Raw genomic sequence first — 72,089 nt, 5'->3', positions numbered from 1 at the left:
ACGAGTTCTTGGTGATGCCATTTGGGTTGACCAATGCTCCTGCGGTTTTCATGGATCTCATGAACCGAGTCTTTCAGCCATATCTGGATCAGTTCATCATAGTCTTTATTGATGATATTTTGATCTATTCTAGGAGCATCGAGGAGCATAGACAGCACCTTCAGACCGCATTGCAGACTTTGAGGGAGCATCGGTTGTATGCCAAGTTCAGCAAGTGCGAGTTTTGGCTTGAGCAGGTGGCATTTCTTGGCCACATTATTTCGAGAGATGGAGTTGCAGTCGATCAGTCTAAGGTGGAGGCAGTGCAGAATTGGGGCATTCCGAAGAATGCTTCAGAGATTCGCAGTTTCTTGGGTTTGGCCGGATACTACATGAAGTTCATCAAGGGTTTTTCCTCTATTGCAGTACCCTTGACTTCCTTGACCAAGAAGAATGCGAAGTTTATATGGAGTTCAGACTGTCAGAGGAGCTTCGATCAGCTGAAGGAAGCACTCACTACAGCACCAGTGTTAGCGATGACAGTACCACATGAGGAGTTAGTGGTTTACACCGACGCGTCTAAACTTGGTTTAGGCGCAGTGCTTATGCAGTGTGGTAAGGTTATTGCGTATGCGTCGAGACAGTTGAAGATTCATGAGCAGAACTACCCGACGCATGACTTGGAGTTGGCAGCAGTGGTTTTCGCTTTGAAAATCTGGAGGCACTATCTTTACGGCGAGAAGTGCAAGATTTTCACCGATCACAAGAGCCTCAAGTACTTCTTCACCCAGAAGGAGTTGAACATGAGACAGCGCAGATGGTTGGAGTTGGTGAAGGACTATGATTGTGACATTAGCTACCATCCGGGTAAAGCTAATGTAGTGGCCGATGCTTTGAGTCGGAAGTCATCAGTGGTAACATGTTTGACTGTGCAGTTACCACTACAGACCGAGATTCAGAGATTTGGTTTGGAGTGCTATCCGAGTGGCCATGCACCGAGCTTGTCAGTGTTGACGGTGCAGCCAGTTTTGAGAGATCGGATTAGAGAGGGACAGTCCACTGATGAGGAGTTACAGCGATGGAGACAGAGAGATGAGGCTAGAGGTAATCTCTTGTATACAGTGGAGGATGGCATCGTTCAGTACCGTGGTAGGATGTGGGTACCGAACGTCGATCAGTTGCGAGCTGAGATTTTGACAGAGGCTCACGCATCTCCGTACTCCATTCACCCCGGAAGTACGAAGATGTACAAAGACTTGCAGCTATTGTATTGGTGGCCCGGTATGAAGAGTGACATCGGGAGAGTGGTGTCAGAGTGCTTGACTTGTCAGCAAGTCAAAGCAGAGCATCAGCGTCCAGCAGGACTTCTTAGACCTCTCCCCATTCCGGAATGGAAGTGGGAGAACATTACGATGGACTTTGTGGTTGGCTTACCGAGGAGTACCAGAGGGTGTACAGCGATTTGGGTGATTGTGGATAGACTCACCAAGTCAGCTCATTTCTTGCCGGTAAGGATTACATACACTTTGACACAGTATGCAGAGCTTTACATCAGAGAGATTGTTAGACTGCATGGCATACCAGTGTCTATTGTGTCAGACAGAGATCCGAGATTCACCTCAGCATTTTGGAAGAGTCTGCACACAGCTTTGGGAACTAGGCTTTTGTTCAGTACAGCATTTCATCCCCAGACAGATGGCCAGTCTGAGAGAGTGATCCAGGTTCTCGAGGATCTTCTGAGAGCTTGTGTTATCGATTTTCGAGGATCTTGGGAGACTAGACTGCCTTTAGTGGAGTTTACCTATAACAACAGCTTTCAGTCGTCTATAGGTATGGCTCCATATGCAGCACTTTATGGGAGGAGATGCAGATCTCCGGTGCATTGGGATGAGGTTGGTGAGAGGATTTTGTTGGGTCCGGAGATTGTGCAGCAGACAGCTGACATTGTGACGCAGATTCGAGACAGGATGAGGACAGCGCAGAGTCGGCAGAAGAGTTATGCCGATGCCAGACGACGCGATTTGGAGTTCGCAGTAGGTGATCACGTATTCTTGAAGGTGTCACCTATGAAAGGAGTAGCGCGTTTTGGACGCAGAGGCAAGCTTAATCCGAGGTATATAGGGCCATTCGAGATCTTGGAGCGAGTTGGCACGTTGGCCTATCGTTTAGCTCTACCTCCAGGGCTAGCGGCAGTGCACAACGTTTTCCATGTATCCATGCTTCGGAGATATGTCTCCAATCCGTCGCATGTGTTGGATTTTGAGCCCTTACAGTTGCCACCAGATCTTGTTTACGAGGAGAGACCAGTGCGGATTTTGGCTAGAGAGGAGCGGAGGCTTAGGACGCGGGTCATACCGATGGTCAGAGTCCAGTGGCTGAATCACTCGGAGGAGGAAGCTACTTGGGAGACCGAGGAGGATATAAGGACTCGCTACCCGGAGATGTTCGGGTAAGTACTTTAATTTCGAGGACGAAATTCAATTTAAGGGGGGAGAATTGTAACACCCGGTATTTTTAATTACATAAATCCGCCTGCATAATTAAGATATTTAATTATTTAAATTTATGATTTATGGGTTAAATAATTATGTGAATTATTTGTGCATGATTTAATTTATTTTTTTAAGCATTTAACCCATAATTAGTAATTTTTATGATTTTTAGTATTTTAATTATTTGATCGCGTAGACGGGACCGTGGACGGACGAGATGACAACTTTCCACCCAAATTATTTTATGAGCCTTTTTAGAGCCTTAAAATATTATTTTGAGTTTTATTATCTCAAAATTTTAAGTATTTAATTTTATTTAATTTTAGGAGTCCATTTTTATTCAAATTAAGCCAAAATATTGACTTTTTATTATCTTTAAAATTCCCTAAAATTATTATTTCGAGATTTTATAATATTTATGTTAGTATTATTATTTTTAAAGTTGGGATTATTTTAATTATGTTATTATCTTCCTATTTTAATTATTAAACCATTATCTACCTAAAATAATCCCCAAACCCTACGCCATTCTCCTAGCATCAGCCGCCTACCTCCCCTCCATTCTCCATATTCTTCATCAGATAGCATTCTCCAAGGACTCCATAGCCTCAATTCGTGTGGTTTTCAAGCCGAGTCATCGTCCCGTCGTCCCGGAACCGCCCCACGCTCGTGTTTTCTCGTCATCTTCGGTGAAAGGCATGATTCCTTCTCTTAATTTCGTGTCATATCAGTATAATATGTGGGTATTGTGTATGCATCAAAAAACTTTCAAAAATTTTCAGAAAGGTTTCGGCCATCATGAAATTTATGGCTTGTAGTGTGAGTTTGATTGTCATGCTCATGTTTCTTAGCCATGGGTGTGTCTAGGCTGCTGGACAGGGTCCCTAGGATGTCTAGGGAGAGTCTAGGCTCGATTGGCTCGGACGGTTCGAGCCAAAAGAGCCCAGAAATTGAGCTGGTTCGTTTCTGCCTCTCCACGTGCGCAGAACAGGGTTTCAAGGAAGGGAGCTTCGTTCTCCTTCCTCAGACCACGGTTTAGGGTAAGGCCGGTTGGGTTAGAACCCCATTTGAGTTTTCTAAGTTTTTGCAGAAGGTTGCATGGGGTTTCGTGGTCGGAGCTTCGAGGACGAAGGGTTTTCCCGCAGCTGCTCGGGTCTGCGCGACAGTGCAGAAGGGCCGGGTTGCAGGGCTTCGTTCTCACTCCATAGTCGACGGTTTGGGCTGGTTCTTGGCTTGTTGGAAAGGTCTGGATGTGAGCTAAGTCCTAGGGGTGGTGCTCCGGCCGGTGGGTGGCCGGAGCATGGCGGCCGCCGGCGTTCTTTGCAACTGCTCGTGGCCGCAGCAGTGCAGGGAAGAGGGTGATTGAGTTGGGGCTTTGGGAGTGGTTCCGGGTCGGGTCTTGGGTCCGGGTCGGGGCGGTTAGGTAGTGGGTCGGGTTAGTGAGTTCGGGTCCAAGTTTGGTGGGCCGGGCTCGAGTTTTTTTATTTTTAAAGTATTTTACGAATTTATGTGTTTTTGGGTCAAATAAATTGAAATAAAATTATTTGGACTCCCAAATAATTTTATTTGGACTTTTAAAATTTTAATTAAGTTAGTCCATTTATTTTATGGACTTTTGGGCCCATAAAAGTTAATGGGCCAGTCTTTGGGTTTTTGGGCCCAATGGGCCAGTTTAAGTGTTATTGGGCTTAGTGTAATTTTAATGGGCTTTATTAATTTAATTGGGCTTAGAATAATTATTTGGGCTTAAAGTTTGAAATAATGGGCTTAAGTATGTTAATGGGCCAGTTTTAAGTTAATGGGCTTGAGTGTTAGGGCCAGCAGTCCAGGACCATCCATGAGAAAATTTGCATGTGTCCTGAATATATATTTAATTATTTATATGCATTTAAGTTATTTTAATATTTATATGTTAGTAAGAAATTAAATTAAATATATATGATGGACACACATTTTATTCAAGTACATGCATTCATGAAATAATATTTTATGCATGATTTAATGTTTAAGTTGAGCAATAAAAATATTTTATGTTGGAAGTTGAAGTAGTGTGACAATTTAAGGGGATTCGTCCCCATATGATTGAAGGGCAGTTTACTGCCAATTTAAGAGGTGATTCGTCACCGGCCACGTACGTAGGTTTCCACGCTGATCAGTATTTAATGTATGATTTAAGGTTACACTACGGATACAACCATGCTATGTTAGAAAATAAATTGCTCAATAATGTTATGTATTATGTTATGTATTATGTTTATTTAATTAAGTTATGTTATGTAATTTTTAAGCATGCTCATTCATGTATATGTATGTATTAGTATTAAATTGGTTTAAATTATTTTAAACCCTTGTTATGTTAGCATGTTGGGCCTCTAGGCTCACTACACTGGTATGGTGCAGGTGAGTACGTTGAGGATGACATTGTACCCACCGGAGGCGAGGACGTATGAGCATGCATGCAGTGGCCCCGTGACCGTGAAATATTCTGAGTCGCTATGCATGTGATTGTTCTTGTCAGCATGATACATTTTTATTATTTTCAGTGATTGGGGGTCTAGAATATTTATTTAATTTTTTCAGTGCATGCAAACTTTTATTTACTTATGCAGTATATTTTTAATTAATGTTTGACTCAGATATTTATTATATTTTTAAGAATGCATTTTTATTTAAGTATTTAATTGTTTATTCATTTTAAATATTTTTATTCTGTGCATATATGTATGGGCATATATGTACATATTTTATTTAGTAAGTAAATAAAAAAAAAAAAAAAAAAATTCCGCATATTTATTTATTATAGAGTTAGGGTCGTTTCACACTCCATGAAGTCGAACGATCTCCTGAATGTACATCCGTGCCATGCGATCCACAGAGTACTCTCGGCTATAGGCAATGAAATGCGCTGACTTGGTGAGTCGGTCCACCACAACCCAGATAGCATCATAGTTCCTCGGGGATACCGGCAAATGGGTCACAAAGTCCATTGTGATAAACTCCCATTTCCATTCAGGAATAGACAGACTGTGAAGTAATCCTCCAGGTCGTCGGTGCTCTGCCTTGACCTGTTGACACACCAAACATCTCGAAACAAACTGATAAACACTGCGTTTCATACCCTTCCACCAGAAACGAGTACGTAGATCCTTGTACATCTTGTTGCTCCCAGGATGAATACTCAACTTAGTGCGATGTGCCTGAGACAAAATCTCCTCTCGCAACTCTTCATCCTGCGGAATCACAAGCCTACCAGACAAACACAGAAAGCCATCTGACTGATAATGAAATCCAGACGAGCTACCCTCGTTAGCCAGACGAGCTAAACGCTGGGTCTTCGAATCAGACATCTGAGCATCTCGGATCCGCGAATACAAGGCTGGCTCAGATAATATCGCAAACATCTGGATACTCTGCATACATTTCTTATGCTTGAAGGTATAACCTGAAGTACAACAGTCACTGATCGCACTAGACATCGAACAAGTCTGAAGTGTGGATAGTCGCACCTTGCGACTCAAAGCATCAGCGGTGAGATTAGCAGCTCCCAGATGGTACTTAATTTCGCAAATCATAGTCCTTAAGCAAGTCCATCCAACGTCTCTGCCTCATGTTCAACTCCGCCTGAGTGAACAAATATTTGAGACTCTTATGGTCGGTGAAGATCTCAAATTTCTCGCCATACAGATAATGAAGCCAGATCTTCAAAGCGAACACAATGGCTGCTAACTCCAAATCATGGACTGAATAGTTGTCCTCGTGAAGCTTCAGCTGTCTAGAAGCGTATGCGATCACATGCCCATTCTGAGTCAGAACACAACCTAACCCCTTAAGAGAAGCATCAGTGTATACCACATACCCTCCAGATCCTGACGGTAATGCCAACACCGGCGCAGAAGTCAATCGCCGTTGAAGCTCACAGAAATTCTCCTCACACTCGGAGGACCACTCGAAATCCACACCCTTACGGGTAAGCTGCGTCAACGGTCGAGCTAACTGAGAGAAGTTCAGAATGAAGCGACGATAATACCCTGCTAGACCCAGAAAACTACGGATCTCAGCAACTGTCATTGGACGCGACCAATTAAGTACCGCTTCAATCTTGCTTGGATCAACAGAAATCCCCTCCCTGGATATGATATGGCCAAGAAAGACCACTCTATCCATCCAGAACTCACACTTGCTCATCTTGGCGTACAACTGCTCATCTCGAAGAGTCTGTAGTACCAACCGCAAGTGAGAAACATGCTCTTCCGTATTACGCAAATACACCAAGATGTCGTTAATGAATACCACGACAAACTTGTTCAAATACTCCCTGAAAACACGGTTCATCAAATCCATGAATATAGCCGGCGCATTAGTCAAACCAAATGGCATTACTAGAAACTCGTAATGCCAATAGCGAGTACGGAATGCAGTCTTGGCTACGTCATGATCACGGACTCTCAACTGATGATACCCAGATCTCAAGTCAATCTTGTAGTAAACTGACGTGCCCTGCAGCTGATCAAACAAGTCATCAATACGAGGCAACGGATACTTGTTCTTCACAGTGACTCGATTCAGCTGCCGATAGTCAATGCACAGCCGCATCGACCCATCCTTCTTCTTTACAAAAAGAACAGGAGCTCCCCAAGGAGATACACTAGGACGAATGTACCCCTTGTCCAAAAGATCCTGTAGCTTATTCTTCAATTCACGCATCTCTGACGGAGCCAGACGATACGGTGCTCGAAAAATAGGCGAAGTACCCGGCATCAACTCTATGTCAAACTCGACTTCCCTAGCAGGAGGAAAACCCGGAATCTCATCAGGAAATACATCTGGAAATTCATCCACAACAGGAATGCTCTCTATCCCAATACTCTCAGCGGATAAATCAACTGCATAGATAAGGTAGCCTTCCCCGCCAGACTCTAGAGCTCGACAGGCTCTCAAAGCTGATACCAAAGGCATCGGAGGTCGCGCTCCCTCACCATAGAAAAATCAGCTCTCACTCCCCTCCGGATGAAAGCGTACTAATCTCTGATAGCAGTCCACTGAATCTCGATAGATAGTCAACATATCTATTCCCAGAATGCAATCAAAGTCGTCCATCGCCAAGACCATGAGATTCGCTAACAGAATGTTCCCTTCGAACTCTAAAGGGCAACCCATCACTAGACGCTTAGCCAAAGCAGATTGGCCCGTCGGAGTAGAAACAGACATCACTACGTCTAGTGCAATGCATGGTAACTTATGCCTCTTAACAAAACGTGCAGAAATGAAGGAATGAGATGCACCAGTGTCAATAAGTACAAGAGCAGGTATACCATAAAGCAGAAATGTACCTGCGATGACTTTCTCATTCTCCTCCACTGCCTGATCATGTCTCAGGGCAAACACCTGGCCAGAAGCTCGTGGCCTCAAATGAGAACTCCCAGCAGACTGTCCCTGCGACCTCTGTTGTACGGTGGCCTGAGAACCAGATCCTGAACCAGATCCAGGACCGCCTCCCCCAGATAGTGGACAATCTCTCCGGATATGACCAGTCTCTCCACAACGGAAACAAGCTCCAGAAGCTCTACGGCACTTGTCGGATGGATGGTTCTTCCCACAGTGATCACACTTGTCCTTCTTACCGAAACGGACAACACCTCCAGAACCAGAGGAAGAAGTAGATCCAGACTTCTTGAAAGATTGGGCACGGGGACCCAAAGAACTAGTAGGCCTCGACTGAGGGAAAGACCTGTTCCGCCGAATGCTGTCCTCCGCCTGGTGACAACGGCTCACCAAACCCTCGTAGGACATGTCGTCACCAACCGCCACACGGTCATGGATCTCAGGGTTAAGGCCCTGAAGGAACAGATTATACTTCATCCCAGAGCTGTCAGCAATCTCGGGGCAATAGGATAGCAGATCAAAGAACCTCTGCTGATACTCATCGATAGACATGGCTCCCTGTCGCAGACTCAGTAGCTCGCCTGCCTTCGACTGTCGGAGTGCAGGAGGAAAATACAGCTTCTGAAAAGCTGTGCGGAACTCGGCCCAGGTGGCCACTCCTCTCGCCGCCACAAAAGGTGCAGAAGTAAACCTCCACCACCTGCGCGCACGTCCATCCAGAAGATAACTCAGGGTCTCCATCTTCTACTCCTCGGTGCATTGGAAAGTCTGAAAAGTCGTCTCCATGCGGTCTAACCAATTCTCCGCATCCTCCGGAGACTCAACTCCAACTAAGGGCTTATGACTCATAGCTAAGAATCGACGCACAGTGAAACGCTCGTCGTCATGATGACGATGACGCCGTTCTCGACGAGGCTCCCGGTCGGCATCACCCCAACGCCCACCAATACTGCCATGAGAACTCCGGTCGTCATGATCTGTCATCTATAAAAGTACCTCACGGTTACCTTATGCAGAGTCTAAATCCCAAGAATACTATGCATGCTCTGATACCATAAATGCAGTGACTCTTACCCGGATCACCTACTAACAGAACTTAGGCATACAATTAACTTAATTAAACAGATATCAGAATAAAACTGCGGAAACCATAAACGTTATACAATCCCAAGTAAAGGAATCTGTAATTTATCCAAATAATATACAACCAAATCGAATAGCTGTATCAACCTCAAAACAACAGAAATAAAACCTAGACGAAGCTCCAGCTGGTCAACCACTGACTAGCCCCTCTTGGATCCACCCGCCTCGTCCAATCGCAAACCTGCCCCATGGAATAGGGTGTTCAGAAACACAGAGTACGAGATGTGAGCATAAAATGCTCAGTACGAGAGTATGAGTATACATGCATGCAAAGTGAAACTCCCTATAAACTCGAGGTCAAGGATCAGATAACAGAGACAGACCGGGCCCTGGTATGTAGCACACTGTGCCGTCGCTTCAGGAGGTGGCTCCCATACCATAATACAAGTGGATATGCCGAACCCAAATCGATGGAAGTCCAACCACTAACAGGATAGGGAAAAACTCTACTAGCAGACATCTCGAAGGAGATAGCTCAGTATGCAAATGAATGCAGCATAAATCAATGACATATAAATCATGCAGTCACATAATACATGCATACTCAGTCAGGATATCTCGAACAGTACTTCCGTACCTCAAAACAGTGCAAGCTCTACCAACTCTAGGTCCACGCCTATAGTTTGCTCTACACTGCCAAATGATACTACTATCATTAAAGTGCTCTAAAAGCCTTAAATAAGCTATTGCATACTCCTAAATATTTATAGGAAGCAAAAGCTATACCTTCGTCCGTCGTTAGCCCTTTGATGTCGATGCCTCCAGAACTTGGGCAAAACTCTGCTACGACTTCCGAACGCCTCGCCGACTGCCGGGTCAAACCTAGGAAGGCTAGAAAAACTCGAGTAGACTAGAAAGGATAGGGAAATACTCGGAATTGGCAATTGGAAATGAAGCCCCGGCCCTCTATTTATAGACAACGATCGGAACTTCCGATCCTCGATCGGAACGTCCGAACCTCGATCGGAACGTCCGATCCTGCCATCGGAGCTTCCGAAGATCCTGATCTGCCACGTGTCAAAATATCACTGGTTGACTTCGGATAGGGGTGATCGGAGCTTCCGATCTAGCCAATCGTCATGCCTGACGTAATATGATCGGAGCTTCCGATCCTGCATCGGAGCTTCCGATCCTGTTCGGAACTTCCGAACCTATTCAAGTAATTATGATTAATTCCTTAATTACTGATTTTGGTTACGGGCCACTACAAGACATCGATCATTCCCTTCAGTTTTCTTACAAATAAATTGTTGTAATATTTGTCTCTCTATTGTATTAAGTTTTCTTTATGTATTACAAGAACAAGGCTACTATGAGTAGCTAAACAAGTTGTCTTCTCTTCTTCAAAGGAGTTGATTTATGTAATAATATCATGTCTGAATAATTTCTTTAAAGCCTCTTGTTCTTTCATGCTCATATTTTATAATTAAATTTATATACCATACGCTTTAAGGTAGAAAATGAATTAAGGCTGTGCTGGGTGTCGTTGAAGGAGCTTGTCCAGAAACCATCTGTTGCGACTGCGTGGTTGGAGTGTGAGGAGCACTTCGTAAAACTCGGCAGGTATGACCCGACGACATTTTGGTCAAAGAGGTATTTAAATTTATTTCATCTCACGAAAGCATGTTGGACCCTAATTCGGAGTGTATCGGCTGGAAACCTTGCGTAACTGATAGTCTTACATGGCCGGAACTGGTTCGATAGGTTAACAATGCCACGTACAAAGGATTAGTTGCTAAATAATATTTAATTCAAAAATGGAGACCACTAGGGAGTTGAAATAAAGAAAATTGTGGTTAGGGAGTTAAGATAAAGTTTGAAGGGTTGGTAGAGATTTTTAAATCATTTACCCTAATAAATAACTATAATAATTTAATATCATAATCAAAGTAACTATAATATGTAATTGAAAAACTGCATATTTTAAATTTCATACTAGAAATAGTTTTTTTTTTTTACATAATTTCTCAAAATAACTTATTCATCAGCCAATATTATTTAAAATGCACTTTTCTTGTATTTTTTTAAAAGCAAATCCTTCAATTATTTCTTCATTTGAAATATCATCAAACTTGACTTTTTCAATGCTAATGATGACTAAACCATTCAATTTCTCTTGAGTTACTTGGTTTTTTAATACGATTTCAATAATTTTAACTTAGAAATTTTTTTATAGGCCATGACTATATTCTCAATTCTCAAATTTAAACTAATAAACCTAATTAATACAGGTATACACGAAATCTAAATAAATAAATAAATTACTTGAATATGATGATAATACAAAATACGAAGGATGAATTGTGGAGATTTTTATATTTTATTTTTATAAGGTAAGAATTGAAAAGGAAGAGATCAACTTATGGTTGCATTACATGTTTGTCATGAAAAGTAATTCCCAATTATTTCATTTTTTCTATAATTAACTAAAATTATATAGACAATATAGTAATTTTAAAAAAATAATCGGGGCCCTCTTTTGTAGTGGGCCCTTGCCCTCCATAAAGGCCTCCCTCGTCAAAAACTCACGTGAAATCAGTCACGGATCGACTCTATGAAACAGACTCCCAACTTTATCAAATCCATGAAAAGTTCTACTTTCTATATTTAAAGTATCATATTTCATTGAAAAAATTATTTTTTTTGTAATGTACCAAAAAAAATATTGTATAATATATATTAATTTGACTAAAAACATTTTATATCAAAAATATATTCTTTAATATATGTTCATTGACTGAAAAAAAATTCTTTCTCAAAATCAAAGCTTTTCACTGTAGGCATACACAAATGGCAATACAAACAGATAACTCGACCAGCCCGGCACCACCCAGGTCAATAAATTCGACTTTAATTGGGTCCAAATCTTATTTTATTTATTATGTTTTGAATATTTCAAATCGGGTCAAAATTCATGCATATAAACAAATACGATGGATTTAAATGATAAAACTAAAATTCTTTCGAATTAAATCCTTTGATTTAAACTATTTCACATCACCCTGTGAGAACAAGGGCCAAGGCCATGAGAAAAGTAGATGAAGCCTTCTGACCAGGAGTCAAAAATAACTTCAATAAGGTAATTGTAGATAACAAAATTAATAAAACCAGCATTGCAGCAAAACCCAAGTAGGCTTTTGCCAAATGAAGGCAGAGAAGATACACATGTGATCTCTCTTTTTTGGATTCTTCCACTTCATCCACCCTTTCACACATTATTCATCAGATTTCTTCAGTAGACTCAGCGACACCCCTGTGCCAAGAGACGCAGCCACAAACCCAAGAGAAACCTCGGTCGGTATATGGAAACCTGGATGACGAATGGGGAAAATGACTACGGCTATATATGAGTCAAAGAAATGCGATGCAATCTATTACACGTACCAAAGAAATCTAATATCATCTTACTGCCGATGAATCCAAGAATAACACCAATTGCAGGCTGATTAACAGAATTGGAGATTGGCGTTAGCACGTGGCTTAGCAGTGAAGAGAAAAGCCAATCATACTTAAAAATAGTAGCACAAGAAGTGAAATATGATTTTTTCTAATGCTCGTAGCTGGCTGCTGCTGTCTTTTGAATCAGAGACCAGAAACCAGCATGATATCAAATGAATTATCATAGTTATCTGCCATTTTAGAATATGGCATGGGTTGATTATTTTCACCAGAATTTTTCACAATACAATCTCACTGGACCTCCGACTGTGATTACAGACTACCACACTAACTTTTTAATCATCTTATTTGTCAAATCCACCCATAACTTATTTCCCATCTTCAAAGCCCAAACTAAATGAAATACTAACACATAGGCAGAAAGCACGTTTTTGGAGGAAAGAGATGAGAAGTGGTTTAAATAAGGGTCCACATAAGAATGTTTTTTCATTCTGATATTTTTGGAGTTCGCCAGAAGGTATTTTTAAGAATGGAAACAATAACATGCTCAATAACATGCCTCTTTACTTCTCAGCATCACTCACTTTGGACCGGCATATACTAGGACTGACATTGGCTTAGTGGGAAAAGTTACTATGCTCTCTAAACAATTCTTCTTTACTTTTCAGTATCACTCACTTTGGACCAGCATAAACTAGGACTGACATTCGCTTAGTGGGAAAAGTTGATTTGCTCTCTACATGATTTCTATTGTTTGTTTTCTTTACATCATGCTAGTGTTATTACAGGCCTAGTTTTAGCAACCATAATCAGATCTAGCAAAATCAAAGTGGGAATATAGAAATAGTGAAATACACAGGTTATGGAAGATAGTGGTGTTGATGATAGCAAGAGGATGAGCAGAGACGAAGAAGCAGGAAGGGGTTGGATTATGGGGTGATGAATGATAGAGGTGATGATGAAGTGGACAGAAAAAAGATTACGGAATTTGGGGGTTTGAGGATAATGGAGGCACACTAAAACAGGGTACATACATATTAGAGAATTGCAATTTCATTCCTGCAAACTACATGCGCCACTTAGAGCTGGCTTCAATCAGATAAAGATGTATTAATCATATCCTAAACCAAGGGGGCCAAACATGAACTTTGGGAACTCAAACAGCATGAATCTCCCAACTGCACAGCTTCATGCTGAGACCAAATCAAACTAGAAGAATCTTACTTGCAAGTACTCCAACTCTGCCATTTTTGCGGAAATGAGCGTGTAATATGACCTTAGACCTACAGAACGAAAAGTAAAGAATAAGAATCCTGGCAAATCATAGATGAATTTTTCTACGAAGTCCTTAAGCTATATATTTTACATAAAAATTACTAAACAAACCAGGTAACGTTCTGCTAAGGAAAAAATTATCAATAAATACTCATTTCAACAAGGCGGTCAAACACAAGCGTCCACAGATTAAAGAAGCATCTACAACAATATATTTAACAATGCGATGTTTGCATGTTGCTACATGATCCAGATTTTGAATGCAAAAGTTACAGATGATATTTATTCCTTGTTTAAGGAAGTAATTCCATCTTGATATCATTAGTTATCTGGCAAACAGTAACCTGGTACCCCAAAAACAATGGGAAATACTAAAGGACACAGGCAAAAGAAGTACCTAGAATGGCAAAGAGGTTAGATGTATAAACTATAAAAGGATCCCGTGTGACTCCGAAAACGGCCGGTATGGAATCCACCTGACACACGACAAATATTAAACCCATCAAATTAGAAGAATAAAGTGTTAGTGCTACTTCACACATGTTCTCCTTGTTGCTGTTGTTGCTGAGGAATGAGAGACCTACAGCAAATGCAATATCGCTGAGTTCAATAACTGCAACTGTCAGAAGTAAAGGAGTAGCCTGCCCAAAATGTTTGAATCCTGTTAGAAACGAAGTTAAGAATCAAATCAAGGCAAAGTTAATCCTATTTGAACATGGGGATGCTGAAGATGTATCATAAAATGTCAGAGATGTGATGAGGCGCTTTAAGGGCGCATCTAAAGAAAGAGTATCGAGTCCGTGCTTGAATAGCCTCTGGCAAGAAATGGTTTGATAATAATAATAAAGCCACAATCTAGGACATTTTAGAGTAGTCAGAACTGTTGCCATCTGAACTTACTTTCCACATGCCATCTTGTAGAGTTATAAATCGATTACCATCATAATCAGCTGCAAATCGAGAACATAAAAAAAAAAAAATCAATGAACATAATAAAGTCGTGGACCTAGCCAACACTTTGCATGATGCAAGTAAGGAAATAACTCCAATCAAACATATATGAGCCCTTGACAATGATAAGCACACATTTCCCCAATATATTGAAACTTTAGTAAGAACAAAGAACTGAAGGCCCTAAACTCTTCAGCATTATGTACAGCTGTCTCTCCCTTACGCCACACATAGTTACTCTGCTAAAATATCTATCAAATCAGAGGTATCACAAACCCTCCACTCTTCTGGGCTGCTGCAGCCATCCCTATCTCTGTCACCTCCATCTTGCCCAGAACAATTTTCAGGCTTCACAGCTTGTACTATCATTGCAGAGGTTCATGATAATGACTCCAAGAAATAGATAACATATTCTATTCAGGGACCTCGCTTTCTTCCCCGCTTCTTAAAAATAACTGGTCAAAAAGGATCATTTTGCATGCCTCATGGCGGCCCCTAAATGTAGAGTTACGGGTTGGTTTGTTAAGTTATTGCAAAGATATTGACCATTTGTTGCATGGTTTTTGGAGTGGATGTGCAGTTATGGTATGTAGAGAGAGAGAGAAGGAGAGAGAGAGCATTACAAGTTACAGGAATAAATTTCTGGCACGTCTTTACGATGAAGTTATTTGAGAGATCAGTATCTTCATCTCCTGCAGCAAATAACTGAAAAAACATTGTACACCAATCAAGTTTAGAAGATAAATTCAGTTCACAGTAACCACATTACAAAGTTGAAGAAAAATGGAAAATAGATGGTGATATAATTGAGCATAGAAAATTATGAAAATATAGGATGCCATTCAACCAGCAGCATAAAGATACGAATGAATGATCCCAGAGATAATTTCTGGTTACTTCATGAATTGGTCACTGGAAAGTATGATGTCAGAAAAAGAGTCAGATTTACATCTTCAAATAAAAGGCACAACAGAAGAATGTTTACAAAAGCAATATAAGAGTAATAAACATGTTCAATAAGTGGGTCCGAAGTCCAAACTAGCTACATTCATTTTAGTTACTCATGAACGTACACTGGGATAAAGGATCTTAAACAACTATTTACTTGTCATCATTGAGTTTGAGGCATAATAATAGGATGCCATCCTGTAGTTTCTGTTAATACAGCTGAAGACTAACAAAGCTCACAATTAAAAAAACACATCTTTACAAACTTTATTTAGCATGTCACAAACACTGTTAGTAACTTCTAAATACATGTCACGGAAACTAAATAGCCGAAAAATGAAGAGAACTACAAAGTAAGAAAATGCTTGTGTTAGATGCAACAAAATCAAAAACCAAAATAACAAGATGAAAGCATATTCCAGTTATAAGTGGATCCAAGGTATGCTTACTCAAGTCTGTCAATGAATTAGCAAAAGATTTTGATCGATTATAAAATTGTAGACGAAATCAGGATAGCACAGCAAGCAGGATGAAAAACAGAATGAATAACAGCTGTAACCAGTTACACATTAACAGGTAAGAATGTCACCTTGAATGACGAGTATAATAGTATTGCTGCCAGCAATAGATTAACTGCCTCAAATCTCTGGAGATGACATGAAACAACAGCTTCAATATATGATTTAAAAGAAAGCCGCTGGCTCTAAAGTCTCAGATAAATCAATTTTGATGAACCAGGGTATGGCAAGTGACCTGGAGGGTTGCTGTACCAAGAAGTATCAATGACAATCGGAAGATTATTGCACCAGCAATACCATAAGAGAGCACCCGGTTCTAAACTTGATCAAATTGTGGGTTTTAAGCCCCAATAAAGAGTCAAATAGTGGGTTTCCACCAAATATATTACACATGATAAAACTATATATGACGATTTTAAATGGAAATGAGAATAGGAATTGATAAATGCATGAAACTGTAATGCTAGACCTGATAATCAAGTGGCACTTTGAAATAGTTAAATATTAGGACAAATACGAATAGATTGTCCACTGATAAAGACTGCTCCAGAAGATACCTGAAAATCAACAGTGTAAACAGTCACGCACAAGTCAGCAAAAAAAAGTTTCATATGGATACTAACTGGTGATGTCAGAGTATAACCAAATCACTGCCCAGCATTAGTTATATAAGAGTAAGAAAAACCTACTAAAAACATCAATCCAAAAGGGTGGTCATTTAAATGTGTGCATGTGGTTTTTTTTTTTTTTTTTTTAGTTTTCTTTGTTGAGTGATCTATTGACTATTTAAGAGTGGAATGCCAACTTTAGCAACACAGGGTAAGACATAAAGACAGAGAAGCAACTTCAACTAAAGTTAGTTAAAAATAATACCAGTATTTAACACAGATTTACGATAGCATTCCTTTGATAATGCTATGCAGAGACATTGAACATAAAAATAATTTTGTGAATACATAAATTAATGTATCATGCACCATTCTCTTTTCGGTATGACCAATGTAAACATACACTGACAACATACATGATTTTTTTTTAATATACTACTGATAACTGTGGTTCCCAATTCCGGAAATTGGAGAAAGTCTTCAAACAAAAAAGTGAATTAATAAATGCAATTTTCACTTCACATGTCAAACGCCATAACAAAATCTCAAACTATGTGATCTTTACATAACACTTTCAAATTTGTATATCTGATTGAATTGCACGACAACAAGCTGAAATGGAGGAAATGGTGAAGTTTTGTCAGCTCCAGCTGAAGCAGTTTGCATAAAGCATGCATTTGTAAATTGTAAAACTAATGACAAGTTGACTAGTAGGTCTAGGATCATACCCAGTAAAAAATTCAGAAGCCTTGCTGACTCCATCTTTGAAACCCAAACCAATACCAAACACAACTGCTGAGAATACCTACAACATCAATTGACTATACTGATACTAATTTAGGTTACTTCGAACTAAATATGAATAATTATGAATTACAATCTGAGAAATCATACGCATAAGGCCACAGTTCTTAGAGAGGAGGAGTAATCTGCCGTGCTCAAAGTCACTTCTCCTGAATCACTACTAGAGGAATCATTGCATGAGCTGTCATTGCGATCAATTCCCTCATGGGACTGAGATCTGGTTGACTCCTTTGCTGCAATAATAATTCACCAGCCAAATTATTTTTAATAAGCTATGCCAGAACTTTTCTCGTTTTCAATTAATGTAATTTAGCCTTCATGCTCATTCTAGAGAGCGGCCCCACCTTCAAGACTTCCATTTACAAGAGGGGTATACAGTAGAAAGCACATCACATTTTCATGTTATCATTTAATAATGTAGTTTAGCCTTCAAAATGATTCAAGGATATCGCTACCTTTTTTATCCCATGCATCAGAATCGTATACTATACCGAGAAGACACTAGAACCAATCCACTGGTTTTGTGCAGCTTAAAATAAACAAATGAGAAAGACATTTCTAAGCACTCACCATCATGTTCCTTCTCCATGTTTTGATACTATATGTACCCCTTACATAATGAATCAAATCCGAAAAGGCGCTAAAAATCTTGAACAAGTAAAAATTTTGTATGCGTCCAGGCATTTTAAATCAAATAGTTGTGCTGGGAACCCTGAAATACTTACTGTGATATCTAGAGTCTATACATAGCGTAAATACCACAAACATAAGTCAATATCAACAAATTCACAATCAACCAGCCTGAACAGATGAATTAAGTCGATAAATTTACAAATATCCAACTACTAAGCACTCTTACATGGAACAGACGCTTCTTGCTCCCGCTCGGTTCTCCTCGCGGATACAAATGTGGAACAATAAGAAACATCTCGACCACAAACACACCCCGCTGCAATTCGAAAACGAAAACAAGCGTTAAAAACCACACAAAGCAAAAAAGAAATCAAGTAGCAAGTGAACACTACCAGGTAAAAAGGGGTAAGAATGGCGAAGAGCGAATCGAATTCGAACACTCGTAGATGGGGATGATTTCAGCAGAGTGGATGGAAATCGAGTTGCATTGGCGTGGATAGTAGTAGAAGCCAATTTCATGGCTTGGAATTTTCTTGTGATTAAGCTGCAATCAAATGGGGAACCCGCGTCGATTCTCGGCCATGAATCCAGACCAGTTATCCACGGTATTTTTGTCACGAGGGCATAATCGTCCTTTCGTGAGCTGATTAAACATATTTTTAAATCTAATTTATGGTCTGTTTTTTTTTGTAAAGAATTTATCCACAAAAGAATAATATATCTATTTCGGGGAAAGAATAATATACTAAAATATACTTTATTAAATTCTTGTCAAAAAATATATATATATATATAGATACTTTATTAAACAAAATATTTTAAATGTACTCTCATATAGTCGTATCAATCTAAATTAGATGCAAAGACACTGACTCTTTTTATCACTTATTATATCAAATGTAAAAATGTTTGATTTTTCATTACGTTTCTTGTTTAATCATGTTTAAGCTGCATTTTTTAGAATAATAATAATAATGTATTGAAAAAGAACTTTATAAATATATTTTTGTAAAGGTTAAAATTACAAACAATTTTGTTGGTTTAATTGAATAGTTGTATGCTGATCTTTCATAAAAATAAGATAGTTCGAACTTTCAGTTTAAAATTGAATAGTTGTACGCTGACCTTTCATAAAAATAAGATAGTTCGAACTTTCAGTTTAAAAGTGAATTCTCATATTTAATCTGCCTTTTTAATTCAAAAAATAAAAAAATTCATCAACTATTCTTTAAAAACTATTGTGTGTGTTTGATTGGCTCGATAAACATAAGATAAACACATTAATTCAATCTCATTCATTGTTTACTTAAAAAAAAACAGTTTTTCTCGAATCACCATGTCCGTCATTCAACCATGATTCACAAGTTTTCTCATCCTTAATAATCTTTCACAAGATATAACATGTTCTGATCTATAATTTTAATAAAAATCGAGAGAAATTATAATTTACCCTCCCATAATTCCTCATTTACCTCTCGATTTCTCATATTTTATACCACCATTTACCGGCCACCGACTTGTCCTCAATCTCATTAATGGGAATATGAGATGAAATTTTTTCTTACTCAATTTTATCTAGTCTTAAACCTTCATAATTTTTGATACTCCATAATTTTGATAAATGAGAACGATCAATAATATAATTTACAATATTCAACTAATAATTCAAATTTCATGAACACAAAAGTAAACATTTACCATGTATTTTTCATTCTTCTACATCCTTCAAATTCATTTTAACAGTCATTGTACAAAATTTTTACATATAATGATATCTCAACAAGTAAATGCAGCCCTATAGAAATTTTTTTAAAAACCTTATCCAAATAAATATTTCAATTTTTATCATGAACAAAATTTTAAATACTTCTTTTTAATTTTTTTTTAAAATGAGAGTACTCGTGCTTTAAAAATTACATTAAATTTTTAATTTTTTAATTAAGGTAATTAGTAGAATTATTTTATTTATTTTTTAATTAACAACGATATAGATGATATTCGGCATATCTGTTCCCCATCAGAATCAAAGCGAAAACCCACCAAATCGCCATTTCTCTCAACTTTAGGCTTCATTTAGCATACTTTACGTTCCCACATACTCACAAAAAACTCCGAATATACAGCTGATATGGCGGCGGCGACTGCTATCAAAGTAGAAAACCCTAGAAAGCTTTCGAACCTGGATTCGGATCCGACGACCAAACACGCCTCCTCAAACATTCCGGCGACGTCTTCCGAATCAGATGCTGATAAAGCGACGGGTAAGTTCGAGGAGGTCGATGCGAAAACGACCGACGTTAATGGCAGCGCTGCAGCTACGGATATCGAGAAGAAGATGAAGCGCGCTGAGCGCTTTGGAGTGTCTGTCAAGCTTACTGAAGAGGAGAAGCGAAATACCCGAGCGGAGAGGTTTAGTTTTCTGTTTTCTCTTTCTCGTTTACTTCTGTTTTCAGTGTGTTTGGTATTTGACGGTTCTGTGCCAGGATTAAGCTTAGGGTTTGTTATTGTGAGCTCCAAGATGGACCCTTTTGAAATAGATTAGAGATTGCTTTATCAATCTCCTCTATTAAATCCGACTCTTCTTTCCTGTTTATTTTGGTTCTCACGAAGCAGCCATATTGTTCATTTCATGATATGATTAAACGCTTTTGTTGTTCAGCTTCTAGGTTTTTTTTTTCAGTAGGAATTTCTGTTATTTTGTTGTTCGAAGAAATCACTTTCATATGTGTTGAGTGGGTTTTCAGGAGAGCTGCTTATGCTATTAGCCCTCTATAGTAGCCTCTTCAGAGTTTATTAGCAAATAAAATGTACTTATTTTGTGAAGCGATTTTTTGGTCGCACAATTCAAATGTAGGTTTGGAACTGGTACAACCGTCAATGGATCAGATTCTTCCAAGAAATCAGAGGAGCTGAAGAGGAAGGCTAGAGCTGAGAGGTTTGTCTTTTCTTATCTGATGTTCATGTTTTTTGGGTCTTTCTGTTAACATCATATTTTGTGTTTCCTAGATTTGGGGCTGTGCAAACTGTCTCCGCTGATGAGGACGCAAAGAAGAAAGCTCGACTTGCTCGATTTGGGTCCATTTCCAAGCCTGATCCAATGGAGGAAGATAAAAAGAAAGCTAGGGCAATCAGGTTCTTGGCATTCCAGTCATAGTGTCTTTCTTGTATCAATAAAACAGTTTTGAATAATTATGTGATGGGCTAGACCACGTCTATTCTGCAGGTTTTCTAAACAATCTGGTTCCTTTTCAAACGAAAAGGATGAAAAGGACATTGAGAAGGTGAGATTCAACATTTTCAGCAATTCTAGTATAGCCATTTTTTTTAACTTTTGTATTAAGTCTTGGCTGTTCCCCTATTTGTTCTATTTGCAATTTTTAGGAGGCTGTTATTACAGGCGAGGCTGGTGTAGGATCCTAAAGAAACTATTGTCTTTGAACAACTGTAAGATATTTCATTTGTTCAAATTTCTACGTGCTTTCATCTGGAAAAATTATATCACCTCATAGTGTTTTTATTCTGTTTTGCTTTCACTCCTGGCCCTAATCATCATTCTTCTTTTCCATTATTTTCAGGGTGGCAGGTTAGAGTTGCTAATGCCATGCTGTCAGATTTCTCTATTTAGTAGCTAGTTATGTTACATTAGCATAATAATTACAATACAGCTAGGACATCTTGTTTCTGTAATTTTGAAGTTGGTAGTTCTGGTTTACCTGGTGAGTCCTGGAACAACTAGAAGCCACCTCATATTGAAAACGGCCACCAACCTTATCAGAAGTTTGAAATACATGGAAAAGTAGAATCTCACTAGTCTTATGCAGAAGGGTATAACAATTATTGTGCGCCTTGGTCTTTCTTCTATTGACTTTTTTTTTCTTCTTGTTGACCTGCGTCCTGATGATTAGTTTTGTGTGGTTTTGTACTTTGATGGTGTGCTAGTGTCGATGAAACCATTTTCGAAAATTTGATCAGTAAATTTTTTTGAAGCGAAACTATTTTTCAGTTGCAGAAAGCTATTTAGTGTGAACTCGTTGCTCCTTTCCGTTCAAACTTTTGAGAAAGAATGCCATAGTACAAGATATAATCATGAACCTATTTTACGATATTCTGTCAATGTAGTTAAGATTTTATGGGTCAAGTGTTATTCTACTGGCCTGTTAGATGGAGTAAAATAATTTTCCCATTTTGCATTTTCCATGTTAATTTCGGTACGTATCTGGGAATTTTGTTTTCTCAAGCAAGAAACAGGTACGTATACGATCTCCTGTCATGATCTTTTAGCCGAAAATATGCTACAAATTTTCAAGAATCTTGCAAATTTACTGGCTTGACGGAAATGGTTTGTTTTTCTTTGGTGTTCTCTCCCCCCTCCTCTCTCCCTCTCTCTGAACAGTGGGCTTGCATGTTTTCTATGTGGCTCACATGTTGACAGAATTAATGCAACCGCTTGCACGGTCTGGCGTCACTGCAAAGTGCAAATGATGTATTATTGTGTTCAAGACTCGGTAGTTTATTGACTAGTTTTATTAAACAGTTACTAGAGTCAGAAGTCCCTTTCTGTATGACTCATAATTTCTGATAAGGTTGGTTGGTGGTTGAGAGAAACCATTTCTTTGGAGGTGTGCGGTGTTTTCTAAGGTCAGCCAGGTGAATCTGCTAGGAATGTTAAGATTATGTTGATGTTTCTTCAACTGAATTGTCTGGGTGTAGCTTTTTTTCTTCCGTTTTTGTTGATGCTTGTAAAGACGAGGTTCACTGATCAGGGATTCCTGTATTGAAACCATTCGCTTTCCTTTTGTTCCTCGAATGCATCAACACATTTTTTTTTTATGTTCAACTGGAGAAACTGGGGTGAATGTGTGCTTGCTTATTTTTATGCACACCCTTGTGCTGCATAAGTATCAAAAAAACATTACGGTGCCCATGTGGAGATGCTTATTTGTTTACCGTTTACACCTCTACCCGAAATTGGGTGGAAACGGTTGTGTTTAGTTGGTTCTTAAGCTTTTCTTCTCAACCATAAAACTCGTGTGAAAACAGGACGAAAATTTGAATATTTGTATGAAGGCCATTTTTTGTTAATCAATTATGTAGGTTGTTTAAAATGCGATATTTTCTATTGTAAAAACTTAAAATCAGTGCTGCTGCTCAGTAGTTCTTGAATCAAGTTTAATACGTGAAACGTGCTAGTTCGCCTCTGTCAATAAGACTGACGATTTCTATACTTGAAATCAAATTATTTTAATGATGTGGGTTACGTCAAATTCGGTCAGGTTTCAAACTATTTGAGTCATTCCTGCTGCATAGTGAACCTCTGGGTTATTCAATTCTTTTGTTAGTAACGATTTTAAGCTTAATCGAATGCGGGATAAGTTTTCATATTTACGCGTTATCGTCATGTGCAAGTATTACATGTTGATATATCGAAGAAAAGAAGTTAGAAGTGTAGGGGCGAGAGATGTTAATCAAGGGATTGTGAGTTTTTTTAGCCATTTAACTTGAAAGTGATGGCTCTCATGTTTCTTTTTTGACTCTACTTACTACGTGTACCAAATTTGTTTCGCAAATCATCAATGCATCTACCTAGAATGCAACTGTTTTTGGTTTTTATAGGCAAAAGACGTGGGTTTGACTGAGGTTTGCTTTTTGGCTTTAGTACATGGAACAAAGTTTCACCCCCTTGCTCCCTGTATTGGCCTAACTCTAGTTAAAACTTAGCATACAAAGTTATGAAGTACTACTACTTTATTTTAACCAACACACCAGTACTCTTATTTGTTATTTTAAACAAAAAATTGTCTCAAGTGTTCGCATCGAAGCATACATGTACTCCAAGCCAATCTTGGTAGAGAAGCTTCTTCCTGAAAAGTGAAAACTATATATATTTTTTAAATGATGCTTTAGATGTCTTAGCTGTTTCGAGAAGTGCTTGATAACACTATTCCAGAAGCAAGAAGGCATAATTTTTGTGTGTTTACTTCTAACTTTTACTTTAAAAATCATAATATTTTTTTCATATAAAAATATTATAATTGAGGGAATTTTGCATGCTAAATATGTAGTATCAAGAATAACATTGTTTCAAATAGACAAGGACTCGCTCATTTTTAACTATATGTAAGCACATAAAGGGATGCAAATGTAACCGCTAGCGTCAAACAGCCAGAAACACAGAGTACTTCAATTTAAGCTCTTTATTCCCTTCAACTCTACTCTTCAGACACTAATCTATTTAGTATAAATTGAGCGAAAAAAAACCTTAATCTAGCCTACTGTAACGGTGTTGTTGCATCGTCGTTTCTCCATTGAGCTTTGGAGTTGTTCTTTAGCTTGCCTTAGAGCATCGAGGACCTCTTTCACAGTAGCATCGAGAACTTCTGGATCGATGGTTTGACTCTTCTTCGGTGTGTCGATGAGAATCAAAGCCATCGAATTATCCACATTGTCCTGTGATTCTTGATCTTCTTCTTGGTCAAGTCCCTCTTCGGACGATGATTCTGTACTGTAATTGCAAAAATTTACACAGGAAAGGAATCAGCATTAGTGTCATTGTACCATAACTACAAAAAAAAGTTCAATTCTCAGCGGTTTAAACACTAAGTTGTGCATGAGTTGTTGCAATTATCAATACAAAGTACTTGAATCGATTTTTGAAATCCTCCATGTAAAAAATATCCAAAGACTTAAAATAGATTAACTTCATAAATACGAAATTTCTAGATTTCAAATGACCATGTAATAAAAAATGAAACTTTGAATACCTACCTCTGCTTATCAACGTTTGGGGGATTTTCTGCCGAATTTAGCGCAGGATCTTCTGAAACTTGCGCAGGAATTGGAATTTGATCCAAGCCCATTTCAGTTTCCTGCCCATTCGAACCATTTTCGTCCATGTTTTCTGATTCTTTGAAGGACTTGAAATGCTCCACCGATTCTTGATTTTCACCCTTTTCTTGAATCTCTTTGGCGCTAGAAGAAGCTAATGAAGAGACAGAGGAAATGTCGCTTCTGTCCACTAAAATCGACCGCTCCGATTCATCAGAAACGTATGACAAATTCTTGGATTCCAGCTTCTTGATCAAGAACCTCAGCTTCCTCTCGGCCCTGTCTCTTGATTTCGCCTCTTGTTTCAGCATGGTTTCCAGCTGAATCAGCTGTCATTTTCAGACATTAACAAAGGTAACAAAATCAACTGGACCTTTAAAACCTTAAACTTCATCAAAAGACAGAAAAAAAAAGTACCTTGTTCCCTAATTGCTCAGCCTCATGTTTAGCATTTCTTGATACCATTCTCTCTGCAAGCAATCTTCCCCTTAAAGACTCCACTGTTCTCACAGTATCTTCTCCTTCCATTTTTTTCTCACTGAGAGATTTTTTTTAAAAAATGTCCCATTTAAAATTATGGAAAACATACAAACAAATAAGAAAAGGCGCACAATAATTCTCCACAATAATTGCCACAACAAAAAAATCACCTCCATTTCGCATCACCATTGTCTCCTCCTCCTGACATTTTGTATTCTTGAACTTTGTGCCTCGAGAGTTTCTGTGCATCAGGTGGAATCAATCGATCTTTAGTAAACACGGAAACATTGTTGCATACTTTTCTTTATCTGCCATTTTAAGCTTTAAGCAAAATTGGGAGAACAGTGAGGAAATTTATAGTATGTTCTATAGGGAAAAAAAATGTAGTTTTTTTTTTATATAAAAATTTCTGCTTTGGTATTTGGGCTCTGGTTTCTTTGAAACAACAAAAGAAAATGTAATAAAATAATTTATTTTTAGGTGTGTCAGAGTGAAGCTTTGGCCTTTTCCTTGCCCCCACCATGAATGATTTTCGGGTGAGACTATGCTCCATCAGGTGTGCTACTCCAGGGGCAGCATAGTCTCGCCCATGATTTTCAGGCAACGCCCTTCTCTCTCAATTACCTTACATTAAAGTAGTAACTGTTGTTTGCTGCACTTCTTGTAACTGTCTGTTTTCATGTACTTGCACCATTTGCCTAATTGTTTCTCATTCTTCCCTCATTAATACCAGTTTTAATCCATTCTAATGACATTGAATTTTATAATTGTGTCTCATATATTTGATCCAGATGATAAATAAAATGAGATGTTCGTGCGAATATCTTATATTATGAAAACGTCGAGAAGAACTCTCGGTGTAATATATAATAATGCACATGTAAAATTTTGGTTTTTCATCTCTGTGTCACAACATGTTCCCTGAATTGAGAATTATAATATCTCCTAGGACTTTGACATAGGATTGCTGATTTAGACTTTTAATTTGGGATGAATAATGATCGGTTGACTATCTTTAATTTTGACATTTTGTTGGTTAGAATACTTTGATATTTTCAAATGTTATTTTAATAATTTCATAATTAGTTTAATGTTGCTATTTTTTTTTTGAAAAGAAAATGTAATGTATATTTTTAAACATTGATGCAGAATGGTCCAAGTAACCGACAAAATGTGATATTATTTATATGCGAATTAACTATGAATTTTGACATTAAGCGCAAGAATTTTTCTGGGAATAATATTTAATTCGACATAAATATTATACCTTCGCATTCTTCAAATTCTTCGAGTATAATAATTCGATCTCCAATTTTATAAGAATAGTTATAAAATACGACAAACGTGGGTGTAATGGCCTACTTATTTGTCCGATAATAAAATTTCTGAATTAATTATTTTTATTTTTACTTTTTAAAAAAGATGGAATTTGTACTCAATTTTAGTCACGGGATATTGAGGTGTGCAAATTTCACCGCCCCATGCCTCTTTTGTGTCACTCTTCTGCGTGTTGTTAACCTCACATTTAACTTGCTGACTATATCAATGGGCTAATGTCCCCCCCACAGTTCATTTATTGCCTATGGGATATTGGGATACATCATACATTTTGGCACCGTTCTGTTCATCATATTACTAATATATGTATAACTCATTTCATCTCATCTAACATTTTTCTCATCATATTATTTACCCATATATTAACTATTTATTTTACATCAATCAAATGATTAATTATTTATCTTATATCAATCAAATCATTGAATTTAAATTATTATATTACCCCTTATAAATATTATAATTTTTATTTTATTTATTGTTAAATGACAAAATAGTCATTTAACATTTTTATATAAGATATAATCAATCAAATCAAATAAACTATAATCTATCAATCAAATTCAATACTATTTTAACTATCATTTCTTATTTATTTTTTATTACATTATATTACTTATCTATATATTACTTATATCATACCTCAAATCAAACGGTGTCTTTTAGGATATCAAAATCAAAACAGAGAGTTTGAGATATTGTATGATTTAAAATATCAGAGTTGAACCGTTATAATCAGAAGTCAATGTCACGTATTTGATTAATATGAATTGCAATTATTTAGATGAAAATTGTTGAGATATAAACATGTGTTGCTTGGATTAGAATATGGTTTAAAATATTGAGGTTGAAACGTCATTATCAATTATAACTTTTGACAAAATAATTAATTTGTTTTCGATCTCACAATCCAGTTTGCTGGAGATCAAATTCAAATTTTGGGTTTTTTTCTGTAATTTATAAGAACTATGGTGCATATATATCTCGAGGATCACTTGGAAACATTGCGATTATTACATATTTTCTCTTTTATTTTTAAAGATAGACAAAAGATGTAATCTTTTTAACGTGTTATGTATTCATTATTTGGTTGAGAGATTTTGGGTGTGTGTTTGGATTTGAAATTTGGTTGATGGGGAATTTCCTTCATCGTTTTTACAATGGAGTAGGCGAAATTCAAACCATGTTAAATTCTTGTTTATTTATTTATATGAAAATGAAAATTGATTTGTCCAAAAATATATATATTATTCCTCAAAAATTTTAATTAATTGTAAGATGCTATATGTACCAGCATTGTCTCAATATAGATTTAAAGGTTGAGATTTATTAATATTAGTCAATAAGTACACGCGTTACGTGTGTAATATAAAAAAATATATAAAAACTTGATTTTTGTTGTTTTGTTCTATGGAATCAATGTGATGCACGTAACAAAACATCTTTGATCCAAACGACAATAAATTCATTCAAGAAGAAATATGTGTTCTAACTTACAACTTAAAAAAAATTAAATTAGAGAAAATCAACGACTTGAATCTTCCATAGATAAGGAAAATGAAAAAGTGTAGGAACGAAAGTAAGCAAAGGAAAATCAATAAAAATAAAAATCCAATTCCGAAGTAAATCGATTGCAGCTAAACCTGGGATGAACAAAAAACATTCCATAAAGGTTTGAATCCTACAAAAACGAATGAGTGGAGCAATATAATTGACGAAAACTACCAACTGCGACAAAATGATGAGAAAAAAAATTCAATAAAAGGTATAACATATCTGCGAAGAGGAAAACAACAAAAATATTAATGCACTAAATAAATAGATTGAAATTAACCGATTCTTCACTTTTTTGGTGAAGAATAATCGGAAATATTTGTAAAAAATAGAAAGCATTACCTAGTAGTTGGTTGAAGATAAGATACAAACCTGAGGAAGTAATTTGAAATATGAGAGATTACATTGAGAAACGTGGGTTTGAGGTTGTGTAGTGGGGCCAACTCAGGAATTTTGAAATATGAGATTAGGGATTACGGTTAATGAGATTAGATTGAGAAACGTTGGTTGAGGTGAAGTGGAGCCAATGTTTTGAAATCAGATTTGGTAATTGCACGTAATTACAATTTTTAAGTAAGGGTAATTCAGTCTAAATATTAAATTGACATGACAGTTTTTCTAAGGTGTTTAACAATTATTATATAGTAAAGATATGTGAGGTCTACTATTTTTTGAGTGATTCTCGCATGTATTGATAAATATCTGCTTTTAAATTCATTATTGAGATAATACTTATAAAGATATGATAAAATTAAGAGTAATAAAGATATGATAAAATTATCTCTTAATTATGAGGTAAGGAGCGTACTTATTCCACACATTAATAAAAAAAAAAACAAAAACAAAACAAAATTTGTGATAATAATTGCCTCTTTTTAAATCTTTCCTGAGAAGCTAAGGGAGCCTTGGACAAAGTATTATCTCATTCATGCCCATTATTACATTTTCCCATGCGTTTGGGCCACGTAATTATCACCAATGACCACGATTTAATAATCAATTCTTCAAGTAATTTTTAAAAATTTTGATCTTTCCCTTCAGGAAAAAAAGGAGGTCGATATGAAGAAATAGACATACTTTAAAGTATAATTAGATTGATTTATTTGAAACTAACGATTTTATTAAATTAATTGTTGGTATGTTCATTTCATAAATTAAATATTTCACCATGCTAAAAGTAAAATCATGAAGTTATTTTAATGGGATATTAGATTCAATTTCAAATATTTTCCTCCAAAAGAGAGATCCTTTGAAACAAAACAGAAACTCATATGAGTTAATCTAATAGATCAATTTTGTGAGATATGAGTCGGATCGAATCGTCTCTCAAATATAGATCCATCACAGAAGCTCTACTCTTTAGTTAATTAATAACTTTGTTAACAAATGTACGTGGTGTACATTTAGCTAACAAGGGTTGCACCTTAGGAGTGGTGACCCCCAGACCTTCACTCATATCAATTTCCCCAACCTTTTTCCAATCAAAGCACTGTATCATTGAGCCCAGGCCCAGACCAATAACAGAGATCGCCAAATTTTCACCTGGGCAGGCCCGTCTCCCTGACCCAAAAGGAATTAGTCTAAAGCCCAAATCTTTCTTCTCCTTCACTCCCTCAAATCTCTCGGGCCTAAATGTCTCCGGATCCACCCAAATTTTTGGATTGTGGTGAATTTCCCAAGTGTTGACTAGTAGTATAGTTCCCGCCGGAATCCGGTATCCTCCAACCGTGCACTCCGCCGAGGAGCGGTGGGGCATGATGATGGATATCGGAGGATGCAAGCGGAGCGTTTCTAGGATGATGTGGCGGAGATATGGAAGCGCCGCCATGTCGGATTCGGCGATGAGGCGATCGGTTCCGACGTGTGTGTCGATTTCGGACTGCGCCTTTTTGAGGACGTGTGGATTGTCGAGTAACAGGGAAAATGCCCACTCTACAGCGATTGCTGATGTTGAAGAACCTCCTTGAAGCAGAACCTGAAATCATGTGAGGGAATTTTCAATTAGGTTTTTTCCCATGCTTATTTGAAAATTCATTTTTTTAAAAATGGTGAATTTTGAATTAATTTTTGCAATTTTATTTGATTAACCAATGTGAAATGTATAGTTTTCAGCTGAATTTATAAATGAAATTACATATTGATTTGACCTGCAATGAGACGATAATTTAAATTAGATAGGTTCTTCAAATTATTGAAAGAATAAAACTCAACTGTATTGAATTTGATCGCTATCAGATTGCGTTTCTGAAAAAGATGTGTGTGGGACTTAATTGAAAAAAATAAATAAATTCTTAATCATTGGAGATGTTTAATGCCGCTCATTCTTCGCATGAACCGTTCCAAATATTCTTGTGTCTTTATTCTATACTTAAAGACTCCCGCATGTATATATATGTTTAAGATCTATTTCTTTGCTGGATGATGGTAACATTTTTGCACCTGTATCATATAAGAAGTCAAGTTCCAAGATAATATTGATATAAAAATCCCATTTTGATGTAGTTTAATCAATGGTCCATCATAATGTATTAAATTCAATAAAGAATCAGTAATAAAATAATATGTCAGCTCCGTTATTAAATTACATTAGTTATGTTAGTGCTCAGAGAAAGTTGGAAGTTGACATTTTACAACATGTCTGTTGCAGCTGAATGTCTGCAGAACAATATTTTTGCGAAATGATATTGCCTGAATCTTAAATTATGGAAATAACTTACCAGGAGGAGGTTTTTTATGGTTTCATCAGTGTAATACTCGGGTTCTGATCTTTGTAAGTCCAATAAGACTTCCACCATTGTTTTCTTCTTTCTAGTAGTTGCAGCATCACCTGAGCAGGAACCAATATTTTCCATCATTCCTCGTTGTTCTTCGAGTACCTTCTGCATAAAATTGTCTCGCTTTTCATGTGTTGACGTCAACTTCTTTTCTACATGTTGGAATCCAAACCATCGCATGAAAGGCAAGTAATCGATCACATTCGTCTCAAATGCCAGATTTGTTGTCTCAGTTGCTATCTCCTCTAGTAAATTGGCTTCTTTTGAGTTCTTCACACTCTTCCCATAATACCTGTGTAAACAAATGTATAATTCATTCATTCATTTGGTTCTAGCTTTATACTTATACATTGTCAATTAATTTGACTGGCTGTATTTGAAAAGATTAATGCAGCTGAGGGTGGGTTCAAAGTAACCGTTTTAACCGGCTTGCTGTTGACAGTAGGTTTAATTATCTACAATCCGCTAACTTTAGACATTCATAAATTTGAGCATACCTTTTCCCCATGATCATCCTCGTCAAGACATTGTACATGTACTCGAAAAGAGCTGATTTGACCTCTACAACCCTGTCGGATTTCTCCCCTGTGACATGCAACAGCTTCCTAACTAGGTTTAGAGTTTCATCAGCCCGAATTTGAGAGAGCATCTGTATCCTGTGAGAAGACAGTAGCTCAATAGATGAAATCCTTCGCAGGTTCCGCCAGTGCTCGCCATAGGAGGACCACGAGAGGCTTGTATAGTTGTAACCAAAATGTCTCCCATTGAGAAAATCAGGCCGGTTCGCAAATATTAAGTCATTTTTGTTAGTTAAGCATTCTTCTACTATAGAAGGAGATGAAACAAGGAAGACGGCCCGAGAGCCGAGCTTGAGGAAGAGGGCAGGCCCGTATCGTCTTGAAACCTTAGAAAGGCTCCTATGGAAGGGTCTTTTTAGCAAATATATGTGCCCAATGAATGGGAGAGCTGGAAAAGGGCTGGGAGGAAGATTTCTTAGTTTGTTTATAACATGAACTGTGGTGCAATAAAGGGCCAGGAGTATCACTGGAGAAAGATACAAGCATAGATTTTCCATTGCAGATTGAATTTTTCTGTCTCAAATTTATGGTTTTCGATTTTGTGGCCAGAGTATTTATAAATATGTTAGTATGTCAGAAAGTCAGAACTCGTATAAATCAGTGCCTAGAATATTAAATAATGAAAGTCCTTTTCTTCTTAGCTTGTCACTATTTTAGAAGCTTAATATTGATATTAAATTGGAACCGTTGGAGCCTTCTTTAAACTGCATGTGATGATGCAATTATACGTGAAGATGTGAGATTAATTAATATTTGTGATGGTAGAAGTTGAAGACTATCTGCTGAGAGTTTCTATTTTTAACCTGCAAATTGCAATATTTTAATGATGGATTCATCTAAGTAGTCCACATTAGGTGTTTGAGCCTATTCTGACATCAAAATATACAATACAAGTCAAACTAAAATATTTCTTACATGTACCAGACAATATGCACCTCCTTTTACCAACAATCAATTACGTGCAGGCAAGATATGTGTGCATTATAGTACAACATTAACGCTAGTGCAGAAACATGAATGTGATGTGAATTTGTACCTATGAAAATGGGTTTTTAAATATTCACGACTTTCTTGTTCATCTGCTTATGTTTTTAATTAAATATTATATTCTGTCATCTCAATATTTGCATGCAAGAAATATGTGTGTGTTTTGTGCTTCGGATGACTCGTGTTTGGATAAGATTTGCATGTTATTCTAAAAATTGGAAAAAAAGGACACCATGTCTGTAACGATTATTTCACCTGTTCCAAGTTTCATTGTCTAAATGTGTTTTTTAACTACTTCAAGAATAAACAGATAAGGATCAAAATTTTGGGGGAGGGGGGGCGATCTGGAAAAAAGGGTTGATGTGACTCAAAAGAAAATTTAGGATAAGTTCGAAATCTTTTTAAAAACATTACCTATATATATATATGTATATATAGATTTGTGTTATTTATTATGTATATTTTCTCAATTGTGTTGGATAAACAATTCCAAAAATGACGGGCCTTGTGATCTGGTATTCCTGATTGGGCTTTCAGCAATCATGGATGAGTTGGGTTGGGTTCGGTTGGTTTTCTAGTCTGAAATCGATAGCCCATGTTGTCATATATGTAAAGCTTATTATTATATTGTAGTCGGGCCATTTTAAATTTAAGGTGTGGGGACAATAAAAATAAATCAGGAAAAGAGAATCCAAAGTGAATGTGATATCATATACGTGATGTTACAACTTCAATGCCACTCAAAGGGATCCTAGATGAGCAAATAATTAATTGCATCAGTCTAATTTCTAACCTCATACTTTGTCGCTTCCAATTTTAGAAACACACTTGAAATCTTCGTCAAATTTTAACCCAAGATCCTTCCATTACGCATCAATATCAAACAGCCAAACGAGCACCTAAACCACACAAAAGATTCAACGGCAATTTTGTTATCACAAACGAGTGATATTCGACCGTTCTGCAACTCTCGTTTACCACCACAATTCGTTTCTTTCTTACACTACATTCCCACACACAGACATGTTTCGTGTGTTTGATTAAGATTGTGATTAGAATTGTGAGAACAAAAAATCACAATCTTGACCTTTAAATATGATTGAAAAGATTGGAAAAAAAGGGTATATTAGGAGTTTTTTAATTTTTTTTTTCAATTTATACAAGCCATAGATTATTTATATTTGATGAAATCGAGGATTAAAAATCATGCTCGAATCTAATTATTACCGGTCTTGAGTTTAAGAATTTTTGTAAAATTTTAATTAAAAATGAGATGAATTATTATCAATAGTTTATTACATGTTAATCACCTCAAATAAAGGCACAGTCTTTCGGTAATTTGTAATTACTGTCTCAATTTTATTTACTAGCTAGTCGTTAATATCTAAACAATCATGTGCAAAAGCAGCCGCCATCAACACCGCCGGCGATCCTGGCCAGATCTTCAAAAACCCGATCAATCTCACGGCGGACATCGTCTGTCGGCAGCCGGTAACGGCAGCAGGGACATGTATTTCTCTTCCGCAGCCACCGCAGTATGCACATCCAATGAAAATAATGGCCACACGGCAGCTCACACACTTCTCTCCCTTCCTTAGTCTCTTCCTTGCATATCACACACTCCCCTCCGGCACTCACTGCCACCGATGGCAGCGCCACCACAGCCGCCGCCGCCGCCGCGACCCCTGTTCCCGCCTTTCCCAACTCACCGCCGCAAGCCATTACATTCACGAAGCTGCTACATTTCGCCACCATTTCGATGTACTCATTTAATACTTCACACGCGGAGAATCCGCCGAACCGGGACAGATTTAAGATGTTGGCGGAGACGTGATTATGCAGAAGAATCCGCCATTGCGAAGGCGGTGTTTCGAGCAGTTCTCGGCTGTCGTGTTGATGGATTTCGCAGAGGAGGAGGAGAAGGAGGACGGCGTCGAGGTCCCGGAGTTTCATGCTCGCGGAGGGGTACAGCGGTGTTGCGGCGGCGGCGGATGCTCCTTGCATGGAGTTTTTTAGAAGGATGAGGTTGTACAGAAGGTGGCGAGCTATGAGGAGGGATTTGTGGTGGAGGGAGAGGGAATGGAGGTGGTGGAGGGTGAGGGAGAAAAGGGTTGGCGAGGAGAGGACGGAGGAGAGGCGGCAGTGGCGGCGGCGGAAAAGGGTGGAGATGGAGTTGGTGAGATCGGAGAGTTGGGCTGGGGGGAGAGTGGAGAGGGCCGCCATTAGTATGGCTTCTCCGGAGGTTTGGTTTGCCATCATCATAGGATCATGATTATTACGGGTATATATATATATATATATATATGAAATGAAATATGAAAATGATTATTTATAGTTAGAAGCATTAGGAAATTTTATAGAAAAGCGAAAAAAATATATATATGATAGACCTAAAAGGGGCAAATTAGGTTTTTATTAACATGTGTTGTTTTATCATAATTCATATCTGGTATTTTTTTTAATTTCCCTTTTGGAAAAATCACAATATTGAGTGCATTTATGATCCCAAACTTCATATGTTAACTTGTGGTATATTCGTAAATCAATATAAAATATAGGAAAAATTGTTTTTTTGGTCCTGTAAGTTTGTCACTTTGCGATTTTGATCCTTTATGTTTTCAGATTTCAGTTTTAGTCCGCTATCTTTATTATTATTATTTTTGGCAATTTTAGTCCTTTTTTCGACGTGGCGCTGATGTGGCACCATTGCAGTGCTGATGTCAAGCTGACGTGTATAGTGCCACGTAAGCATTTTCGAAGAAAGAGACTGAAATTGCCAAAAATCAAAACATTTAGGACTAAAACTGAAATATGAAAATATAAAGAATCGAAATCGCAAAGTGACAAACATATAGGACCGAAATTGCAGTTTTCCCTAAAATATATAGTAAAATGAAGTTAATGTACTTTGCCGATGACTTATAGCTCATCTCAGACCATAATTCTATTTCCGGGATAATGTTTCATGTTCAAAACTTAATTGTAATGATATTTTTCCCTTAAAAAAAGGGAGTTAATTATTTTGTTGGAAATTACTGATTTATTATATTAGGGTGTATGTACATATATATTTAAAGGATAATATTTGATTTTGGACTCCCTACACTAAATTTATTCTACGTATATATGATGGGGAAAGGTGTGACATTGGAAGTTGAGGTGGTGGAGTAAAATGGAATGGAGTGGATGGAAATGTTGGGAAGTTGTCCACAAGTATGTGTCTTGGTTCGAAATTGGCTCACACTTCTTCACATTTCAGTGTCTCCAATCATTCTCATCTAAACACTTTGATGAAAAGAACAAGAAGAAGAGAACCAAATGAGCCACTTGGTGGACCCCTTCATCTACACATCAATTAACCTTTCTCTTGGCCCAACAAGATTAATAATCATGCACATACATAGGTTAATAAAATCCTATAGCCGGGATATTATCTCATTACAGAGTCAATGGTCTTGTTGCTTCGAACGTATGATCGGAAGCACGGTTGATCTCGCAAAAAAAAAAAATTTGTTATTTTTATTTACATCGAATTATATCTATAGTAAATTGTCATTTATCAGCTTCATATAATATATAAAAAATTTTAAAAAAAATCAGGGCATTATGCTCACGTTAATAAATATTGAAGGTGTATCTTTACAAATAAAAAACTAAAAATATATTAATGGTATATATACATGTGTATGCATACATATATTCAACTTTCATAAAGTACACTTGCTTTACACCAAATGTAATAAATATTACCACCAACTTTTAGGTAATTTAAATATCCAACTCAACGCATGTACAATTCTATATAATAGTTCTTTCTCCAATTCATTTTCCATGCATTTGTCTCCATTATAATTTCCTTTCCCTAATTAGATCCATTTCCTTCAATATTGCCTCGTATTTCATATTCTTTCGGCAATTCTTCGTTAAAACTTAGTTGAGTCAAGCTTTTGAAAGTTTGAGCCTTTGAGGCATCAGATACAAGGTAAATCAAATATCAATTTAATGGGTTTTTACCCTCTTGGTTTATATTTATAAATATTCTTGTGGGATTTTTTGGTAGTGTACGTTTCATCGAGTTAATAACGGATATACATGTCATAATTAACGATGTAGAATACTTTTTAAACAAAAGAAGTTGATTATGTATCAACTATTTGGAACGTACATGTTTTTCTAATAGATTCGAATATAATTTTTTGTCGTGTCATGGATTATTTTTTAGCTTGTGTTGATATATACAGATCTGTATTAACCGTTAACATCATATACATAAATTAAAATATGGAAAATTTATAGATTAAAAATTTATATTTATTTAAAACTTTGAAAATATATTTTAAAGATTAAAGGCTTACGAGATCCTTATTAGATTTGCATTTCTTATGACTACAATGAATTATTCATTAAATATAACATAAATCGTATGTGTGTGTATATAGAAATGGGTAAAGGGATACTTATTTATAGTTAGTGAATTATGTAATGTAAATTTAGAAAATCTTACTTTATTTCGTAATCTAATCTTATTGCTTTAATCCTAGCTTATATTAAAAAATTATGTTTTTAACATACATATACATGGATATATATAATACTTTTCTTCTCCTAATTGTTTCTTCTTGGAAAAATTAGCTAATTTTTTTTAATTAATATTGGAACTTCACAAAATTTTTTTACATGCACGTGCACAAAAACTGCACACCATGCACACAATTTTCACACATCGAATTTCTAATATTCCCATGAACTTAATTAACTTATTTATTTGATGTTTGATTTGTGAAGATAAAAAACGACCAAGTACGTACGAAATGAGCAGAACAAGTTCTTCGCCAGAAAACACTGGAACACACCAACATCCAAATTTTTCAGCTGCAACAGCTTTACTCGAACAGGCAAACTCCCACATGAGCCCCGAGCTCGAGGAGGCGTGCAACACAATTGTCTCCATGTCCCAAAACAAGATAATTTCCATGAAGAAGAAGCTAGAAGGTACGCAAATTGTAGTAACCCGATCTCATTTAACAAGATTAATTTGCTAATCATGTTTAAAATAATAAAATTATGATTAAAGGATTTTATATGATCAAACGGACCAAAGAATCGGACCCAGAACGCCCGAAAAATGGTTAATAAGCTTAATTGGGCCTGGACAAGTGTAACGTCCCAATTTCAAAAATTGAACATCGGAGCGTTACTCAACATACATACTTAAAATTTGGAAAAAAATAAAAATTTTGCGGAAGCATAATCTTCTTTAATAAAAATAGCGTATAATAAGTGCACAAAATAAAATAGCATTTAAAAATCTTTGCCAAACATGGCCATCGACATAAGATTCAAAATTTGTTTAAAACATCTTGCATTCTAAAGTATTCGCACTCATGCATTGCCCGTTGCACCGATCCCTGCCTCTTCTTCATATCCGCCCACATAATCATCAATAAAAGCATCCACATCCTCGTTACCTGCACCATTCAAGTATAGTGAGCCGAAAGACTCAGCAAGAAAATGCATAAAAAGGATTTTCTAACTTTAAAAGAGAAAACATTAACTTAAGCTTTCATGCAATATCATCTCGTATGTGTAACAATAACATTAAAATATTTAGGGTGATGAAGTATGAGTAGTGTGGTAACCGTCACGGACATTCAAAACTTGATATGTTTTCATACAACCTCCTATATATACTTAAGACATCTTAAAATAACATGAATATGAATTTAGGACCCTTAAAACGAAGGTTAAAAATTTTGGGACAGAGGCATTCCGGACCCTTGTTCGGACCTTGCACAGACCCGTGTCCGGATGGGGCACGGACCCCGTGCCAACATCCGTGCACAACAAAATTTCAATTTTTAGGGACAGAGGGCACCCGGACCATCTTCCGGACCCCCTTACATGGTCTGGACATTCGCGGAATAAAAATTCTGGCCTGCGAACAACTTTCACAAAAATCAGATTTTTGGGTTCTAATTCGGCCAATCTTCTTGAACCTTGGAAAAACAATTCAAAACTCTGATAAACCTTCAAATAACACCTCAAAACTCATTCATCAATCCATTAATTCAAAGATTTTAATCAAAAATCCATATCCAACACACTCAAACTCAAAACTTAGATTTCAAACATCTAAGCCCTTACAACTAATCAAACTTGTACCAAAAATATCAGGAACGCCTCACGTTTCACAATTAATCATATATATTCATGAATCATCAAGAAATATGCATAGATCATCAATCTTCAACATAGGGTTTAAATATTTAAAATAGCTATATTCTTGAATGAGTTTCAAACCGATGAAAACTTACCTGAATCGTCTGATTAGGATTAACCTGGACTGCGGAACGATCTAGCCTTGAGAAGTCGAAGAGCCCAAGCTTGGAGATGGCAGTGTTTGAGAGATTTTTTAAGAAAAGTGGGCATTCAGAAAAAAAAAATGAGAAGAGAAATCTGAACGTCTGATTTTTCTTTTCTTACTTATGACTAATGGGCTTCTCACACGGCCCATTAGTTACACTTAAAATTTTTTTTTAAAATTTTTACTCTCTCAATAAAATACTCTGCATCTACTAACTTTATTTAAAATATTTTTCTAAACTCAATCCAAGGCTAGGCTCGTCCCTACAACCCAAAATTAATACCAACCTGAAAATTTTAAAATCATACACATCACATAAATTTCAGGCATTACTATAAATCACATAATTTCACATAAAAATTAAATATACTAAATAACATGCATTAAATCACATAATTTAGATATCTTAACATGATTAAGCTAGTGGATTTTTGGACCTTACAACAAGTTCGGAAGATTCGAACTGAGTTCGGAACGTCCAAACAGATCGGAACAAGCGAAGCAAGTTCGGAAGCAAGGGGGGCGAAACTTCCGAACGAGGATCGGAGCTTCCGATCTGTGGCATCATGCACGTGGCATTAGAGCTTGAACACGTAGTTGTATGCAGGTGATCAGAATGTCCAAAGTGTAGATCGGAGCTTCTGATCTATGCCATTCCGAATGTGGCATGCATGAAAGGATCAGAGCTTTCGATCGTGCTATATAAATAGGGGCATGATGGCTCATTTGAAAATCGTTCAAAATCCTCTCCTCTCCCATATATGCTAAATTTTAAGGGCTTTGAGACTCTTTTATAAAGAGTTGGAGTAGGTATTAGTATATTTTTATATAACGGACAATGTTCGTAATAATAGCTAAGCAACAGAGCTTTGGCGACGTGTCCAGAGTTCATAGCAAGGCTGTGCCCAAGCTCTGGGGCATTCAAAATCAGCGGGATGAAGACGGACGTAGGTATAGCTCTAGCTTCTTATCGAAAATAGGGAGTATGCAATAGTTTAATTAAGACTTTTAGAGCATGATAGATGATGCATGATTTTTATGACTTGTAGTGTTGCATGGTAGGCTTGGAGCTTAGATGGGTGCTTTTAGGAACTGCCTTAGAAAGGTACGTAAGCACTGACTGAGATTTCCAGCGGGTTTGCATGTTTATGTGTTGCATATTATATGACATGATGCATGCTACTGCTTTGAGATATTATGCTGCATGTGCATTTCATATTGAGCTTGGATCTCCTTAGAGATAAGTCAGTGTTATAGGGTGCTCAGCCCTGATTAGGACGTTTTGAAACTGAGAGTCACTACGACCGACGGGTCTGTCGGACTCTAGTGATCGAGGGACATTTTTATCCATGCCCAGCCAGGAATGAGTGGATGTACCCAGTGGTTTGATTCGCCGACGATACTGCTCATATCCTAGGCGCTAGTCTGAGTGGATTTTCTATTCGTCACCCAGATATGATACTCATTCATTACATTGCATGCATCATATTTGTATGTCTACCCGTAATAGCGTACTGGGCATTTTATGCTCACGTCCAGTTATTTTTTGTTGTCTGGAAACCCCATTCGATGAGACAGTTGCAGGTAGTTCTCTTGAATATGTGGAGATTAGGTGGTGACCAAAGCAGGATTGCAGAATTAACCAATAGGTTTTACCTTTTTGTTATTAAGTTATTTAAGTTTTCGCATTTACTCTGATTATGATTACTTATTGTTTAATTGTATGCCTAAGTTTCTGATTGCGAGTCACTACATTTATGGTATCAGAGTATGCAATAAGATTTTTTGGGATATAGTATTGACATTTGGGTTATCCTTGTTGATTACAAGTTGAATACAATGACGACAACAGTAACAGAAATTGGAATAGCAGGGTACTTAGGCTTTTCCAAGATCGTCATTGACAAGATTGACATCAGAGATTTGCCTTATGTGGATCCCAGCAGGATGAAGCTAGAAGAGAAAATCCAGTTTTGAACTCCAGATACTTCTCGGGATCAACTGGAGCATGGTAAGACGTGATCATCTAGATTCCCTGTGGTCCACAGATACCCCTGAAGGCTCTCCACAAGTAGTTGGAGAGAATGTCCGAAGATCTTGCCAAAAGAATGACTCATGAAGCTTTGGGCATCTCTAGTACGATAAGATATTTTAGATCTTGCGTGGAAGAGGTCTGCTGACATGCTTGTATTGATGCTTTCATGTGTGACAGACGGAAAACTTCACGTTCAAGATCAGTAGACGAAATGAAAGATTTCCGCATATAGTCAGATTGTAAGATTTTCGTTGTATTGGGTTTAAATACTGTATTTTGTTGTAAACAATATTTCAGTTGTAAGCATTTGAATTAGATATATTAAAGATTTCAGATATTTGATGTACTAGTTATTATTGTATTGTACATCTTTTTAGTGTAATCTTTTGGATAAATTGTTTATTACATGAGATTGTAATAAAGATTGTATAAAATCTGGTTAGTGGTTCAAGTATTGTAATCGTAATCTTTGGGATTTTCTTGATTTTATTCCAGTTATTAGTTGATCAAATATTCAACTGCAATGTTTTGGTTGTCATTCAAATAAGTTCTAGATGTATTCTCTATAATATTCTTTTGAGTCATTGACTTTGCCAAGGATGATGGTTTTTCATCAGGGAAGGATTATACCAAGAATTGTGGACTGTATGAATTATTTAGATGTAAAGGAGACGCGAACCTATGCCAACATTACTTTGAAAACCTTTCGTGTTTCAGGGGGAGGAGATATATGGGGGAGACTACCTTAGCTTAGTAATTCTATAGCAGTCACAATGGTATTTAGACAAGTGAAATGCTTTATAAGTATCTTCTGACTACGTTAGATATATAATTTGAGATTTTCTGTTTTCAGAATAAGTCTGGAATTGAAATTCCTTGACAAGTGATCATTAAAACAAATAGGATATGCGTATTCCAATTGATAAAATCTAGAATGATCTAATGAGTTGATTGAATTTGAGTAGTTCCAAGAATGACGTGTTTTATCAGGGAACTTTGTCATATCAGTTTGTAGTATGATTGATTGAGCGGTTTTCTTAGACTAGTAGACGTTGATTTGAACTTGTTAAGTTATTGACAGATGTTGAGTTATACTGAGTGTTGTGGACTGTGTTGATACGAGTCTAGACGTTGAGGATGCGCGATCCTATGTCAGTGTGTATTCTGGAAGCCTTTCGTGCTTCAGAGATGACTTACAGGAGAGGAAAAACTCAGTCTTGACATTTTTACAGTCACAAAAGGATTAGTACGCGATATTTGAAATTCTTTTGTAAGAAATGAAAATTTGATGTAAAATTCACTGTCTAAGGAAATTAGTTATCGTCTGATTTCGTAAAAGATACATAGTAAGATTTTATGCTGTCAGGATAGTCTTGGAAAGTAGGGGTGGGCATTTAGTGTCGGGTATCGGTTACCCGACCCGACCCGATCGGGTCGGTTATTTTTTTAAAAAAATCGGGTTCGGGTAGAACCCGAACATGATATTATGTTTTTCGGGTTGGTGTCGGGTAGTAATTATACAACCCGATTGGGTTCGGGTACCCGACATTTTTAAATTTTTAAATTTTTTTTTTTGCAAATTCAATATATATTAGTATGTATTATCCAAATTCATATCCTCTCTATTTTCATTTTATTGATCTCAACTAAAATAACCGTTCACTTTTCCTTGGATTGGGTATACATAAAATATCACTTAAGAAATAATGATTATTTTTTCATGTATCTCGATTTTTTAATTGTTTGATATAGTTGAAAAATTCTTATAAAATTTGTTAAAAATAAATAAATATCAAAGGATTGAAGTACCTCACAACCACAAATATATGGATTGATTTTAAATTTTTACATTCAATGAATTTGCAAAAAAAAAAAAAAAAAAAAACGGGTAGTACCCGAAAGTCGGGTACCCGATTATTTCGGATCGGGTTCGGATAGTAATTTTGACTACCCGACAAAACCCGACCCGCGCCCACCCCTATTGGAAAGGGTATTCCTTGACTAATGATCATTCCAAGTAGATAGTTTATGCAGTCGATATTCGAAGATATCACTATTAATCTAGTAAGAGGACTAATTATGTATGAAAGATCATTGAATGATTGTCTAACTTCGTTAGAATTATGGAATAAGATCTTTTAGTAACATAAATTGTTCAGAATAGAGAATGATCATTTGATTGAAATTAGTCCAAGGAGTATTAATTTTAGTATCTATGTTTCCTGGACAAAAGGACATTTTTGTTGTAGATCAGGATTTGCGTCAATGACTACTCTTGATTATTGTCTGACACCGCCAGTAATAAAGTAGTAAATTCAGTATGTGAATCCTATAATACCAAGTGTTCTAGAATTAAGATAATTTCTCGTTAAAGAGAACCACATAGATTATAGTTGTTAATCATCACTAGAAGGTTCTAGTAGTCGAGAAATTAGTAAATGATAATTATATTGATCGATCCTTTCGGGCTAGTGTGAACTAAAGTGGATCAAGAATAATTAGCTCGATCGTTAAGACTAAATCAGTGTTGATTCGAGTTATTGTTGACTAGAAAATAATTGAGACAGTTCTGTAAACTCGTATGCTTAAGAACATGGTCTGTAAGATATATTTAGAATTTCTCAGTGGTTGGGAACTTCCAGGAGAATGTTAATTCAACTTTTGGGTTTTCTTCTGCTTAAGAAGAATTGATAAGAAATTGTATTTTTAAATTTATCTGTAGCAGATACATATGTTGTAACCTAGTAATGAGGGAAATGAATGTTCTTTTGTAAGAAGGACAAGTTGAATGGTTCATTGCTTGGTGAATAGAAACGGTTAACTTTGTTTGCAGAGACTGAGTTAAACAGTTGTTAATCTTTGAAGACAATTGATAAGATGAGTACAATACCCAGATATTCAAATATTCAAGTATGTTTTTATATTATTCTTGGAATTTCATCGTCAGATTTCGATCTATCAAGTGTTTGGATTTCAATGAATACTAGCATAATAAGCATCAGGTGTTTAGACATAGGGAGGAGACAACAATTGAGACCTATTGTTACCAGGTCTCGCGGGATTGTTGTCACTATGTTCCCGGGATGTATTTTAGATGCTTTAGACCATTGATGTATCTGATTCAATAGAATCGAATCAAGAGTTAGCTAGATTGCATTGAGATGAGAACTTCGCAAAATCTGGGATGAACTAGTTTGTTCATATAGTAAAGCGAGTCAGGATTCAGTGAGAACCTGAAGGGTTCAGGAAATCAAGAATTGTGGACAATGACGTTGTCACATGTGATTAGTGATATTATGGATTATTAGTCATTTTCACTATTAGTATTAAAACCCTTTTGATGTACAAGGACTTGTGTACTCGGTTTTAGTGGAAGGGTATAAAGCGCTTGTGTGTCAGTATGTTTCCTAGTATTTAGTGTGTCAACATATTAAGACAGAATATTTACAACATGTAGGATTACTTCACAGTTTACCAATTTTTGAGTGGAAATGAGAGTTATCACGATAGGCTTTGTGACCCATTTTCCGGTATCCTTGAGGAATTGTGATTCTATCAGGGTTGTGGTGAATCGACTCATCAAGACATCACATTTCTTCCTGTATAACCGAGATTTCATTTTTGATCGAAGTAATTGATTGCACATTTAGTATATTGTGTATTTTCTTGGAATGACAATAAGTATTGTCAGTAATAAAGATTCAAGGTTTATTTCCAGATTTTGGGGGACTTTTCAGTATGTCGTAAGGACTATTTTGAATTTGAGTACAACCTATCATTCGGAGATTAATGACCAGTCAGAGCATACTACCTGTACTCTGGAGGATATTTTATGAACTTGCACTATGTATGTTGGTCCAGTTTGATAAGATTATTGATTGAATTCACGTACAACAACAGTTATCACTGTCTTATTGGTATGATATCATTTGAGGCGTTGTACGGTCGGAGATGTCGTACTTCACTGTTTTGGAAATAAGTGGGGAAGTGACAGGTTAAAGGACCAAAGTTAGTGCAACATAATGCTGATATAATTGATTTACAGAAGAGATATCTCCAATGTTTATTGGTCCAATTGGATGTTGGACAATAAATGAGATATAGTACAAACTAGCATTGCCGCTATATTGGTCTAGTATCTATGATGTGTTTTATGTATCATTATGTTGATGATATGTGGCAGATGAGTCTTACATCTTGCAACCGTCTGAGGTACAACGGGATATAGATTTGACATATGTGGAAAGACCATGGTGTTTGCTGAATCATAAGAAAAATTGTTGTATCTTGTAAAATGATATGATATAATAAGAACCTGTTGTTCTTGTTCAAGTTCATTGTAGTACTTAAGATTTATTTTGAGAACGAAATTATTTTAAGTGGGAGAGAATATAGTAACCTCGTCTCATTTTATAAGATTAATTTGCTAATCATGTTTAGATTAAAAAAATCATGATTAAAGGATTTTATATGATCAAAGTGACCAAGGAATCGGACCCAGAACGCCCGAAAAATGGTTAATATGCTTAATTGGGCCTGGACAAGTTCGGAAGATCCAAACTGAGTTCAGAACGCCCAAACATATCGGAACAAACGAAGCCAGTTCCGAAGCAACGGGGGCGATTGGAACTTCCGAACAAGGATCAGAGCTTCCGATATGTGGCATCATGCACGTGACATTAGAGCTTGAACACATAGCTGCAAGCAGGAGATCGGAATGTCCAAATTGTAGATCGGAGCTTCTGATCTGTGCCATCCAAACGTGTAATGCATGCAAGGATCGGAGCTTCCGATCGTGATCTATAAATAGAAGCGTGAGGGCTCATTTGAAAATCATTCAAAATCGTCTCTTCTCCCATATTGGCTCGATTTTAAGGCCTTTGGGACTCTTTTATAAAGATTTGGAGTAGGTATTAATATATTTTTATATAACGAACAATGTCCGTAATAGTAGCCAAGCAGTGGAGCTTTGGCGAGGTGTCCAGAGGTCGTAGAAAGACTGTGCCCAAGCTTTGGGACATTCGACATTAGCGTGCTGACAATGGACGTAGGTATAACTCTAGCTCTTTATAGAAAATAATGAGTATGCTATAGTTTAATTAAGCCTTTTAGAGCATGATAGATGATGCATGATTTTTATGACTTGTAGTGTTGTATGGTAGGCTTGGAACTTAGATGAGTGCTTCTAGGAACTGTCTTAGAAAGGTACGTAAGTACTTACTGAGATTGCCAGCGGGTTTGCATGCTTATGTGTTGCATATTATATGATATGATGCATGTTACTGCTTTGAGATATTATGCTGCATGTGCATTTCATATTGAGCTTGGATCTCCTTCGAGATAAGTCAGTGTTATAGGGTGCTCAGCCCTTATTAGGACGTTTTGACACTGAGAGTCACTACGATCGACGAGTCTGTCGAACTCTAGTGATCGAGGGACATTTTGATCCACGTCCAGTTAAGAATGAGTGGATGTACCCAGTGGTTTGATTCCCCGATGATACTGCTGATATCCTAGGTGACAGTCTGAGTAGATTTTCGATTCGTCACCCAAATATGATACCCGTTCATTTCATTGCATGTATCATATTTGTATGTCTACCCGTACTAGCGTACTGAGCATTTTATGCTCACGTCTAGTTATTTTCTGTTGTCTAGACACCCCATTCGATGAGGCAGTTGCAGGTAGTTCTCCTGGAGATGTGGAGATTAGGTGGCGACCAAAGCAGGATTGCAGGGTTAACTACTAGGTTTTACCTTTTTGGTATTAAGTTATTTAAGTTTTCGCATTTACTGTGATTATGATTACTTATTGTTTAATTGCATGCCTAAGTTTATAATTAGTAGGTGATCACGGTGCGGGTCACTACACAAATCTTACTCAACCCTTCGTATATACTGCCTTGGATGGCAACAAATCCGCAGTTGCTCCATTAAGAATGGTCCATGGATACACGACCACCTTCTTTTCAAGGACAATCGACCACCGAAATTTTCAATAATAAATCTGGTGCGGGATGCGGTTTCATGAATTGCTGGTGGGGCAGGAACTAGGTCCGATATCTGTGCTTTGGTTTGAGTTAGTGGATGATATCGAGGAAGAGAGTATAGTGAAGATCGTTCGTGGGGCTCTAGATCGTCTGCGCTGCGAGAGTGATGCTTGTGTGGAATATGATACAGAGTTGAAAGTGTGGGTTTATTTTCACAGAGACATAGGAATATAAGACTTTTAATTGATTTTGTACGCTGTGTTCTTTTTTGTAAAATATGTGAATATTTTTTCCTATTGTTATCTATTTGCGATTTGGGTATTTTTTGTTAACAAATTTTAGTTTTAATTAATCCGCTAGCGGCTAGCGCTATCTTTGTTTTTTTTTTTGACAATGGTAATCATTTTTCTAACTTAATCTTGACATCGAACCAAGAATAATGTGGCATTATGTGTATATATAGTGATACATCAATACCTCAATGAGAAAGATTTAAAATTTCAAAAATAAAAAATACAAGATTAAAACTAGCTAAAATTTGATAATATAGAGAATCAGAATCGCCAAATGTCAAAATTACAGAACGAAAAATGCAGTTTTTCCTATAAAATATTTAGTCATTATTTTGAATAGGGGATTACTATTTTGCAATTATTCATACATACACATTCCAAACCTCATTCCTATAATTAGCAAACAAACACGATGAATTAATTAAAAATATGCCTCTCATGAGTAAATGATGAAATATCATTAAATGTAAATCATTCCAAGTATTTTTTTAATGCATATATCTTCTGTAACAAATTGGTGTAACAATATTTACAGTTATACCAATTAGTTCTTAACACGTGCGTCTTTCTTCATCACATCAATGTTCAATTTCTCTTTTCACTAATACATGACAAGAATTTATTACTGTAACACACAATGCAATACCAATTTTGTAATAGATGATTTTTTTTTCCTATATAAATATGGTAAACTTGCATGGAATGATTTACTATGCCAAAAAAGAAAAAAAAACTTAAAATAATAAAATAAAATAGAATTACGAATGCATATATACAATATATGCATTAAACATGAATTACTTTTTACTCAAAAAAAATAAAATCGAATTACGTTGATAAGAAAAATATATATTTGAATTATGTTAATATGTAATTGCATTGTTGTAATCCTATTTTCAATTTATTATATTCATCAAACACTTGCCATGCACTATATTTTGAGATAACATTCACATTACAGAATTGTCCAAATTTTTAGTAGTATAAAAACTTTTATATACAATTCAAGTATATATATGGTTAGATTATATTTTTAATGATACAAATGCATGTATTCAACTTTATCATAAAGTGCAATTACCTTTACTCCAAATATCATTAATTACAAAATAAAATGTTTGATAAATAAAAGGGGGTTAGTAGTTATTTTTCTAGTAAAAGAAATTCATGAAATATTTATATATTTATCACCCCATTCCTTCACATGTAATTCTATATAATAATTCTTCCTCAAATTTATTATTCATATTCTTTGCCCTTTAATTCGACCCATTTCATTCATTCATCACATTTTTTTTTGTTTCAACAGTTCTTCGTTAAAGTTTATTTGATACAAGATTTCAGAAGTTTTAATCATCAAATTCAAGGTAAAATTAAATTAAATAATCTCAATATATATTTAATTTACACTCCTTTTTTTATAATAAATATAAAACTTTCGCAGTTTTTTTGGTGGGGGTATGCTTCATCGATCGAATTAATGAAGTGTGATGTTGTGATTTAGGGTGTAAAAAGATTTTTACTAAAATTAATTGATTCTAGACAATCATATAATTTTGGGTGTATAAAAATGAATATATACGAATATATATATTGGTCTTCGATTCGTGGATTGTATTTCAAAATACTTGAATTGCCATTAAAGGAGTATTAATTAATGATTACTTTATTTAATTTATCGCGAAAAATATGACATATCTTTGAATTGAAACCGATAAATTCAGATATGTGTTAATCGTTAACGGTATTAAATTAATTTAATCTATAGGGAATTACAAGATTTGATTTCATTTTTTAATCAAAACTTAGAAAACATGAGTAAATTAAATTTTTGACTAGATCCACACAAGGAAAAACAACAATTTGCGACATTCAAAACCGTCGCTAGCTAGTTTGAAATTAGACGATGGTTTAGCGAAAAATTTCAATCTCATCCGTATTTTCTTTAATTACCACAAAGCTTAGCGAATGTTTTTAAAATATATATCTTAGCGACAGTTTTTAAAATAAATATCTTAATTAAAACAGATACCTGCATTTCTTTATGGTTTTAATGAATTATTAATTCATTAAATTTAACATTTTAAATTCCAGACATTTAGCTCTAATAACATGCATTATGTGTATTTTTCAAAAATATTCAAATGTAAGGCGATCTCCTATTTGATTTTAATTTTTTTAAATAATAAATTAACATTACATTATTTGATGCACATAAATTGCACACAACACACACTTTTCGCACATTGAATGCTTATCATTATTTCTTGATAAAATTTTCTCGTGAACTTAAATTTATGTATTTAATTTTTAACCTTTTTATTTGACATTTTTATATGTGAAGGGACCAAGAACAACAATGAGCAACACAAGTTTCCTTGCAGACTCCTCGGAAGAAACTTTCGAAACACACCAAGATCTAACTTTTACAGTCGTAACAGCTTTACTCGAACTTGCGAACTACCATATAAGCCCGGAGCTCGAGGAGACGTGCAACAGAATAATCTCCATGTCCCAAAAATAACAAAAATTTCATGAAGATCAAGAAGCTAGCTCGTAGATATGCAAACCTTAATCAACCTTTCTTATATACTGCCTCAGATGACACCAAATCCACAGTTCCTCCAATAAGAAAGCTCCAAAAAAGCAACAACCTAGAAAAATTACGAGACCACAATTTGTTCAAAGCCAATCGATCCCCATAGTTTTCGATGCTAAATCTGGTGCGAGACGCGGTCGCAAGATTGAATGGTGGGGAGGGAACTAGGGCTGATATCTGTGCTTTGGTTCGAGACTCGCAGTATTTAGTGGACGATATTGAGGAGGAGACTCTCTTTAAGATTGTTCGTGGAGCTCTGAATCGGTTGCGCTACGAGAGTGATAATTGTATGCAATATGATAAAGAATTGATAGTTTGGATTTATTTGCACATAGATAAATGAATAGAAGAATTTTAATTAATTTGATTTGGATTGTTTTTGCAATTATCCATATACAGGGGCGGCCTTAAGGTAGGGCGGGCCGGGCGACCGCCCAGGGCCCTACCTTGAGACGGGCCCCCGATTATTTTTTAAAAAATTGTTTTTAAATTAATATTCAAATAAATTTAATTAATAAATAGTGTTATAACAAAATAAATAAATCATGAATATGTTTTTATGACAAAAATCTTGCTTTAAATGAGTTAAATGGTTCACTAACTCTGTTCAACTTTTATCTCATTTCCTAATGCGGCCCTCCAACCAATTTAATTCATGCACGGAAATTTCTCGCAGACTTACGTTGCACCATAGGTAGACCATAGACATACCTTCAAGTTTTTTTTACTTATTATTCAATTAGACCATGTTGATTACTCAGATTGTAGGTTATAAAAATTGAGTAATTTTACAAAAGGTTGAATTTTTCTTTTCATTTTTTTCATTTACTAATGGATTGTTGCATCATTATTTTATTAATTTATATTACATTAATTTATTATCTATCTATGTATATTTTTTGTTCGTATTTAAATTCATTATTTAGTATTATTTTATATTTTTTTATGAATTTAGTTAAATAGTTTCATTATTGCACAAATATTCATCATAAAATGTCAAAAAATGACGAATTTGTTTTAAAAAATGCAATAAGAGTGAATTTTAAGTAATATTGATTATTGAATGATTTATTTTGAGAAAATATGGGTAAAATTCTTTCTAATGCGAATGTTTTTTAATAAACGTGTATAAATATATACACACATTCTTAATAAAAAGGATCATATTTTTAACTTCGCCCCGAGCCACATTTTTCTCAAGACCGCCTCTGTCCATATATATACGTAACACATTCCAAACTTTATTCCTATTAGTTGCAAACACTATGAATTAATTAAAGATAATGCTTCTGAGTAAACGGGAAAAGATCATTAAATGCAATTCATTCCAATATCACAATACTTATAAAATAAATTAAAATTTAATTATGCTAATTCTAATTACATTGTGGTAAATTTGTAATCCTGGTTTCAATGTTTTAATTAAAATTTCACCAACGAGCGTGTATATATCACTGTATTTTGAGAGATCATTCTAAATGAAAGATTCGTAGGTAGAGATTTGACCTTTTTTTTATTTAATTTACCGTAACATTTGTCCAAAATTTTAGTAATAGATGAATTAACTTTCATTTAAGTAAATGTTTATGTAGGATTGAGCGCTTGCCGCTTTACCAAAAGATATAGCTGGTGATAATGGTGTAACTCAAATCTTTTTAAACCGTTCAGCGGCCCAAGCGTCATGGTTCGATCGCTCAACTTAGCAGAGATAATTATTGCACCTCAACAATATATATCCCAATAATTGCACTAGCTCCTTGCAATCAATGTAAATCGAACTCATGATCTTGACTCTGATATCAATTGTAGGACCAAGCGCTTGCCGCTTTACCAAAAGCTACATGTGGTGGTAATGGTGCAACTCAAATTTTTTTAAACCACACAACAACCCAAGCGCTATTGTTCGATCATTCAATCTAGCAGGGACAATTATTGCAATCCAACAATTTAAATTATATTTTTATCCATATATATACGTGTACATAATGTATTCAATTAACTTTAATTTACTCTGAACGTAATTAATCACCAACTTAATTTTAGGCAATTTAAATATCAACTCAACACATGGTCGTGTATAAGAGAATCAAATGAGCCACTTGGTGGATCCCTTCATCTACTCATCAATTAACCTTTCTCTTGGCCCAACAAGATTAATAATCATGCACTTACATAACATAGGTTAATAAAATCCTATAGCCGGAATATTATCTCACTACAGAGTCAATGGTCGTGTTCGTTTGAACGTATGATCGGAAGCATGGTTGATCTCGAAAAAAACACACTGATTGTTATTTTTATTTACATCGAGGGCAGGGTCTTCAGGATAAGTTAAAATTTATTTTTATATATAATTTTTATAACGTCGGAATCTGTAGTCACTATTTTTGATGCGCATTGGATTTCGAACTAACGCAATAACATAAAAATTTATTTTTATATTGCTTTCAAGTGTGGACGTTGCTTTTAAAATTTAAGGATGGGTTTTTGCCTTTTAGAAAATAAATTTGTTAAAGAGTCTATTGAAGGTAGGCCCGAAACACTTATTGGATATTTATTTAACGTAACCGGGCTTTAACTTGGGTTGAAGTCCAGTGATACATCCGGCCCATCTTGCGCTTATTTTTGACCCTTAGATGTCATGAGAAGCATCCTGACCGTTGAAATCACTAGGTTTCCATTCTCTGTCTCCTTCAGAATTTTTTTTTTCTATACATTATAATAACATAAATATTATAACCTGGAAATTTGGAAAGAATTTGCAAATTAATACGTAGATAGGTACGTTTCAGACTTTCAGCAGTATTGTTTTAGCATTCAATTATTTTATTTAAAGAAAACATTTTATTTCTAAAAGTAACTGCTAATTGTTTTATCAATACAAACAAACAATGAGAAAAAAATAGTAATCTGTTTGGGCATAATCCAATATATAACATAAGCATTTTGAACTTTATAAACAAAAGAAAATTAAATTAAAAATTCTCAATACCAAATTCAATTTATACAATTAAAAGTAAAACATAAAGTTTAAAATCAATCACGTAGACCAGGTTACTATGTGATGATAAGCAATTAAAAGCTTCTTTATGTAGCTAGTTGTCAATATAAAATTAATAACCTTGAAACTCTTCTATTCTAAAAAAATATTTGGGTTTAAATTGTGGAATAAATAATGTTTTGGTATTTATATGAAGCTAGTTGAATAAAATATCATGATTCATGTCACCCTTGAACTCTGAAGTGGGTGCCCTATCTCACCTCAGATATTATGCGTCGACATTGATTTTTCATTTAAACTTACATGTAAATAAAATTTAAAAAATGAGTATTCGCACTTTAAAAACTAAGAAGGTGTTGACTAAGAGCGTGTTTGATTGAGCTTATAAGCTCTACAAAACAGCTTATAAGTTATTAAAATTGGTTTGGTAAATTTTTTTTCAAACAACTTATTATAAGCTATCAAAATAAGCTGTTTGACAGCTTATAAAGTTGTTTTAAAAAAAAAAAAATATTATTTTAATATTTAATCTCTCCGAAATATCCTTACATATTTTTATAAAGGGAAAATAAGTTTTTTAGTCCAGTAACTTTACCCCCTTTGGGTTTTGGTCCATTATCTTTTCTGATGTGGGTTTTGGTACACTAACTTTGTATTTTCAGTGTTTTTTGGTCCAACTACATAGGTGTCAGCTTCTGATTGGTCCACGTCATCATTTTGGACCAATCAGAAGTTGACACATATGCAGTTGGACCAAAAAACACTGAAAATGCAAAGTTAGTGTACCAAAACCCACATCGAAAAAGTTAATGGACCAAAACCAAAACATGGACAAGTTAATGGACCAAAAAACTTATTTTTCCTTTTATAAATCCTCATCATATCTTCCATTCATTAAATATTAAATATTATTTAAAAAAAATTCAAATAACATAAATTTTTCTAAATTAAAATATTAAAATAGTTTTATTTTTTAAATATAGGTTTATTCAAAATTATTTTCGTATATGTATAATTCGTTACATTATTTTCATTACATTATATCATTTTTGGTAATTTTGACAAAAAAATCTTATAATACTAAAAATATCAATATCTTTAAGTTGTTTAAAAAAGTTTATTCAAACATTTTAACAACTTATTTAAAAAATAAGTCCTAACAACTTATAAGCTCCTAAAACAGCTTTTAAAATCAAGAGCTTATAAACTATTTTTAAAAAGTTTAGCCAAACGAATATTTTTTATTTGACGCATCGATGTTTTCCTACATGACTCATGCGATATAATAAAATTACCTATGTTACAACTTAAAATTTATATATACAAAATAAAATGAAAAAAATAAAATAGAATGACATTCAATATTTTCAAAATCATCATTTACTTTGGTAGATATTAATATAGGTAATAAATATTTTATTATCATCACATGGGCAACGTAAAATATATATCATCGATGCCACATGAACAATATTAATTGGATTTAGTGAATTCGAGCAAAAATATAAAACAAGAAAAAAATCCAAAGTTACTAGATTAAAATCAAACTTTGAAAATTTACGAGACTAAAATCCAAAAACCAACTTACATGACCAAAATACCTTTTTCTCCTCTAGAATGGGCATATCATTAATTTAGTTATATACATATATAATAAATAATTGTCATTTATCAACTTTATATAATATAAGATTTTTTTTTTAAAAAAATCAGGGAATTATGCTCACATTAATAAATATTGAAGGTGTATCATTACAAATTAAATAAAAACTAAAATATTTTAATGATATATATAAATGTGTATGCATACATATATTCAACTTCCATAAAGTACACTTGCTTTACACCGAATGTAATAAATATTACCACCAACTTTTAGGTAGTTTAAATATTCAACTCAACGCATGTAATTCTATATAATAGTTCTTTCTCCAATTCATTTTCCATGCATTAATCTCCATTATCATTTCCCTTGCCCTAATTAGATCCATTTCCTTCAATATTGCCTCGTGTTTCATATATTCTTTCAGCAATTCTTCATTAAAGCTTAGTTGAGTCAAGATTTTGGAAGTTTGAGGCATCAGATACAAGGTAAATCAAATATCAATTTAATGTATTTTTACCCTATTGTTTATATTTATTAATATTATTGTGGGATTTTTTGGTAGTGTACGTTTCATCGAGTTAATGACGGATATACATGTCGCAATTAAGAGTGTAGAATACTTTTTCAAACAAAAGCAGTTGATTATGTATCAACTATTTGGAACATACATGTTTTTTAATAGATTCGATCAAATATAATTTTTTGTCGTGTCGTGGATTGTTCGTTAGCTCATGTTGATATAAACAAAGTTGTATTAACTGTTAACGTCATATACATAAATTAATATATTGAAAATTTATAAATTAAAATTTTTTATTTATTTAAAACTTTGGAAATATATTTTAAAGATTAAAGTCTTACTAGATCCTTGTTAGATTTGCATTTCTTTATGATTTCAATGAATTATTCATTAAATCTAACATTTTAAATCCCAAACAATTAACTTTTAAAATTACATGTATTTTTCAAGAATAATAGTGTATATTGTTAGTAATAGACGGTTGCACATAAACAGATTCAGATGTTGTCACTAGGTGTTGGCAACATCTGCAAAAACATCTTGAGTAACATGCAACGAAAAATAATAAAAGCATGAATAAAATAAATAAACAACCAAGTAAATAGACTCATATATTTAATCAAGAGTATACAATACGCTTGCAACGCCTCAGGACAAAACTTTAACTAGAAAATAATTCAAAGAGTTTACAAAACCCTAAAACTAGTGAATTATTGTAAAAGCAATTTTCTCAAAACATGTGAGAAAATAAAGAATAAAAACATATCCTAAACATTCTACGAAATAGAATAAAGAAAAAAAAGTAAGGAGATGAATCTTTGATGCCAAAAACTCGATGAGAGCAACAACGCTTTCGATCACAAATCTTCAAGTGCTCTCCAAACCTTCAAGGCAATCAAAGTAACACGCTCAGTACGAGCTTCAAAATATCTACAGAACTCTCTGGAGTTTGCACGCTCAGAAGCTCTCCGAGAAATCTCACACGGTCGTATCTTGGTCGTCTTTATTTTCTTCATGTACACGCCTATTTAATAAGCAAAGGAATCCTCCTTGTACATGTTTTCTTGTATGCGTAGGATTCTTATTGATTTGATCAAATTAAATCTACAAAGATAAGAAACAAATCAATTAGATATGAGATAAGTAAGGGGTATTTTCGTCATTTTTTAGTTATAAAGGTTTGCTTGCTACATATCTAGAATCGCAGGGGGCTATCAGCTTAAAAAATTTTCACAGGGGGTTATCAGCAAACTCGGGATTTCACAAGGGTAATTTATGCAACTTCCTTTATTCTTTTCATATATATATATATATATATATATATAGCGAGTGGCCCGGGGCTTCAATATCGAATTAATTAATTCGACTCTAATTTTGTGTTTGAGAAGAAAATTAACATTAATGAAACATAAATTGTGTGTGTATATAGAAATGGTTAAAGGGATACTTATTTATAGTTAGTAAATTGAGAAAATCTTACTTAATTTCGTAATGTAATCTTATTGCTTTAATCCTTACATTAAGAAATACTTTTTATAACATATATTTTCATGGATATATAATACTTTTTTTCTCCTAATTGTTTCTTCTTGGAAAAAATTAGCTAATTTTTTTTAATTAATATTGGAACTTCACAAAAAAACATTTACATGCACGTGCACAAAAGCTGCACACCATGCACACAATTTTCACACATCGAATTTCTAATATTCCCATGAACTTAATTTAGTAATTATTTATTTGATTTTTGATTTGTAAAGATCAGAAGCGACCAAGAACGAAAATGAGCAGCACAAGTTCCTCACCAGAAACCACTGGAACACACCAACAACCAATTTTTTCAGCTGCAACAACTTTACTCAAATTGGGAAACTCCCACATGAGCCACGAGCTCGAAGAGGCGTGCAACACAATAGTCTCAATGTCTCAAAAACAATATAATTTCCATGAAGAAAAAGCTATGAGGTACGAAAACCCTACACAACCCTTCGTATATATACTGCCTTGGATGGCACCAAATCCACAGTTGCTCCATTAAGAATGGTCCATGGCAGAAATAACCCAGCCAAAGTACGTGACCACAATCTATTCAAGGACAATCGACCACTGCAATTTTCAATTCTAAATCTGCGGTTGCAAGAATAGCTGGTGGGGCGGGAACTAGGCTGATATCTGTGCTTTGGTTCGAGACTCGCAACATTTAGTGGATGAACTCGAGGAGGAGAGTATAGTGAAGATCATTCGTGGGGCTCTAGATCCACTGCGCTGCAAGAGTGATGCTTGTATGAAATATGATAAAGAGTTGAAAGTGTGGGTTTATTTGCACTGAGATAGAGGAATAGAAGACTTTTAATTGATTTTGTACGTTGTGTTCTTTTTTGTAAAATATGTGAATATTTTTCCTACTGTTTAACTATTTGCGATTTGGGTATTTTTTGTTAACAAATTTCAGTTTTAATCAGATAGCGGCTAGCGCTATCTTTGTTTTTTAGGCAATGATAATCATTTTTCTAACTTGATGTTGACATCGAACCAATACTAATGTGGCATTAATGTGTATATTGACACATCAATACCTCAGTAGAAAAAATTAAAATACCAAAAATAAAAAAATACAAAATTAAAACTAGCTAAAATTTGATAACATATATAGAAAATCAGAATCGCCAAGTGACAATTATAGAACGAAAAATACAGTTTTTCTTGTAAAATATTTAGTCATTATTTTGAATAGGGGGTTAATATTTTGCAATTATTCATATATACACATTCCAAACCTCATTCCTATCTGTTGCAAACAAACACGATGAATTAATTAAAAATATGCCTCTTATGAGTAAATGATGAAATACCATTAAATGTAAATCATTCCAAGTATTTTTTAATGCATATAACTCTTCTGTAACAAATTGGTGTATGTCTGTTACACAAATTATTTCTTGACATGTGTCTCTTTCTTCATCACATCAATGTTTAATTTCTCTCTCCACCAACACATGACAAGAAGTGATTGGTGTAACACACAGATGATTTTTTTTCGTATATAAATATGGTAAACTTGCATAGAATGATTTATTATGCCAAAAAAAAAAAACTTGAAATGATAAAATAAAATAGAATTACGAATACATATATACAATATATGCATTAAACATGAATTACGTTTTACTCAAAAAAATAAAATCGAATTACGTTGATAAGAAAAATATATATTTGAATTACGTTAATATGTAACTGCATTGTTGTAATCCTACTTTCAATTTATTAAATTCATCAAACACTTGCCATGCACTATATTTTGAGATAGATAGCATTCACATTACAGAATTGTCTAAATTTTTAATAGTATATTAAAACTTTTATATACAATTCAAGTATATGGTTAGATTATATTTTTAATGATACAAATGCATGTATTCAACTTTATCATAAAATGCAATTACATTTACTCCAAATATCATTAAATACAAAAGAAAATATTTGATAAATAAAAGGGGGTTAGTAGCATTTATTTTCTAGTAAAAGAAATTCATGAAATATTTATATATTTATCATCTCATTCCTTCATATGTAATTCTATATAATAAATCTTCCTCAAATTTATTCTTCATATTCTTTGCCCTTCAATTCGACCCATTTCATTCATTCATCACCTTTTTTTTTTTCGTTTCAACAGTTCTTCGTTAAAGTCTAGTTGATACAAGATTACAGAAGTTTCAATCATCAAATTCAAGGTAAAATTAAATTAAATAATCTCAATATATATTTAATTCTTTACACTCTTTTTTTATAATAAATATAAACTTTCACGGTTTTTTTGGTGGGGGTATGCTTCATCGATCGAATTAATGAATTGTGATGTTGTGGTTTAGGGTGTAAAAAGATTTTTTTTAAAATTAATTGATTCCAGACAATCATATAATTTAGGAAGTATAAAAATGAATAGATTCAAATATAGCCTTTTTTTATTATTTTTTTCCGATTCGTGGATTGTACTTGAATTACCATTATATAAAGGAGTATTAACCATTAATGATTACTTTATTTAATTTATCGCGAAAAATTTGACATCTGGATTTCTTTGAATTGAAATCGATAAATTCAGATCTGTGTTAATCGTTAACAGTATTGAATTAATTTAATCTATAGAGAATTACAAAATTTGATTTCATTTTTTCATTAAAACTTAGAAAACATGAGTAAATTAAATGTCTAACTAGATCCACATAAGAAAAAACAATAATTAGCGACGGTCAAAACCGTCGCTAGTTTGAAATTAGATGATGGCTTAGCGAAAAATTTCAATCTCATCTGTATTTCCTTTATCGCAAAGCTTAGCGACTATTTTTAAAATAGCTTAGCGACGGATTTTAAAATATCTTAATTAAAAAAGATACCTACATTTCTTTATGATTTTAATGAATTATTAATTCATTAAATTTAACATTTAAATTTCAGACAATTAGCTAATAACATTATGTGTATTTTTCAAGAATACTCAAATGTAAGGCGATCTCCTATTTGTAAAACAATAAATTAACATTACATTATTTGATGCACATAAATTGCACACAACGCACACTTTTCGCACATGAATTCTTATCATTATTTTCTGATAAAATTTTCTCGTGAACTTAGATTTATGAACGTATTTAATTTTTTAACCCTTTTATTTGATATTTTTATATGGGAAGGGACCAAGAACAACAATGAGCAACACAAGTTTCCTCGCAGACTCCACGGAAGAAACCTCCGGCACACACCAAGATCTAACTTTTACAGTTGCAACAGCTTTACTAGAACTTGCAAACTACCATATAAGCCCGGAGCTCGAGGAGGCGTGCAACACAATAATCTCCATGTCCCAAAAAAAACCAAAATTTCATGAAGAAGAAGCTCGTAGATATGCAAATCCTAATCAACCTTTCGTATATACTGCCTCAGATGGCACCAAATCCATAGTTCCTCCAATAAAAAAGCTCCAAACAAGCAACAACCTAGCAAAAGTACGAGACCACCATTTGTTCAAAGCAAATCGACCCCCACAGTTTTCGATGCTAAACCTGGTGCGAGACGCGGTCGCGAGATTGGCTGGTGGGGCGGGAACTAGGACCGATATCTGTGCTTTGGTTCGAGACTCGCAATATTTAGTGGACGATATTGAGGAGGAGACTCTCGTGAAAATTGTTCGCGGAGCTCTGAATAGGTTGAGCTACGAGAGTGATAATTGTGTGCAATATGATAAAGAATTGAAAGTTTGGATTTATTTGCACAAAGATAGATGAATAGAAGAATTATAATTAATTTGATTTGGGTTGTTTTTTGCAATCATCCATATATAAACGTAACACATTCCTATTAGTTGCAATTTTGCAAACACGATGAATTAATTAAAGGTAACGCTTCTGAGTAAACGGGGAAAGATCATTAAATGCAATTCATTCCAATATTACAATACTTATAAATGCATTAAATTTGAATTATGCTAATTCTAATTACATTGTTGTAATCCTGGTTTCAATGTTTTAATTAAAAATTCACCAAAGAGCGTGTATATATCACTGTATTTTGAGAGATCATTCTAAATGAAAAATTCGTAGGTAGAGATTTGACCTTTTTTATTTACCGTAACATTTGTCCAAAATTTTAGTAATACATAAATAAACTTTCATTTAAGTAAATGTTTATGTAGGAACGAGCGCTTGCCATTTTACCAAAAAGATATAGCTGGTGGTAATTGTGCAACTCAAATATTTTTAAAGTACCGCACAACAGTCCAAGCGCCATGATTCGATCGCTCAACCTAGCAGAGACAATTATTGCACCCCAACAATTTAGATTATATTTTTATTAATACATTATATTTTTATTAATACTATATATATATATACACGTGTACATAATGTATTCAATTAACTTTACTCTGAACGTAGTTAAACACCAACAGGCAACAACTTAATTTTAGGTAATTTAAATATCAACTCAACACATGGTCGTGTATAAGAGATTGGTAAGCTTGTAAAAGCAAAAATATTTGATAAATGAAAGGGGTTCACTAGCATTTATGTATTTATATCAAAATGAATTAATTAACTCTTTATCTAATTTAATATCAGCTTATTCTTTCTTATGTAATTCTTATTAATAATTTTTTTTCCAATTATTCTCCATTATAATTATTTTCTTTGCCCTTCAATTTGGTGCATTTCATTCATCACCTTCTCTTTCTGTTGCAACGGTTCTTCAACAAAGTTTAGTTGAGACAAAATTTTAGAGTTTCAACTATCAAATTTCAAGGCAAATTTAATTATCTAGAATTGATATATCATTAATTATAATATAAAATTGTCATTTTTATCCCCTTCGTAGAATATAATATATTTTTTCTAAAAAAATTAAGGCATTTTGGTCACATTAATAAAATTGAAGGTGTATCATTAAAAATAAAATCTAAAGATATTTTGACGATATATATGTGTCTGTGCATACATATCTATAATCTCACGAATATTAATATTTGAGATATAGAACCAAAATTAATTTGACATAAAATTTTTTTTTTTCATGGGTTGGGTCGAAATAGATATCGTCTCACAAATTAACTCATGAAATGATCTAATTTTTTTTTGTGCATAGATATATTCAAGTTTCATAAAGTACAATTGCTTTACTCCAAACATAATTAATTACCACCAACTTTTAGGTAATTTAAATATACAACTCAACTAAGGATATAATCGAGCCGAGCCAGAGTTTTGAATGCTTGAGTTTGACTCGTATATAATCGAAACGAGCTCAAGTTTTATGCTAAGTAAAAAAACATAAGTATTGGAAATGACAAAAGCGATCTGGACAAAGACATGACAAGCTATCTGGACAAAGACAAACCAAAATGACTTCTAAAGATCAAATGCAATATACTAATAAAAATTATCTTGACAAAAAATTGATCTGCTGAGCAAACTGATATTCCAGAAGAAGAAATCAATCTACATACACTTGGAACGATATACTAAGTCATAATTGATCCGGACCAGTTCAATGTATTTAAATTAAAAGGCGAAGTGGAATAGTTTGGAAAACTGGTTATTCAAACTTCAAAAAGTGATCCGATTAGTTGAAGATAAAGACAAAGTTTGAAAATATCGTTGATTTCCGTATTTAATTAACTACAGTCTAAATAGTCCCACGTCATGTTACGAATTTTAAAAAGAAGACAAATAGATGTAACACGCTCTGTATCTTTTCGACTATTTTGGGACAAAATTGCACCAACTATTTTTATGGATGTTGGATATTCCTTGCCTATAAATAACTTGAAGATTAAGAATAATCAAGAATTATCTGCAAAATTCTCGTATTAATATTAAAAGCCTTTCAAAAGAATCCAACCAAATATTCAAGCAGTCAAAACCCTTTACTGTGATATCATATCAACCTTGGGATCAATCGTGCTACACTTAAATATTACGAAGCATTGAAGATTCAAGTGTTGTTATTATAACTCTCTATCAGAAAGTGTTCTGATTAGATAGAGTCTTTTTAGACCAAGTACTAGGAGTTCTAACTGGAGAGTCGATAGGATAGGGTTTGTATAAGTTATTGTATAAATCAAAGTTTTCTAGTGAAATCTTTCTGGAAACAGAAAGGGAGATGTAGAATTTTAGCCATCGAACTTCCATAAAAATTCTTGTAGTCTTTAGTCTTTACATGCATTAATTTAAAGCAATTCTATTTATTTTAACGTTATTAGCTCAAATTTTGCTGCATGACTTTTCCGCACTGGCCAGTTCAATTCTTGCACAAACTTATATATTAATTAAGCAAAAATAGATAATTGGGCCGGTAACACAACTTAATTAACACAAGTTCAAAAATATTTTAAAAATGATTATTCACCCCCTCTAAATACGCTTTCGATCATAACATTTTATTTAACAAATATATTCATGGTTCATGAGCTTATTCGAGCCTAAACGAGTATTAGGAATCGGCTTAACAATCCGACTCATCTGCGTTGCTATGGTATAAGAAAATAAAGTTGCGTCTTGGCCTAACAGCTAATCTTTTGGCCGAGTGATAAGCGTTTGATCATAAAAATCAATTAATTAAAAATACCATTGAGTAAATGATTAAACATCATTAAAGGTAAATCATTCCAAGTTTATTATATTTATATAAGCATTAAATTTGAATTACGTTGAAATTAAAAAAAATAATAATTTGAATCACGTTAATATCTAACTGCATTATTATATATAATATCTTTGTATTCACCAAACATGTATCACTCTATTTTGAGATAGGATTAAAATTGAAAACTTCCTAAATATAGATTTGTCAAAGTTTTTAGTAATACAAAAACTTTTGTAAGGCTTAAATATATGGTTAGGTACAGTTAGGTAGGTATGTAGAATAAAATATTAATTAATTGATTATGCAACTTTGTTTTGTCTAATGTTTGACCCAACTCCACTAATAATTAGTAACATGGTATATTTATTTGTTGTTTTTATATTATGTGTTCTTCATTATCTCATCCATGAATCTATATCAATACTTAGGTTTTTCATATACAACTTCAATATATGTGTACACATACATGTATATATTCAACTTTATCATAAAGTTAAATTAGCTTTAATTACTCCGAATGTAATTAATGACCAAGAAAAAATATTTGATAAATAAAAGTGGATCACTAGAATTTATTTCTTGCAAAAGAAATTAATGAAATTATCTTTATCTAATTATAACCCCATTCATTCGTAAATATTTCTATATAATAATTCTTTCTCCAATTATTCGCCATTATAACTTTTGTTTCTCTTCTATTCCATCGATTTCATTCATCACTTCATTTTTCTTGTTTCAGCAGTTCTTCGTTAAAGTTTAGCTGATACACAAGATTTTAGAAGTATCAACCATCAAATTCATGAAGGTAAATTAAATTAAAATTTTTTGTTGTTTCGTGGATTATAGTTTAAAATACTTGAGTTGCCATTATACAAAAATGAAATAACCCATCAATGATTACTTTTTTAATTTATCCCGAACACTTGATTTTCTTTAAATTGAAATCATGTCAATAAATCCATATATTAACCATTGCCGGCGTTTACTTATTTTAATGGGAAAATTGCATATATCACCATTGTGAAATCCCGAGTTTGCTGATAACTTTTTATGAAATTTTTTAAGCTAATAACCCCCTGTGACTCTAGATTTGTAGCATACACACCATTCTTAGCTAAAAAATGACGAAAATACCCCTACTTAAATAAATAATTAAACTAATTTTGTTTTATAATTATAAATTTAATTGAATAAAATAATCAAATTTTAGTTAAATAACTATGAAAATTATATATAATTATTTTATATTAATATTTGTTATACACAAAATATTTTTTAATAGTAATATGTATTATTACATTAAATTATGTTATAAGTTTAATTATTTTTTTAAATATAATTTAATATTTAAATTAATTAAAGTGATTGTATAAATAAACTTAATTGAAAATATAGGTTAATGTATTGATGTTTTCATTTAAATCTTTAATAAAATGTGATAAATTAAAGAGTTCAAAAAAGTTAAGGGCATTTTCGTCATTTTTTAGCCAGAAGGGGTGTGTATGCTACATATCTAGAATCACGAGGGGCTACTAGCTCAAAAAATTTCACAGACCCTATCATCAAATCCGGAATTTCACAGGGGTGATATATATCATTTCCCTATTTTAATCTATGGAGAATTATAAAATTCTTTTTTAAAAAAATTAAAACTTATGAAACATATAGTAAATTAAATGTCTAGCTAGATCCACTACGAGGAAAATGAATTAGCCAAAGTTTAGCAAACAAATTTCACTTTCGTCTTTATTTCTGGTTGTAAAGCTTAGCGACGGTTTAAAAGCGGCTTCAAAACCATTACTAATTTGAAACTAGCTAGCGATGGTTTAACAACAATTTTCAATCTCGTCTCTATTTTCTTTGTTGCAAAGCTTAGCGACGGTTTTTAAAAATTCGTAGCTAAAACAGATATTTGTATTTATTTATGATTTCAATGAATTATTAAATTATTAAATTTAAAATTTTTAAATCCCAGAAAATTAGCTTATAACAAAACGTTTTTTCTTTAATAAGAATACTCAATTATAAGGTGATATCTCATTTGACTCTAATTTTTGTACTTAAATAAAAGAAAAACATTAACATTAATACATTATTGACATATGTATAATAGCGAATGGGATTATATAATTTGGAATATGTCAAGGGGATACTTATAATTTATATGGTTGGTGAATTATTCCTTTTTAATTGGGATTATATAATTTGGAATATGTCAAGGGGATACTTATAATTTATATGGTTGGTGAATTATTCCTTTTTAATTGGGAAAATATTTCTTTCGTAATCATATATATATATATATATATATGGTGAATTATTCCTTTTTAATTGGGAAAATATTTCTTTCGTAATCATATATATATATATATCTTATTTCTTTTTCAAAAACTACAAATATTTGTATTACTAAAACTTTTTTTTTTTTAAAAAAAATTAGAGACAACTCTAAGCATGCATTTCAAGTTCTATACCACAGACACACATGCAATGACAAGATCTTTCATTCATACCAGAGACTCTTGCATGTGATGCATATATATATATATATATATATATACATAATTTTTTTAATAAAATAAGTTTTCTACCTTGGTAGCCCGAGCACTCAGTTTAACAAAACAACATTATAATAAAATAAGTTTTTAATGCTAATGAATTTTTATGTTATTTTACAAATAAGTTAATTACTCTTGTATAAGGTGCATATTTTTAAACAAGTAGTCATATTTGATGCACATAAGTTGAACACAAAGCACACAGTTTTTGCACATCGAATGATTATCAATATTTTCAGATAGAATTTAGAGTTTCTTGTAACTTATATTTATGAATTTTTTTTTCGAACCTATCGTTGGATTCGCATTTTCGACACGATCCTACCGTTAAAATTTTAAAGCAATCGGAGTTGTTTTGAGCACGGGTGCACGTGGAACCTCACGCACCCTAGACTACGTGAGATCAAAACTCTCTCTCTCTATATATATATATATATATATATATATATATATATATATATAAAATTTGTCAATAGCCCGATAACTCAATTTTAAAAATAAAAGGATTTCAGCTCAATTCACAAAAATAGTGCATGGTTTGAAGAAGAAAAAAATGTTCGATTCACATTTGTAATTGCGCATGTAGTGTAGTAGCCCGGTTCCATTTTACAAGATTAAGTGATTTTAAACATGTTAAAAAATGATATATAATTTTAAAAGTGTCAAACATGTTTAAGGAGTCCTTATTTTGTAAAAATAAGTGGAAAATCAGATCCGGAACGTTCGAAAATGATGGGGTAGGTCCCGGGGGTCTTGGGGGCCCAAAACCAGTTCGGAAACATGAGAAACAGTTCGGAGCTTCCGATCCGAGATCGGAGCTTCCGATCTCAACCAGAAACAGGTTTCAAGGAGATTTAAACACGTGGCCAGATGCAGGAGATCGGAGCTTCCGATCCTGCGATCGGAGCTTCCAATCTCGGCCGTCCAAAACGTGGCAAACATGCACCGATCGGAGCTTTCGATCGTGGCCTATAAATAGGCCATCCGAGAGCCTCATTTTTCACACCAAATCATATTCTTTCTCTCTCGATTTTAGAGCATTCTAGGAGCTTTTTGGGGTGTTTCCGGCCTTCCTAGGCTTGGTCCGGAGGTTGGCGAGGCGCTCTAGGGTTACGGTGGAGTGGTGCCCAAGTTCTGGGGCAATCGTCATCAGTGGTATGGCGACGGACGCAGGTATAGCTCTGGCTCCTTATAGTAAATAGGGAATATGCTATAGCGTAGTTAAGGCTTTTAGAATAAAGTGGTAATGCATGAGTACTTTGCATTGTAGTGCGGACTGTAGGCTTGGACATAGTGCTGGTCTAGCTTGCCTAGTGTATGAGGTACAGAAGTATTATTCGAGATATCCAGATTGAGTATGCATGTATTATGTGTTTGCATGGATTATGTGATTGCATGTTTTATATGCCTTTATATACAGCATGTCATGACTGTATGTTGCATACATAAGCATATTGAGCTTTTACCTTAGAGGTATCCTGTAGTAGGGCACTCACCCTACGAGTTTGTAGATGGTTGGATACGTAAGTCTTGTGTCAGGTCACCTTTATGGTTGGACACATGTACTAGTATCAGGTCACCATTATCCACTGGGTATATGAGCCACCTCCTGATGCGACGGCGCAGCGTGCTATATACCCTGGGCACGGTCTATGAGCTTGTTTTTTGACCTGAGAGTCTTGGTACCCAGTTCACTTGCATACATGCACACATAACACCGTATACTCATATTCTCGTACTGAGCATGTTAGGCTCACTTCCGGTTATTTTCTGTTGGATGGATGCCCTATTACATGGGGCAGATGCAGGTAGTTCTCCCGGAGACAGGGAGGTTAGGTGGTGACCAAGACTGGATAGCGGGGTTGACCACTAGGTTTTGCTTACCTGGTATTTGACTTACTTTAATTCCGCAGTTTCTCTGATTAAGATTATTTTATTAATTAATTGCATGCTTAAGTTCTGATTAGTAGGTGATCACGGTGCGGGTCACTACATTTATGGTATCAGAGCATGCATAGTAATCTTGGGATCTAGATTATTGAAATTGGGATTAACTTTTAATCATCGTGTAGATGGCGGGTCATGGTGACGAAAGTAGTCACGACAGCATAGGTGGACGCTGGGGTGATCAGGACGATCGAGAGCATCGTCAGGGCCGTCATCACCATCGCCATGATGATCACAGGCGTTTCAGCATGCATAGGTTTATGCAGATGGGTCCTAAGCCTTTAGTCGGAGGAGAGTCACCGGAGGATGCGGGAAACTGGCTACGACGTATGGAAGTTTGTTTCCGAGAGTTCCGATGCACTGAGGAGCAGCGGATGGAGACTCTTGATTTCCTGGTCGAAGGATGAGCTCGGAAGTGGTGGGATTCTACTTCTGCGCCTTTTATTGCAGCCCGAGGAGTTGCTACCTGGGATGAGTTTCGCACGGCTTTTCATAAGCTGTATTTTCCTCCTGCTCTCCGACAGATGAAGACAAGTGAGTTGCTGGGTTTGCGGCAAGGATCGATGTCGATCGAGGAATACCAGTTGATGTTCTTTGAGTTACTGCCCTATTGCCCCCAGATTTCTGATAGCACGGAGGCGAAGTATAATCTGTTCCTGCAAGGTCTTAATCCGGAGATTCATGATCGAGTTGCTGTGGGAGATGACATGACTTACGAGGGATTAGTGAGCCGATGTCACCAGGCAAAGGACAGCATCCGCCGTAACAGATCCTTCTACTCATCTAGACCCGCGAGTTCCTTGGGTCCCCGTGCTCAGTCATTCAAGAAGTCTAGTTCTACTTCTTTTTCCTTAGGATCCGGGGAGGTGATGCGTTTCGGCAGAAAGAATCAAGGTCCTTGCAAGCATTGTGGTGGGAATCATCCTGCCAACAGGTGCCAGAAGGTTTCAGGGGCGTGCTTTCGATGTGGAGAAATTGGCCACCTGAAGAAGGATTGTCCATAGGCCGGGGGAGCTGGTTCTGGCTCAGGTTCTGGTTCTCAGGCTTCAGTGCAGCAGAGGCCACAGGGACAGTTGACAGGGGGTTCTAATTTGAAACCTCGTGCTTCCAGTCAAGTATTCGCCTTGAGACATGATCAGGCGGTGGATGAGAATGAGAAAGTTATAGCGGGTACGTTCTTGTTATTTGATATACCTGCTTTTGCACTCATTGACACTGGTGCATCTCATTCTTTCATATCTGCACGTTTTGTTAAGAAATATAAGTTGCCATACATTTTACTAGACATAGTGGTTGTTGTTTCTACCCCGACGGGTCAGTCTACGTCAGCTAAGCGTCTAGTGATGGGTTGCCCTTTAGAGTTCGAAGGAAATGTCTTGATGGTGAATCTCATGATATTATCAATGGAGGATTTCGATTGCATTTTGGGAATTGATGTGTTAACTACATACCGAGCTTCAGTGGATTGTTACCAGAGATTGGTAAAATTTCATCCGGTTGGCAATGATAGCTGGTTCTTTTACGGTGAGGGAGCACGACCTCAGATGCCATTGGTATCAGCTTTGAAAGCTTGTCGAGCTTTGGAATCTGGCGCGGAAGGCTACTGAAACGACCCTAACTCTAAATTTATTAAATAAATATGCGGAAATTTTTTTTTTTATTACTTACTAAATAAAATATGTACATATATGCCCATACATATATGCACAGAATAAAAAGATTTAAAATAAATAAATAAATAAATAAATAACTTAAATAACAATTGCATTCTTTAAATAAAATAAATATCTGAGTCAAACATTTAATTAAAATTTACTGCATAAGAAAAATGATGTAAAATATGCATGCACTGAAATATTCAAATAAAATATTCCAAAACTCCCAACCACTGAAAAATAATATAAAATGTGTAACGCGCTGACATAATCAAAAACATGCATGTGACTCAGACATCTATCACGGTCACGGGGTCACTGCATGCCCGCTCATACATCCTCGCCTCTGGTGGGTACAACCTCATCCTCAACGTACTCACCTGCACCATACCAATGTAGTGAGCCTAGAGGCCCAACATGCTAACATAACAAGGGTTTAAAATAATTTGAAACAATTAAATACTAATACATACATATACATGAATGAGCATGCTTGAAAATTTCATAACATAACATAACTTAACTTAACTTAAATAACATAATACATAAACATTGTTGAGCAATTAATTTTCTAACATCGCATGGTTGTATCCGTAGTGTAACCTTAAATCATACATTAAATACTGATCAGCGTGGAAACCAACGTACGTGGCGGTGACAAATCACCTCTTAAATTGGCAGTAAACTGCCCTTCAATAGTTCACATATGGGGACGAATCCCCCTTAAATTGTCACACTACTTCAACTTCTAACATAAAATATTTTATTATTACTCAACCTTAAACATTTAATTATGCATAAAATTATTTCATGAATGCATGTACTTAAATAAAAATGTGTGTCCTTCATATATATTTAATTTAATTTCTTACTAACATATAAATATTAAAATAACTTCAATGCATAAAAATAATTAAATATATATTCAGGACACATGCAAATTTCTCATGGATGGTCCTGGACTGCTGGCCCTAACACTCAAGCCCATTTACTTAAATCTGGCCCATTAACATACTTAAGCCCAATAAAATTGTTCTAAGCCCAATTAAAATAATTTAAAGCCCATAAAACATTCTAGGCCCAATAACAACTTAAACTGGCCCAATGGGCCCAAAAGCCCAAAGACTGGCCCAATAACTTTTATGGGCTCAAAAGCCCATAAAATTAATGAACTAACTTAATTAAAATTTTAAAAGCCCAAATAAAATTTTTGGGAGTCCAAATAATTTTATTTCAAATTAATTGGCCCAAAAACCCATTAATTCATAAAATATTTTAAAAATAAAAGACTCGAGCCCGGCCCACCGAACCCGGACCCGGACCCACTTAACCCGACACACTACCCTACTGACCCGACCCGGACCACCCTAAAAACCCTAGCCCGAACCCAACACCCCAACCCTCTTCCCTTGCCGCGCCGCACGGGCAGCAGGCCTTCATAGCCTGCTGCCGCCCCGCTCTGGCCACGACCGACCAGAGCGTCGCCGGCAGGACCTTCCCAGGGTCCTGCCGGTTCGAACCATACCCTGGCTCGAGCCCCATGCACCCAGCCCTACGAACCCGAAGCCTCTTCATCCGAAACCCTAGCCTGCGTCTACCATGGAGCCGATCACCTCTTGACTTGATTCTAGGCTCATTTGGCTCGAGCCCCTCGAGCCCCTTGAGCCTAGACCCACCTTAGACATCCTACCAACCTTGACCAGCATCTAGAACGATCCATGGCTTGTAAAAAAAAAAACGTGAACATGATCAACAATTTCAAGCACCATATGCATACCTCAAAACCGATAGAATTTCTTAAAGAAACATAAATAAAAAAAATCGATGCATACACACACACACTATAACACTGATATTGTACAAAAAATAGAGAAGAAATCATGCCTTTCACCAATGTTTGAGTTTAGAAGTGCGTAGAACGATTCCCGGGACGACGAACGATGAACAACCCTTCGAAACTTACAGAAAAATCGAGCTATGGAGTCACCTTGGCTTTGGTTCGAGGAAGAAGATGAAGATGGAGGAGAGGGAGGCGGCTAAGAGCTTTTGGTCGATGGGTTTTGGGGTAGATTAGGTTAGAGTTTTATTTTAATTAAAATAGGTTTTTAGGATAATTAAAATATATAAATAAGGGTTTTTAAATTCAAAATATATAACTTAAAACTCTAACTAAAAATTAAAATCTGATAATAAATTTACAAATCCCGAAATACATAATTAAGGGAATTTTAAAAATACTAAAAAGTCAATATTTTGGCTTATTTTGAATAAAAATGGACTCCTAAAATTATATAAAATTAAATACTAAAAATTTTGAGATAATAAAACTCAAAATAATATTTTAGGGCTCTAAAAAGGCTCATGAAATTAATTGGCTAGAAAGTTGTCATCTCGTCCGTCCACGGTCCCGTCTACGCGATAAAATAATTAAAATACTAAAAATCATAAAAATCACTAATTATGGGTTAAATGCTTAAAAATAAATTAAATCATGCACAAATAATTCACATAATTATTTAACCCATAAATCTAAAATTTAAATAATTAAATATCCTAATTATGCATGCGGATTTACGTATTTAAAATACCGGGTGTTACAATTCTCCCCCCCTTAAATTGAATTTCGTCCTCGAAATTAAAGTACTTACCCGAACAACTCCGGGTAGCGAGTCCTCATGTATGCCTCGGTCTCCCAAGTAGCTTCCTCCTCTGAGTGAT

At 34.9% G+C, this 72,089-nt stretch overlaps 6 protein-coding genes across 8 annotated transcripts; 2 read left to right on the top strand and 4 right to left on the bottom strand.

Moving 5' to 3' along the window:
• Nucleotides 1-11,943: 11,943 nt before the first annotated feature.
• Nucleotides 11,944-18,722, bottom strand: LOC140887411 (thylakoid membrane protein TERC, chloroplastic). 3 transcript variants are annotated; one of them, XM_073294646.1, is made up of 14 exons: nucleotides 18,525-18,722; nucleotides 18,359-18,448; nucleotides 17,590-17,732; nucleotides 17,424-17,500; nucleotides 16,557-16,644; nucleotides 16,323-16,403; nucleotides 16,159-16,215; nucleotides 15,245-15,326; nucleotides 14,571-14,620; nucleotides 14,255-14,311; nucleotides 14,068-14,146; nucleotides 13,620-13,678; nucleotides 12,381-12,438; nucleotides 11,944-12,306 (listed from the first exon to the last, which is right to left on the bottom strand). In XM_073294646.1, exons 1-14 carry the CDS (start codon nucleotides 18,649-18,651, stop codon nucleotides 12,212-12,214), a joined length of 1,143 nt encoding a protein of 380 aa, XP_073150747.1. In that variant the 5' UTR covers nucleotides 18,652-18,722; the 3' UTR covers nucleotides 11,944-12,211. The 3 variants fall into 3 exon arrangements, with proteins under 3 accessions (XP_073150747.1, XP_073150745.1, XP_073150746.1); XM_073294644.1 differs by having other exon boundaries at nucleotides 14,068-14,311; XM_073294645.1 differs by lacking the exon at nucleotides 12,381-12,438 and having other exon boundaries at nucleotides 14,068-14,311.
• Nucleotides 18,723-20,145: 1,423 nt separating this feature from the next.
• LOC140887952 (uncharacterized) lies at nucleotides 20,146-22,950 on the top strand. The gene is made up of 6 exons (XM_073295588.1): nucleotides 20,146-20,541; nucleotides 20,987-21,067; nucleotides 21,139-21,264; nucleotides 21,356-21,413; nucleotides 21,514-21,576; nucleotides 21,708-22,950. Exons 1-5 carry the CDS (start codon nucleotides 20,261-20,263, stop codon nucleotides 21,550-21,552), a joined length of 585 nt encoding a protein of 194 aa, XP_073151689.1. The 5' UTR covers nucleotides 20,146-20,260; the 3' UTR covers nucleotides 21,553-21,576; nucleotides 21,708-22,950.
• Nucleotides 22,951-24,233: 1,283 nt separating this feature from the next.
• On the bottom strand, nucleotides 24,234-25,842 carry LOC140893396 (uncharacterized). Its single transcript, XM_073302459.1, has 4 exons — nucleotides 25,608-25,842; nucleotides 25,375-25,495; nucleotides 24,898-25,286; nucleotides 24,234-24,634 (listed from the first exon to the last, which is right to left on the bottom strand). Exons 1-4 carry the CDS (start codon nucleotides 25,643-25,645, stop codon nucleotides 24,397-24,399), a joined length of 786 nt encoding a protein of 261 aa, XP_073158560.1. The 5' UTR covers nucleotides 25,646-25,842; the 3' UTR covers nucleotides 24,234-24,396.
• Nucleotides 25,843-29,551: 3,709 nt separating this feature from the next.
• Nucleotides 29,552-32,656, bottom strand: LOC140891805 (cytochrome P450 81Q32-like). Its single transcript, XM_073300453.1, has 3 exons — nucleotides 31,601-32,656; nucleotides 31,047-31,395; nucleotides 29,552-30,304 (listed from the first exon to the last, which is right to left on the bottom strand). Exons 1-3 carry the CDS (start codon nucleotides 32,176-32,178, stop codon nucleotides 29,693-29,695), a joined length of 1,539 nt encoding a protein of 512 aa, XP_073156554.1. The 5' UTR covers nucleotides 32,179-32,656; the 3' UTR covers nucleotides 29,552-29,692.
• Nucleotides 32,657-33,968: 1,312 nt separating this feature from the next.
• Nucleotides 33,969-34,924, bottom strand: LOC140893262 (E3 ubiquitin-protein ligase SGR9, amyloplastic). Its single transcript, XM_073302329.1, has one exon. The coding sequence runs from the start codon at nucleotides 34,922-34,924 to the stop codon at nucleotides 34,061-34,063; it is 864 nt and encodes a 287-aa protein (XP_073158430.1). The 3' UTR covers nucleotides 33,969-34,060.
• A 24,860-nt stretch (nucleotides 34,925-59,784) lies between these two features.
• Nucleotides 59,785-60,360, top strand: LOC140888204 (uncharacterized). The gene has a single exon (XM_073295895.1). It carries the CDS (start codon nucleotides 59,785-59,787, stop codon nucleotides 60,358-60,360), a length of 576 nt encoding a protein of 191 aa, XP_073151996.1.
• The last annotated feature ends 11,729 nt before the right edge of the window (nucleotides 60,361-72,089 follow it).

Source organism: Henckelia pumila, chromosome 3 (assembly GCF_033568475.1).
Source record: "Henckelia pumila isolate YLH828 chromosome 3, ASM3356847v2, whole genome shotgun sequence".
Taxonomy (NCBI): Eukaryota; Viridiplantae; Streptophyta; class Magnoliopsida; order Lamiales; family Gesneriaceae; genus Henckelia; species Henckelia pumila.
The sequence above is the reverse complement of the archived record's forward strand: the minus strand, read 5'-3'. Positions and strand labels throughout refer to the sequence as shown.

Bases quoted from the DNA above. Each gene is read 5' to 3' on its own strand.
- LOC140887411 (XM_073294644.1), bottom strand. From the start codon at position 18,651: ATGAAATTGGCTTCTACTACTATCCACGCCAATGCAACTCGATTTCCA. The intron at 17,501-17,589 runs GTATGATTTCTC...TTGATGTTGTAG, and splicing joins TAAGAACTGTGGCCTTATGC to GTATTCTCAGCAGTTGTGTT. The intron at 12,439-13,619 runs GTAAGATTCTTC...TCTGTTAATCAG, and splicing joins CAGAGTTGGAGTACTTGCAA to CCTGCAATTGGTGTTATTCT.
- LOC140887952 (XM_073295588.1), top strand. From the start codon at position 20,261: ATGGCGGCGGCGACTGCTATCAAAGTAGAAAACCCTAGAAAGCTTTCG. The intron at 21,265-21,355 runs GTTCTTGGCATT...TCTATTCTGCAG, and splicing joins AAGAAAGCTAGGGCAATCAG to GTTTTCTAAACAATCTGGTT. The intron at 21,414-21,513 runs GTGAGATTCAAC...TGCAATTTTTAG, and splicing joins ATGAAAAGGACATTGAGAAG to GAGGCTGTTATTACAGGCGA.
- LOC140893396 (XM_073302459.1), bottom strand. From the start codon at position 25,645: ATGTCAGGAGGAGGAGACAATGGTGATGCGAAATGGAG. The intron at 25,287-25,374 runs GTACTTTTTTTT...TGAAAATGACAG, and splicing joins CTGAGCAATTAGGGAACAAG to CTGATTCAGCTGGAAACCAT. The intron at 24,635-24,897 runs GTAGGTATTCAA...TTGCAATTACAG, and splicing joins CCAAACGTTGATAAGCAGAG to TACAGAATCATCGTCCGAAG.
- LOC140891805 (XM_073300453.1), bottom strand. From the start codon at position 32,178: ATGGAAAATCTATGCTTGTATCTTTCTCCAGTGATACTCCTGGCCCTT. The intron at 31,396-31,600 runs GTATGCTCAAAT...TTGTTTACACAG, and splicing joins AGGATGATCATGGGGAAAAG to GTATTATGGGAAGAGTGTGA. The intron at 30,305-31,046 runs GTAAGTTATTTC...ACATGATTTCAG, and splicing joins CCATAAAAAACCTCCTCCTG to GTTCTGCTTCAAGGAGGTTC.
- LOC140893262 (XM_073302329.1), bottom strand. From the start codon at position 34,924: ATGGCAAACCAAACCTCCGGAGAAGCCATACTAATGGCGGCCCTCTCC.
- LOC140888204 (XM_073295895.1), top strand. From the start codon at position 59,785: ATGAGCAACACAAGTTTCCTCGCAGACTCCACGGAAGAAACCTCCGGC.